The sequence below is a fragment of the Petromyzon marinus genome, unplaced genomic scaffold, assembly GCF_048934315.1.
Source record: "Petromyzon marinus isolate PM22_M1 ecotype Great Lakes invasive population unplaced genomic scaffold, UKy_Petmar_22M1.pri1.0 PM_G_Scaffold_41, whole genome shotgun sequence".
Taxonomy (NCBI): Eukaryota; Metazoa; Chordata; class Hyperoartia; order Petromyzontiformes; family Petromyzontidae; genus Petromyzon; species Petromyzon marinus.
The window spans coordinates 442119-503066 of record NW_027422993.1 but is presented as its reverse complement, the minus strand read 5'-3'; the positions used below and the strand labels follow the sequence as shown (position 1 = coordinate 503066).

Here is a 60948-nt window from a genome sequence, read left to right as displayed (position 1 = left end):
CAGTCATCTCAGTCAGTGGACCCATGGCATTTTTCCATCAATTTATTTTCAATTTATTATTTTTATTTGTTATTATTTTATTATGAAAATGTTAATTTATTATTTTTATCTTTTATTTTTCTATCTACATGACTTTACCAAAAGAACCAGGAATATGGTAGCGCATTCTCTATTTATTGCCGAGGTTGAAGGTTCAAATCCGACAGGCATATCTGGCTACCCCAGTAACATTCACCACAACATGCGCAGTCTGCTTAACAGCGGATGTCAAACAAACCACTGTGTCACTCACAACGCACATCGCATGTTGGTATCACGGTCAAAATTGTGGCAATTCCAGTAACACTATCCAGAAACTCCACAAGGGAGATGACGCGTCAATGATCGCCCCCTACCGACAGACTCATGTCCACGTGCAGGCCGGTGCAGGGCCACCTTGTGCCACACAGAGGCAGCTGCCACTAGGGGGCGCCCTTCGATGTTTGAGATGAGGTTCGATACGAAACACCGAGTTGCTGAGGCAATTAGGCAAGCGACTTATGAGTGCGAAGATTAACACGGTTGGCTAGGTATGGTGCGAAAGAAGTTATATACACACACAGAGACCCATGGATTAACACGGTTGGCTACGTACGGTGCGAAAGTTACAGATAAACAAGTTTGAGTCGTGGGCCGTGGAAGTTGACCGGGCGCGTGTTGCTACTCACAGTCGTTGAATACGGTTGGATAGACGCTGATAGAGAGACACACAGACAAGACAGGCGGACAGACACAGACAAGAGGATCACAGAGACGACAGAGAGACACAGGCAGAGAGAAACACAGAGGCAAACAGATGACACAGACGGACAGGGACAGAGAGATGTTGAATCGAACACACTGAACTCGCTCCATTGAAAGAGATTCCTCGATCTTCACAATGCCCGGAAGTCGTTCTTATTCTCATTGATTTAATTGCGTGTGGTGTGTACGTGCAAGCAATGTGGGATATCGATGTACACAGATATGAACAAGATCAGCAGACAAGACGTCTTTAATATAATCGGTCTCTCCACGAAACAAAGGAATGTTGAACACGAAATATAAATCCCACGGCCTTCGTGCGAGTCCATAATTACTGCAGCCTTGATTCAGTGCAAGCCAACTGTGGACCGGTTTTGGTGGACACTGTGTGTGTACACTATGTGTGTGTGTACACTGTGTGTGTACACTATGTGTGTGTGTACACTGTGTGTACACTGTGTGTGTGTGTACACTGTGTGTGTGTACACTGTGTGTGTGTACACTGTGTGTGCAAGCCAACTGTGGACCGGTTTTGGTGGACAATGTCTCAACAGCAGTGGGGCTTGCTTCAAGCCATGGTTTGGAACATCCAGACGTTAATCAGCAAGGAGCATTTCTAGTCCAAGTTCGACAAAATCTACGTCAACACGTAAGACAAAATTATAATTCGTGTTGCAGAGAATGTATCTCCTCCACGTGTAACTTTAAGGTGGTATGCCTTGTAACTGATGAATGATCCGAGTGTGCTTCCTATTTCAAAGACAATGAGTTGCTCCAGATGCTTCATGAAACACAAAAATACCGCTTGACCTGTATCACAAAAAACAACGGGTCTCACCTGAGTTATCTGTACAGGTTACTTCCAAAACACACACACACTTTGTCCTAACATCACATAATCAATGTTTGACCCTTATAAATGAAATGATGCATGTGCACACAAAATCAGACAAGCGTTCATTCTGAATTATTGACAGGCATTTTAACAAAATTTAATTACTGCAGTGAAATGTACTGCAACAGATAACATCTGATTAAGAAGCTATTTGAAAAAAAATACGCACGGTCTGCTTAACAGTGGATGTAAAACATACTATTGTGTCATTCAAAACGAGTAGGCCATTGCATGCTGGCGAATTCTAAACATTAGCGACAAATTACACAACTGAAATGAAACATCAATCATCGCCCCCTACTGACAGCCTCTTGTTCACATACTCTTTGGTTCTTTCAGTAAAGTCAGGTAGGTAGAAAAAATAATAGTAGATCACGAAGTTTCGATCGTAACACAAGCGGTCGTCCTCAGGCAGAAAAAAATAATAAATGCAGACCGGTGCAGGGCCACCACCCTGTGCCACACAGGGGCAGCTGCTACTTGGGGATGCTCTTCGAGTGTTTCAGACGAGATACAAAACTCCGAGTTGCTGAGGCGGTTAAGCAAGCACCAAGTAAATGCAATTATTATAACATAGTGAATGCTTGGGGGCTTATTGTCTCTCGCTCCTGGTCAGAGATCTCCCCAACCCACAGGTCCACAAAGACTGGCCGCTCGCTCTTACTTTGCAGGTTGAATCTAGGAGCTGAGTGTTCAACTTCACATTCTTGTCATTAAAGGCCTGTGACAAAGGTGCATATATTCTAGCGACATTGTCTCAAGCTTACACATTTACCGGGTCTCCAATTGACTTTGTATTGTCTAGGAGGAAGTCCACCCACACCTCCACTTCGACAAACTGCTGGGAGTTGCCTCGCTCTGCCTCAGTCAGAATTCTCCTTCTGCTTCACGATGTGAACGTCCGATTTTGGAGTTTAATCTTTATCTTCACATTTTACCTTCACCTCTTTGCTCTTCACCATCACCTCTTCACATTTCACCTTCACCTGTTCATATTTTACCTCAGTTCCTTTTCAGTGTCAAAGCTGGGATTTTCTCCGGTTCTTATTTCATGAGGGATGGGCTCATTGTGGAACTTTGACTTTCACAAGATGATTTCAGCCTCCACTCCTTGCAGATCTTCTGATGCTTCTGTGTTCTCTGGTGTACTTGAAGATTTGATGAAACTGCAAATGCCTTCCTGCACACACTGCACTTGAAGGGTTTCTCTCCCGTGTGTGTTCTCTGGTGTACTTTAAGATTTGATGACTGTGCAAACGCCATCCCGCACACACTGCACTTGAAGGGTTTCTCTCCTGTGTGTGTTCTCTGGTGTACTTTAAGATTACATGACTGTGCAAACGCCATCCTGCACAGAGTGCACTTGAAAGGTTTCTCTCCCGTGTGTGTTCTCTGGTGTGTTTTAAGAACAGATGACTGTGAAAATGCCTCCCCACACACACTGCACTTGAAGGGTTTCTCTCCCGTGTGTGTTCTCTGGTGTCTTTTAAGAGCAAATGACCATGAAAATGCCTTCCCACACACAGTGCACTTGAAGGGTTTCTCTCCTGTGTGAGTTCTCTGGTGCTGTGTCAAATTTCCAGTCCAATCCGTGCTGTATGCACGCTGGTCGCAATGTTGACTTGTCGTACCGAGCTGCTGTGCTGACTGCCTTTGCTCCATCAGACCACGTCAGCTGCAGACAGAAAAAAATAATATCCACACCATCGACACGTCAGTATCGATGCACAGAGGAATGCATATATACACAGTAACACGTGACTTACACGTCTATACTCATTCATATATTCATGATGTAGTGAAAAAGTGTCCCAAATTCATCACACGGGCTGTGATGGCACACAATGAGAGGGCAAATGGTTATAAACATGCCTGGAAGCCCTCGTATCTTCAAAATGAATGTTAACCCAAAACTCTAAGCACACAATTTCGGCTGTCTGGCTAGAAAAGGAATATTAATAAGAGCTAAATTCAGCTGACATAGCAAAGGGTGTTGAAAACAATACTATTTGTGTTATGCAGAAATGCATGAATTAATGTTCAATCGCAACTCAGATGTCCTTGAATGCTGGGATGAACAGTTCCGACTTCAGCTGCATGTGTGTGCTGTGTTAACTTCCTGTTTCCATTCTTATAAAGAGTTCCAGAGGAAAACAAAAGTAAACTATTGTTACGCTATAACCTCTGTGTTCAACAGAGTTAATAGACGTTACTGCAAACACAAACTGTACACTGTCACTGAGTAAACAGGCGGTGGCATGTTTAGAATCACGCCTGGCCACCTTCATCTGCTTGGCATGAATGCTTCCTCAATCCACCAAGTAATTAATCGAGGATCAACGAACATAGCCGAGGCTAACTGGAGTTTGCGTGTCTCTCTCCGTGGTGAGATGTTAACTACCTCACCTGGTGTACAGGAAGTCGTGGGTTCGATCCCGACCCTGACGCCTGCTGTATATTTGGAGTTTGCGCGTCTCTCCGCTGAGCGTCTTTGACCGATAGACATTGACACACGTATTCTTGTTTCTTTCAGTAAAGTTACGTACATAGAAAATAACAATAACAGATAATACAATTACATTAAATAAAGACCACTTGAGTTGCAATCAAAACGTGTTTTTTTCTTTATTTACTATTTTTTATGTTTATTATGTTATTTTATTTTCTATCTACATGACTTTACCGAAAGAACCAAGAATATTAATTCCTGCAGTCACCAAAGTTTTAAGTCAAAACATTCACACACGTTGACAAAGCCTTACCTTGTGTTGTTGTGGGCAGGTTGCTTCTGATAACAAGAGCGGTATAGCAGCTCAAGCGGGCTTGGCCTGCTAACAAAAGAACAAAAATTAAAACTGTGTGAATATTTACAATAAAACAAAGTTACAAAGTGGCGAGCCGGGTGAAGACAAATTAAACTTAAGCGAGATAATTAAAGTGAATGCAATCAGGCGAGGGCAGGAGGCAAGGCCCCGCGTGGCTAGGCCCCGCGCTGTAAAGTTCCAACCTGGACATCGATTCCCATGCTCGCTGCTACTCAACTGACATCCCTACGAGAGAGAGGCTCTACCTTGGTAAGCAACAACCACCACCACAACGATGAGAATTTCTCACCTCGGATTTCAGTGCAAGCGCGTACACGGCAGCTTCCTGTTACCTCGCGACAGCAGGAAGTAGTATGACGTCACTTCCCTCCCACGAGCGGCTCTATAACTGAATAAATTATGTTAATGTTGCCGGCCCATATGTGGAGGGATTGGGGCGTGGGCGCTGAACCCGTCGCAATAAACTCGCGACGGCTTTAACGAACACATTATGTTAATGAGCCGCCAGTCATTGGGCGTAGCTTTGCCCAAATAAGGATTGCCACTGGAACGATATAGGCAGTGATCCGAGCGGAGGTGACGTCACGCTCAAGAGCGCGGTGGACGGGGGAGGGATGAATACTTTGGTGACATGACGTCACTAACGAGGTACACCTCACCCTAGCGTTTCACGCCAATGAGGTAATGCAGAGTGGTGACATAACAGAGTTGAAGTTTAAGTTGATTTAGATTCATTTTCCATTGCTCCCTCCCTTGGGTGTGTGAGCTCAGCAACAACGTGGACATTATTGTGTATACACTGTGTGTGTGTGTACAATGTGTGTGTACAATGTGTGTGTACACTGTGTGTATACGCTGTGTGTGTGTCACTGTGTGTGTGTACACTGTGTGTGTACACTGTGTGTGTACAGTGTGTGTGTACACTGTGTGTGTGTACACTATGTGTATACACTGTGTGTCACTGTGTGTGTATGTACACTGTGTGTGTGTACACTGTGTGTGTGTACAATATGTGTATAAACTGTGTGTGTACACTGTGTGTATGTACACTATGTGTATACACTGTGTGTGTCACTGTGTGTCACTGTGTGTGTGTCACTGTGCCTGGCACAAGCTTGGTGGTGGGTGTACACCCAGGACCCCATTCCAACATAAAGTGGCCTGGTCTCAGTTATCTGATGAAAGTTGCAAGCGAGAATTTCATCATCGCTTGCGGCTGGGATTGGCATCGTCCCCGACTCCTCCTGATGTCGAGGGTAAATGGGCGAGGTTTAGGACTGTGACTCATGCAGCTGCAATGGCTGCTTTGGGTACGCGGTCCAGACCTCCCCAGAGACCCTGGCTGACAGAGGAGGTGTTCAGGATGGTTGAGAAAAAGCGACAGGCCCACTGTCATCGGCTACAGAATCCCACGTCAGAGAATGAGGAGGCTTACCGCAGCCTTCGCTCGGAGGTTCGGAGAGCCGTGAGGCGCTGCAAGGATGGGTGGTGGTCGCGGGTTGCTGAGGAGATGGAGTCTGCCTCAGTGGCCCGTGATCACAAATCTTTATTTAACTCAATCAAAAAAGTAACCTGCAGTGCCACACCTATTACCATCATTAGGGGAAAAAACGGTGATCCAATTTCCGACCCCCAGGAACAGGTTCGCATATTTGCTGAGCATTTCTGTGAGGTCCTGGGGGAGGGAAAATCCCTCAGCCAGGAAAACATCGTGGCACAAAGTGAGGATGACCCTGCTGAGGCTGCGGTGCCTCAAATATTGGAAGAAGTCACCCCCTGTGAGTGGCTGGCTGAGGTGCCATCTGCTGAGGAAGTATTGAAGGCGAGCCGGAGTCTTAGACCAGGAAAGGCAGCGGGCAGAGATGATCTCCCAAGCAAAATGCTGAGGGAGGGTGGCGTTTGTGCACAGACTGCCCTATATGACATCATAACAACAGTCTGGACCACTGGACGGGTTCCGCAGGATTGGAAGGATGCCCTGGTGGTCCCCCTTTTTAAGAAGGGGGACCGCACAGACTGTAACAACTACATGGGCATCTCACTCCTCAGTGTGCCGGGAAAGGTCCTGGCAAGGATTATTCAGCATCGCCTTGCCAGGCACGCTGAGGAGAGGCTTGCGGAGCCCCAATGCGATTTCAGGAAAGGGCGGTCCTGCACAGATGCCATATTTTCTGTCCGTCTGCTACAGCAGAGGTGTAGGGAATTCCAACAAGACCTACATCTCTGCTTTATTGACCTGGTCAAGGCCTATGATACCATCAGTAGGCCTGGCCTCTGGGTCGTTCTTCGTGCTTTTGGAGTACCTGACCCTCTGCTCACGATCATTAAGGACCTTCATGATGGTGAGCGGGCCCGGGTAAAACTACGTGGCCGGGAGTCAGAGCCATTCCCTGTACACCTTGGGGTGCGACAGGGATGTCCTCTGGCTCCCACATTATTTAACATCTATTTTGACCACGTAGTTCGTGAAGCCTTCAATAGCTGTACCGGGGGAATGTCCATATGGTACAGATATAATGGGAGGCTAATCGATGCCCGGGTGCGGTCAAGGGATGGCTACCTATTGCTCAACCACGTTATGTATGCTGATGATTTGGTAATAGCTGCTCAGTCAGAGGAGGAGTTGGAGACGCTGCTGCTGAGACTGGAGCGTGCCACTAAGAGGTGGGGCCTTACCATCAGCCCCACCAAAACTAAGCACCTGCCTGGGTATTTTGTACCATCGGACACTCCACCCCCAAAACTCACAATCGGTGGGGCAGTTGTGGAGAGAGTGGAGAGTTTCCCATACCTGGGCAGTGTGCTTATGACTGGCTCCAGTTTAACAGCAGAGGTCTCACTCCGAATCAGTCGAGCGGCAATATCTTTTCATCGGTTGCGTAACGCTGTGTGGAAGCTACCTGGTCTGTCGCTCCGCACTAAGCTTCAGGTCTTCTCGGCCACGGTCATTCCCTCCCTTCTCTACACTTGCGAAACGTGGACCCCCCTAATGGAACATCTTCGCCGGTTAGAAACATTTAGGCTGGCCTGCCTACGATCCATCCTGGGTTTAACCAGACTGGATTGTGTGAGGAGCTCATAAATCCTTGAAAGATCTGGGCAGGGTCCCATCGGTGAGCTCCTCCGGCAGGCAAGGCTGCGATGGCTGGGTCATGTAGCCCGCATGCCCAGCCACCGCATGCCGAAACAGCTTTTGTTTGGCCGGATTGAGGGGGCTAAGCGGGCGCGGCACGGGCTAGAGAAGAGATGGAGTGATGTGGTACAGGAGGACGTGGAGCTGAGTGGACTTGCCGATGACTGGTACCAGCGGTGTCAAGATCGGCCTCTGTGGAGGAGGCTCGTGAAGGATGCTACTGGGCAGTTGGAGGCAGTCGCCCTCCAACAACAACGGAGGGCGGAGGAGTGACGCTCACAACAACGAGCGGAGCGCCGGGTGGCTAAAGCACAGCAGGTTGGCACAGTAGGGGGCACAGGTGGTGCATCAGCCAGTCATCTCAGTCAGTCGACCCGTGGCACCTGGGTCTGCCCAGTGACCTCCTGCCAGCGGGCGTTCGACACTTCACGTGGCCTCACGGTGCACATAGCCTGGCACAAGCGTCGTGGTGACGTCACCGCCACTTAGTGGCGAATGGCGGTTGTTGTTGTTGGCACAAGCTTCGTGGTGACGTCACCACCACTTAGTGGCGAATGGCGATTGTTGTTGTGTCACTGTGTCACTGTGCGTGTACACTCTGTGTGTACACTGTATCACTGTGTCACTGTGTGTCACTGTGTGTGTGTACACTGTGTGTGCACTGTATGTACACTGTGTGTACACTGTGTGTGTGTACACTGTGTGTGTGTACACTGTGTGTGTACACTGTTTGTGTACACTGTGTATACACTGTGTGTGTACACTGTGTGTGTGTACACTATGTGTACACTGTGTGTACACTGTGTGTGTGTACACTGTGTGTGTACAGTGTGTGTGTACATTGTGTGTGTACACTGTGTATACACTGTGTGTACACTGTGTGTGTGTACACTGTGTGTACACTGTGTGTGTACACTATCTGTGTGTACACTGTGTGTACACTGTTTGTGTACACACAGTGTACACTGTGTGTACACTGTGTGTACACTGTATAAACTGTGTGTGTACAGTGTGTATGTGTACACTGTGTGTGTGTACACTGTGTGTATAGACTGTGTGTACACTGTGTATAGACTCTGTGTGTACACTGTGTGTGTGTACACTGTGTGTGTGTACACTGTGTGTGTACAGTGTGTGTGTGTACACTGTTTGTGTCCGCATTGAACCGAACCCCCGGCAAGGCCATCTACTTAATGACGAGAGAAAATTCACACGAAATGTCCTTTTCAATGAAGGCTTCCAGATGTAAATTGATACAAGCTTTTAATGAGGAAATAAAATCATCTAATTCAAAACACAACACAATTCCAAGATGTTTCATTTTAAAACTTCAAAACGGAGCATGGGGTACTTGCATGAATGCGTCTTTCGTGTTCAAATGTTGTGACTTTCCTGGCCTGAAGGCCGTCAATGTGTTGGACCCTTATTGGTGCACAGCGTCTCAACAACAGTAGTGGGGTTTGCTTCAACCGATGGTCACGAACATCCAGACGTGAATCAGTAAGGTGCATTTCTAGTCCCAGTTAGACAAAATCTACGTCAACACGTAAGACAAAACTACAATTCGTGTTGTAGAGAATGTACCTCCTCCTATACGTGTAATTTTTAAGTGGTATGCCTTGTAACTGATGAATGATCCGAGCGTGCTCCCTATTTCAAAGACGATGAGTTGCTCCAGAGGCAGACGCTTCGTGAAACACAAAAGTACCATTTGACCTGTATCACAAGAACAACGGGTCTCACCTGAGTTCTCTGTACAGGTTACTTCCAAACACACACACACACTTTGTCCTAACATCACTTATTCAATGTTTGACCCTCAGACAAAATATTACATGTACGCGCACAATCAGACAAGTATTAATTCTAAATTATTGACGGGCATATTAACAACATTGAATTACTGCAGCGAAATTGACTGCATCACGTTACATCGTATTAACAAGAAGTTATTTTACAAACACGCACCGTCTGCTTAACAGTGTATGTACAACGTACTATTGTTGCATCATTCAAAACGAGTAGGCCGTTGCATGCTGGCGTCTGGGTCAAAATGTAGCAAATTCTAAACATTACGCTACAAATAATAGATCACGGCACTTCGATGGCAACACAAGCAATCGTCATCAGGTGGGACAAGCACAGCAGCAATAAGAGGAAACTGCTGGAGTAGGCGCCTACTACTTCAGCAGTTTCTCTTGCTGTGGTTGTCCCACCTGATGACGATTGCTTGTGTTGTGATCTAAACGCCGTGATCTGTTATGTTTCTACCCACGTGGTGACTTTACCGAAATAACTCAACAGTGTGGATTCCTGCAGTCACGAAAGCTTCAAATCAAGATTGCCTACAAACTACACAACTGAGATGACGCATCAATCATCGCCCCCTACTGACAGGCTCTTGTCCACATGCAGGCCCGGTGCAGGGCCACCACCTTGTGCCACACAGGGGCAGCTGCTACTTGGGGATGCTCTTCGAGTGTTACAGACGAGGTACGACATAAAACTCCGAGTTGCCGAGGCGATAAGGCAAGCACCGTGTAAATGCAATTATGATAACATAGTGAATGCTTGGGGGCTTATTGTCTCTCGCTCCTGGTAAAAGATCTACCCAACCCACAGGTCTACAAAGACTGGCCGCTCTTACTCTGCAGGTTGAACCTAGCCATTGAGTGTCCAACTTCACGTTCTTGTCATTAAAGGCCTGCGACAAAGGTGCATCTATTGGAGCGACATCATCTCAAGCTTACACATCTATCGGGTCTCCACTTGACTTTGTATTGTCTCGGAAGTCCACCCACACCTCCACTTCCACAAACTGCTGGGAGTTGCCTCGCTCTGCCTCACAGTCAGAATTCTCCTCCTGCTTTACGTTGCCTCCATCGATGTGAAGGTCCCATTTTGGAGTTGAATCTTCATCTTCACATTTTACCTTCACTTCTTCCCTCTTCACCATCACTTCTTCACATTTCACCTCGATACCTTTAAAAGTGTCCAAGCTGGGATTTTTTTCCGGTTCGTGTTTCATGAGGGATGGGCTCATTGCGGCACTTTGACTTTCACAAGCTGATTTCAGACTCCACTCCTTGTGGATCTTCTGATGCTTCTGTGTACTCTGGTGTGTTTTAAGAGCAGATGACTGTGAAAATGCCTTCCCACACACACTGCACTTGAAGGGTTTCTCTCCCGTGTGTGTACTCTGGTGTGTATTAAGAGCAGATGACTGTGAAAATGTCTTCCCACACACACTGCACCTGAAGGGTTTCTCTCCCGTGTGTGTTCTCTGGTGTTTTAAGAGCAAATGACTGTACAAATGCCTTCCCACATACAGTGCACTTGAAGGGTTTCTCTCCCGTGTGTGTTCTCTGTTGTGTTTAAAGAGCAGATGAATCTGAAAATGTCTTCCCACACACAGTGCACTTGAAGGGTTTCTCTCCCGTGTGTGTTCTCTGGTGTTTTTAAAGAGCAGATGACTGTGCAAATGCCTTCCCACACACAGTGCACTTGAAGGGTTTCTCTCCCGTGTGTTCTCTGGTGTGTTTTAAGAGCAGATGAATCTGAAAATGCCTTTCCACACACACTGCACTTGAAGGGTTTCTCTCCTGTGTGTTCTCTGGTGTGTTTTAAGAGCAAATGAATCTGAAAATGTCTTCCCACACACACTGCACTTGAAGGGTTTCTCTCCCGTGCATGTTCTCTGGTGTCTTTGAAGATGAGATGAATCTGAAAATGCCTTTCCACACACACTGCACTTGAAGGGTTTCTCTCCTGTGTGTGTTCTCTGGTGTGTTTTAAGAGCAAATGAACCTGAAAATGTCTTCCGACACACACTGCACCTGAAGGGCTTCTCTCCCGTGTGTGTTCTCTGGTGCTTTTTAAGAGATGAATGTGAAAATGTCTTCCCACACACTGCACTTGAAGGGTTTCTCTCCCGTATGTGTTCTCTGGTGCTTTTTAAGAGTAGATGAATGTGAAAATGTCTTCCCACACACTGCACCTGAAGGGTTTCTCTCCCGTGTGTGTTCTCTGGTGTGTTTTAAGAGTAGATGAATCTGAAAATGTCTTCCCACACACAGTGCAATTGAAGGGTTTCTCTCCTCTGTGTGTTATCTGGTGTGTTACAAGAGTAGATGACTGTGCAAACGCCATCCCGCACATCGTGCGCCTGAAGGGTTTCTCTCCTGTGTGTGTTCTCTGGTGTGTTACAAGATCAGATGACTGTGCAAATGCCTTCACGCACACACTGCACTTGAAGGGTTTCTCTCCTGTGTGTGTTCTCTGGTGTTTTTTAAGAGTAGATAAATCTGAAAATGTCTTCCCACACATACTGCACTTGAAGGGTTTCTCTCCTGTGTGTGTTCTCTGGTGTTTTTTTAAGAGTAGATAAATGTGAAAATGCCTTCCCACACACTGCACTTGAAGGGGTTCTCTCCCGTGTGTGTTCTCTGGTGTGTTTTAAGAGCAAATGAATCTGCAAATGTCTTCCCACACACACTGCACTTGAAGGGTTTCTCTCCCATGTGTGTTCTCTGGTGTCTTTGAAGATGAGATGAATATGAAAATGTCTTCCCACACACAGTGCAATTGAAGGGTTTCTCTCCTGTGTGTGTTCTCTGGTGTGTTACAAGATTACATGACTGTGCAAACGCCATCCCGCACATCGTGCACCTGAAGGGTTTCTCTCCTGTGTGTGTTCTCTGGTGTTTTACAAGATCAGATGACTGTGCAAATGCCTTCACGCACACACTGCACTTGAAGGGTTTCTCTCCTGTGTGTGTTCTCTGGTGTTTTTTAAGAGTAGATAAATCTGAAAATGTCTTCCCACACATACTGCACTTGAAGGGTTTCTCTCCTGTGTGTGTTCTCTGGTGTTTTTTTAAGAGTAGATAAATGTGAAAATGCCTTCCCACACACTGCACTTGAAGGGGTTCTCTCCCGTGTGTGTTCTCTGGTGTGTTTTAAGAGCAAATGAATCTGCAAATGTCTTCCCACACACACTGCACTTGAAGGGTTTCTCTCCCATGTGTGTTCTCTGGTGTCTTTGAAGATGAGATGAATATGAAAATGTCTTCCCACACACAGTGCAATTGAAGGGTTTCTCTCCTGTGTGTGTTCTCTGGTGTGTTACAAGATTACATGACTGTGCAAACGCCATCCCGCACATCGTGCACCTGAAGGGTTTCTCTCCTGTGTGTGTTCTCTGGTGTTTTACAAGATCAGATGACTGTGCAAATGCCTTCACGCACACACTGCACTTGAAGGGTTTCTCTCCTGTGTGTGTTCTCTGGTGTTTTTTAAGAGTAGATAAATCTGAAAATGTCTTCCAACACACACTGCACTTGAAGGGTTTCTCTCCTGTGTGTGTTCTCTGGTGATTTTTAAGAGCAAATGAACCTGAAAATGTCTTCCGACACACACTGCACCTGAAGGGCTTCTCTCCCGTGTGTGTTCTCTGGTGCTTTTTAAGAGATGAATGTGAAAATGTCTTCCCACACACTGCACTTGAAGGGTTTCTCTCCCGTATGTGTTCTCTGGTGCTTTTTAAGAGTAGATGAATGTGAAAATGTCTTCCCACACACTGCACCTGAAGGGTTTCTCTCCCGTGTGTGTTCTCTGGTGTGTTTTAAGAGTAGATGAATCTGAAAATGTCTTCCCACACACAGTGCAATTGAAGGGTTTCTCTCCTCTGTGTGTTATCTGGTGTGTTACAAGAGTAGATGACTGTGCAAACGCCATCCCGCACATCGTGCGCCTGAAGGGTTTCTCTCCTGTGTGTGTTCTCTGGTGTGTTACAAGATCAGATGACTGTGCAAATGCCTTCACGCACACACTGCACTTGAAGGGTTTCTCTCCTGTGTGTGTTCTCTGGTGTTTTTTAAGAGTAGATAAATCTGAAAATGTCTTCCCACACATACTGCACTTGAAGGGTTTCTCTCCTGTGTGTGTTCTCTGGTGTTTTTTTAAGAGTAGATAAATGTGAAAATGCCTTCCCACACACTGCACTTGAAGGGGTTCTCTCCCGTGTGTGTTCTCTGGTGTGTTTTAAGAGCAAATGAATCTGCAAATGTCTTCCCACACACACTGCACTTGAAGGGTTTCTCTCCCATGTGTGTTCTCTGGTGTCTTTGAAGATGAGATGAATATGAAAATGTCTTCCCACACACAGTGCAATTGAAGGGTTTCTCTCCTGTGTGTGTTCTCTGGTGTGTTACAAGATTACATGACTGTGCAAACGCCATCCCGCACATCGTGCACCTGAAGGGTTTCTCTCCTGTGTGTGTTTTCTGGTGTTTTACAAGATCAGATGACTGTGCAAATGCCTTCACGCACACACTGCACTTGAAGGGTTTCTCTCCTGTGTGTGTTCTCTGGTGTTTTTTAAGAGTAGATAAATCTGAAAATGTCTTCCCACACATACTGCACTTGAAGGGTTTCTCTCCTGTGTGTGTTCTCTGGTGTTTTTTTAAGAGTAGATAAATGTGAAAATGCCTTCCCACACACTGCACTTGAAGGGGTTCTCTCCCGTGTGTGTTCTCTGGTGTGTTTTAAGAGCAAATGAATCTGCAAATGTCTTCCCACACACACTGCACTTGAAGGGTTTCTCTCCCATGTGTGTTCTCTGGTGTCTTTGAAGATGAGATGAATATGAAAATGTCTTCCCACACACAGTGCAATTGAAGGGTTTCTCTCCTGTGTGTGTTCTCTGGTGTGTTACTAGATTACATGACTGTGCAAACGCCATCCCGCACATCGTGCACCTGAAGGGTTTCTCTCCTGTGTGTGTTCTCTGGTGTTTTACAAGATCAGATGACTGTGCAAATGCCTTCACGCACACACTGCACTTGAAGGGTTTCTCTCCTGTGTGTGTTCTCTGGTGTTTTTTAAGAGTAGATAAATCTGAAAATGTCTTCCAACACACACTGCACTTGAAGGGTTTCTCTCCTGTGTGTGTTCTCTGGTGATTTTTAAGAGTAGATAAATGTGAAAATGTCTTCCCACACACAGTGCAATTGAAGGGTTTCTCTCCTGTGTGTGTTCTCTGGTGTGTTACAAGATTACATGACTGTGCAAACGCCATCCCGCACATCGTGCACCTGAAGGGTTTCTCTCCCGTGTGTGTTCTCTGGTGTTTTACAAGATCAGATGACTGTGCAAATGCCTTCACGCACACACTGCACTTGAAGGGTTTCTCTCCTGTGTGTGTTCTCTGGTGTTTTTTAAGAGTAGATAAATCTGAAAATGTCTTCCCACACACACTGCACTTGAAGGGTTTATCTCCTGTGTGTGTTCTCTGGTGTTTTTTAAGAGTAGATAAATCTGAAAATGCCTTCCCACAAACACTGCACTTGAAGGGTTTCGCTCCCGTGTGTGTTCTCTGGTGTGTTACAAGATTACATGACTGTGCAAACGCCATCCCGCACATCGTGCACCTGAAGGGTTTCTCTCCCGTGTGTGTTCTCTGGTGGTTCTGAAAAACTGATGGCCATGCAAATGCCTTGTTACACACAGTACATTTGAAGGGTTTCTCTCCCGTGTGAGTTCTCTGGTGCCGTGTCAAATTTCCAGTCCGGTCCGTGCTGTATGCACGCTGGTCGCATTGTTGACTTGTCGTACCGAGCTGCGCTGAGTGGCTTTGCTCCATCAGACCAATTCTGCAGAGGAAGCGTCAGCTGCAGACATCAAAAAAGAATATCCACACCATCTACACGTCAGGCACAGAGGAATGCACACTTGACTTACACGTCTATACTTATTAATATATTCATGATGTAGTGAAAAAGTTTCCCAAATTCATCAGATTTGATGAACGTGCAAACGCCTTCCCGCACAGAGTACACCTGAAGGGTTTCTCCCCACGGGCTGTTAGGGCACACAGTGAGAGGGAAAATGTCATTAATATGCCTGAGAGCCTTCATATCTTCAAGATGAATGTTAACCCAAAACTCTAAGCACACAATATCGGCTGTCTGACTACAAAGGAATATTTATGAGAGCTAAATTCAGCTGACATAGCAAAGGGTGTTGAAAACAATACTATTTGTGTTATGCATAAATGCATTAATAAACGTTCAATCGCAACTCAGGTGTGAATCCAGGCTCATATGGCCTTGAATGCTGGGGATGAACAGATCCGACTTCAGCTGCATGTGTGTGCTGTGTTCACCTCCTGTTTCCATTCGTATAAAGAGTTCCAGAGGAAAACAAAAATAAACTATTGTTTTGATATAACCTCCGTGTTCAACAGAGTTAATAGACTTTACTGCAAACACAAACTTGACACTGTCACACACTGCCATGAGTAAACAGGTGGTGGTGTGACCAGAACCATGCCTGGCCACCTTCATCTGCTCAGCATTAATTCTTCCTCACTCCACCAAGTAATGAATCGAGGATCAATCAACATAGCCGAGGCTATCCGTGTCTCTGTCTCTCTCTCCCCGTGGTGAAGGTGTTCCCCTCCACACATTCAGAGTCAACAGCGGCACGCGTTTAGCGTCTTTGACCGATAGCTACATTGATACACGTATTGTTGGTTCTTTCAGTAAAGTCACGTAGATAGAAAATACAAATAACAGATTAAATTCAATAAGATAAAGACCACTTGTGTTGCGATCGAAACGTCGTGGGTTTATTGCTTTATTTTTTTTCATTTAGTTTTATTATTTTATTTTCTATCTACGTGACTTTACCGAAAGAACCAAGAATATAAATTCCTGCAGTCACCAAAGTTTTAAGTCAAAACATTCACACACGTTGACAAAGCGTCACCTTTTGTTGTGGGCAGGTCGCTTCTGATAACAAGAGCGGTATAGCAGCTCAAGCGGGCTTGGCCTGCTAACAAAAGAAAATAAAAACTGCGTGAATATTTACAATAAAACAAAGTTACAAAGTGGCGAGCCGGGTGAAGACAAATTAAACTTAAGCCATATAATTAAAGTGAATGCAATCAGGCGAGGGCAGGAGGCAAGGCCCCGCGTGGCTAGGCCCCGCGTTGTAAAGTTCCAACCTGGACATCGATTCCCATGCTCGCTGCTACTCAACTGACAGCCCTACGAGAGAGAGAGGCTCTACCTTGGTAAACAACAACCACCACAACCACCACCACGAGAATTTCTCACCTCGGATTTCAGTGCAAGCGTGGAACGGCAGCCTCCTGTTACCTCGCGACGTCACGCGAGTAAGCAGGTAACATGACATCACTTCCGGAGTAAGAGACACGCCCCTCCCATAAGGAGCAGCTCTGTAACTGAATAAATTATGTTAACTGGCCATATGTCGAGGGATGGGGCGTGGCTGCTGAACCCAACGGCTTCAACGAATACATTATGTTAATGAACCTCAGTCACTGGGCGTAGCTTTGCCCAAACAAGGATTGCCACTGGATATCGGCAGTGACCCAAGCGGAGGTGACGTCATGCTCAAGAGCGCTGTGGACAGGGTTGGGGGAGTGTGAATACCTTGGTGACATGACGTCACTAGCGAGGTACACCTCCCGCTGGCACTTCATGCCGATGAGGTCATGCTGAGTGGTGACGTCACAGAGCGGGGATGGAGTTTAAGTTGATTTAGCTTCATTTTCCATTGCCCCCTCCCTTGGGTGCGTGAACTCAGCAACTGCAACGTGAACATTATTGTGTGTACGTACATACTGTGTGTGTGTATACACACTGTGTGTGTGTACGCACACACATACACTGTGTACGTACAGCCACTGTGTATGTACGTACACACTGTGTGTGTGTAGTGGGGGGCAAAGGCGGTGCATTGGCCAGTCATCTGAGTCAGTCGACCCATGGCATCTTATCATCAATTAATTTTTTTAAATGTATTATTTTTATTTGTTATTTGTATTACATTTTTTCATTTTTTAATCTTTTATTTTGTTTATTTTTTGTTTTCTATCTACGTTAATCTTTACCGAAAGAACCAGGAATATGGTAGCGTATTCTCTATTTGTTGCAGAGGTTCAAAGTTCAAATCCGACAGGCACACCTGGCTACTCCAGTAACAGTCACCACATTATGTGCTGTTCTGCTTCACGGCGGATGTCAAACAGAGTATTGTGTCACTCACAACGCACAGGTCATTGCATGTTCGTGTCACGGTCAAAATTGTGGTTAATTCCAAACATTATCCGGAAACTCCACAGGGAGATGACGCGTCAATGATCGCCCCCTACCGACAGACTCATGCCACGTGCAGGCCGGTGGAGGGCCACCTTGTGCCACACAGGGGCAGCTGCCACTAGGGGGCGCCCTTCCATTGTTTGAGATGAGATTCGATACGAAACACCGAGTTGCTGAGGCAATTAGGCAAGCGACTTATGAGTGCAAATGTTGTTTATAACGTAGTGAATGCTTGGGAGCTTAATTGTCTCTCACTCCTGCTCACAGATTTACCCAGCCCACAGATCTTACATATGAAAAGCTAATGGTCAGTGAGGTCAGCAGCACTGTAGGTTCTGGTGTCAAGTACATGGGCCTGCATTCGCTGGTCCACTCGCTATATAGTCCAGCGGATGTTCTTGCTTGGACCCGGCGTTAATCCACGATGTTGTCTGGATGCACAGATGCCAGAACAGCGTGTTGGCAATGACAAGCCCATAGGCTGCGCAGAAGTCTAACAGCCTCCTACCGTTGTTATTGAGTTGATCTGGCCCATGCCTTCCAATCGCTCCAGACCAGGTGCCAGCATCATCACCAACTCGGGCATTGAAGTCACCCAACAGGATGACTCTATCCCGAGGGGCCACTTTTAGCTAACACCTGTGACAGGTCATAGAAGGAATCTGAATCCTCGGGCTTGCCTGCATCCCTCCACTGATGTTCGTCTTCGGTGGGGGCGTAAGCAGCCACCACCACCACCATTCTCTGCCTCCTGTTGATGGGGGAGGCGAGCCCAAAGTAGCCTGGGGCTTACAGCTTCCCACACCTTGCCTCCACATTCCCACACCGCTTTCATTCTTTTTTTCAGAATATGAGCCACTCATTGTTGTTTGGCATTCTCCTGCCCCGAGTGGAGGACTCTGCACCCCTCATGATGATTGGAGTCAGAGCCGGTCCACTGGATCTCCTGAATGCCACAGAGATCCAGGCGGTACCGGTCCAGCTCTGTACAGAGTAGCAGCCTCTCCTCCATGTGGCCACTCTCAGTGGCTTTTTGCCATTTCTAGAGGAACCCCAAGGGTAAGGATTCAGGCATTGCTCCTCACAATGTTATCGTCTGGCATCACAACCACCAACAACACACCTGTATTTGAATTGCAAGTAACTTTAATGAACACAACGCAACCCAAACAACCGTTCGTTTGAAAAACATATCCTTAATATTTCCGTTCTTCTCCGTGTGAGTCCCACACACACACAACCGCTGCATTTAAATTCCAAATCATGTTCATAAACACATCGCCAGTCATTTGAAACCGAGTCGGCGCTTAGAGGAGGGTGGCCCAGGACTGGTTCAGATAATCGTCACCGTTGTTGTTGGCCAGGAGCGGGAATCGAACTGGGGTCTCTGCCGTGTTGGTAGTGCAGTGTAGCCTGAATCTCTGCGCCGCTGCTTTCTCCTCACCCCCCTCCTCGTCCCCCCTCCCTGCAAACATCATCTATCAGCGGTCATTGATGCAACGACGACAAGCCGGGCTCTTGTCGCTCTCTCTCCCTCCCTCTCTGTCCACCCACCTTCGCCCCCTGTTAACAATACCCAGCACCCTATCTACCACTCCCACCAAGCGGTTCTCTCTCGCGATATGCCGCATCATGTGCATTAACTGTCCCCTCCCTCCTCCCTCTCCCCCTTCTCTCATCCCCCCCTCCCCCCTCTCCCTTTGCCGTCTATCTCTCTCCGCGACTCCTCTGTCTCTCGCGACCACCTCCCGCCCCGCCCCCTGGTCTCGACCCCTCTCGGCCTCCACGACTCTCCACGCTCTGTCCAAGTATTGCCTAACCCTCTCGATCGACACTTCTACTTCTCTGCCACCTCTGATCCTTCCAGCCCCCTCCATGCCCCTGTGTGCCACCTCTCTCTCATTTCTTCTATCTACCTCTCTCCCTCCCCTCCTTCCAAGCCCCTCTCTCTCCCACCTTAGCATCTCTCCCGCTCTCTCTCTTATCTGCTGCTCTCTACCCTGACCACCGGCCCTTCTGACAATGTCTGCCTCCGCTCTTTCCCTCTCTGCTCCCCGATCTACCCCTCTGTTATCTCTCCTTCGTGCTCCCTCTCTCTCCCACCTTAGCATCTCTCCCGCTCTCTCTCTTATCTGCTGCTCTCCACCCGGGCCACCGGCCCCTCTGACAATGTCCACCTCCGCTCTTCCCCTGTCCATTGGCCTACGCACCTCTGCCTCTGCCCTCAATCTGGCCGCCTCTCTCTCCAATCGAGACCTGTTTACTAACATCCTCTCCACTCTATTATCTACCTCTCTAATTGCCCTCAATCTGGACCCCTCCATGTCCCACACATGCCGCTCTGCCATATGAACCACTTCTCCCACTCCCCTCTGCCTGACCGGGCCCCTCTCCCCCTGCCTCTCTCCCCCCCATCCACCCCTCTCACCCTCCCTCGCCCGCATCTCCCTCTCTTGTCCCCCCCGGTCCACGTTCTCCCTCGCTCCCAAAGCCCTGACCCCATCCTCCCGTTCCCCGCGCACGTCTCTCCCTCCCCTCCGTCGAGCAAGCTCTCTCCGAGCCCACTGCTCCTCCTCTAGCCCCATGACCCCCTCTTCCAACCGTCCACCTCCTCCTGCCCCCTCCCTCGCCTGCATCTCACGCTCTCTTCCCGCCCGCCCCCGCTCCACATTCTCCCCCACTCTCCATGGCCTCTCTCCACCCTCTCCTCCGCCCCTCTCAATTCTGGCCATCTCCCTCTGTGCCCTCTGCCTCACGAGCTCTCTCATCTCACCCCATCTATCTCCCCCTGGTCGATCCCCCCCACCCCCTGGTCCTCTCCATCCTCCCCCATCCCCGCCTCTCCCCTCTCTCTCCATCGTGGTACTCCGATTGCGCTCTTCCTCCTGGCCCCTCCCGCAGCGTCTTGCCGGGGGTAGCGATGCACCACGCGCACCTGTACCGCGACAATGGCCGCCGTCAACACTGACATCAATAACCGCCGTTCGCCAGTAAGTGGCAGTGACATCGCCGTGGCGCCCGTGCCAGGCCAGGTACACTTTGAGGCCACGTGAAGTGTCAAAGGCTCGCTGGAAGGAGGAAGTCGTTTGACAGACTCAGCAGTTGCTATGGGTTAACCGACGGATGGCTATCGATTAGAAATCACATATCCCCGCGTCTCACCTGTGAGTGGCACCGCCTCACGCTGTTGTGGATCCCCACGTGGCTCGGAGCCTCAAAAGCTCCGTGACTCCTGGGTGGTGATACAAAGACAAAGATCCCCCGTGTAGCCTTAACAGACTGTTGGGGCAAGTGCTGTTAGCAAGTAGCAGCACCACCTATGAAGGCCGGAACGGCACACGAGAGGGTGGGTGGCCAGCACCGTGCCCGACCGCCTTTGTCTCCCCAGGAATGATGTTTTTCGCACCGCACCGGGTACTCATTTGAGGCTGAGTCGACATAGGGGAGGCCCAGAACCGGTTCAAATAATCGTCACTGGTTGTTGGCTGTGAGCGAGAATCAAACTCGGGTCGTTATGTTCGTAGAGCAGCGTACTAACCGCTAGACTACCGCCACACACGTTACACACACACACGTTACACACACAGTACACACACACAGTACACACACAGTACAAACACACAGTACACACAGTACACACACACACGGTACACACACGCACAGTACACACACGCACAGTACACACACAGTACACACACACACACAGTACACACACACACGGTACACACACACACACAGTACACACACACACGCACAGTACACACACACACAGTACACACACACACACAGTACACAAACACACGGTACACACACACACACAGTACACACACACAGTACACACACACACACGCACAGTACACACACACACAGTACACACACACACACGGTACACACACACACACGGTACACACACAAACGGTACACACACACATAGTACACACACGCCCAGTACACACAGACACAGTACACACACACACAGTACACACACACACGGTACACACACACACAGTACACACATACATGGTACACACACAGTACACACACACACGGTACACACACACACAGTACACACACGCACAGTACACACACACACAGTACACACACACACGGTACACACACACACGGTATACACACACACACGCACGGTACACACACACGCACGGTACACACACACACGTTACACACACACAGTACACATACACACAGTACACACACAAACGGTGCACACACACACGCACAGTACACACACAGTACACACACACACGCACGGCACGCCCACACTCCTTCAGTCACGTGACTAAGGTTGAAGCGCCGCCCCGTCTCCCGAGGTGACCTCTTGGCTCTCTCGTCTCTCTTACTGCCACCGCCTCCAAGACATCTGACCAACGTGGAAGAGGCAGCTTGGAATCCCCTTCTAGAGGGAGGGGGTCTACAGAGCTCCACCCTCGAGTTGCGGCCCGTCTGCTCGCAGTGGCACGAGCAAGATATCGCGGGGCTGCACCCTCCACCTCGAGTGAACCCACTGACACTGCGCTAAGGCGGGTGTGCCATCAACGTCAAGTGACGAGAAAGCAGCCAGCTAGGCGTCGTCACTAAACTCTATTATACCTTATATATTTGTAGCGATGTATGACGTCACTGCCGTGTCGGGTCCAGTACCCGCGTGACGTCACTGCTGTGTTGCGTCAGTACCCGCGTGACGTCACTGCTGTGTTGGGTCAGTACACACATGACGTCACTGCTGTTGGGTCTGTTACGCGTGACGTCACTGCCTGTTCAGTGTGGAGGTTCTTGACAATTAGGGGCCGTCCGTAAATGACGTCACACACCTAGAGGGGGGGGGGTGACATTTGTGACGATGTGACAAAGGGGGGGGGGGGTGAGAAATGTGACGTCACATCAAATTGCGCAACTTTAAATAGACAACACGTTCTACTTAATTAGACTTTGTAATAAATGTTTTCTACCTACATCAGAGTGCAGCGCCACATTAACAACGCCCTACAATGACAACAATAGTTTAAAGGGATTTGAAGCATGTTTTATTTTTTTGTGGGGGGGGGAGGGGGGGCAGAGCTTTGTGACGTCATATTTGAGGGGGAGGGGTCTGACTTTGTGACGTCGTGTGACGATGGGGGGGGGGGGTCAAAAATCCTCTAAAATCACGTGACGTCATTTAAGGTCGGCCCCTTACCTGAAGCAGTCCTGAGTGTCACTTAGGTGGACTCAGCCATAATTAAGGAGGTGGTGAGGTGGGTGGGGGTGCTAACATCAGAATTTGAGAGACGAGCGGCCAGCCGTGGTTCTGTCCACACCAGCCCCTGGTGTTGTTCCATCGCGACCCTCACCGGTGCTCGCTAACAGCGCACGCCCAGAGGGAGTCGATGAGTCCGTGGGTTTCTGTGCGAGTCCGTGGGTCCACGTGTGGGTCTGTGGATGTGTCAGTCTACATTGGGGAGCCTTTGTCTTTGCAGTTTGGGGACTTGTGCAGGACTAGTGTGTAGTAGTGTATAGTGTAGTGTATAGTGTAGTAGTGTACTGTGTAGTAGTGTAGTGTAGTGTATAGTGTAGTGTATAGTGTAGTGTATAGTAGTGTATAGTGTAGTGTATAGTGTAGTGTATAGTGTAGTGTATAGTAGTGTATAGTGTAGTGTATAGTAGTGTATAGTGTAGTGTATAGTGTATAGTAGTGTATAGTGTAGTGTATAGTATAATAGTGTTTACTGTAGTGTATAGTGTAGTGTATAGTGTAGTGTATAGTAGTGTATAGTAGTGTGTAGTAGTGTATAGTGTAGTGTATAGTAGTGTATAATAGTGTATAGTGTAGTGTATAGTGTAGTGTAGTGTATAGTGTAGTGTATAGTAGTGCATATTGTAGTGTATATGGTAGTGTATAGTAGTGTATAGTAGTGTAGTATATAGTGTAGTGTATAGTAGTGTGTAGTAGTGTAGTGTATAGTAGTGTTTAGTGTAGTGTATAGTGTGTAGTGTAGTGTATAGTGTAGTGTATAGTAGTGCATATTGTAGTCTATATTGTAGTGTATATTAGTGTATAGTAGTGTAGTGTATAGTAGTGTATAGTAGACGCAGACTCCAAATATACAGCAGCAGGCATAGTCAGGGTCGGGATCGAACCCACGACTTCCTGTGTACCAAGCGAGAGAGTAAACATCTCCTAGCCACCGTGATGATGATGAGAGAGAGAGAGATGCAGACTGCAAATATACAGCAGTAAGCATCGTCAGGGTCGGGATCGAACCCACGACCTCCTGCATACCAGGCGAGGTAGTCAACATCTCATAGCCACCGTGATGATGATGATGAGAGAGAGAGACGCAGACTCCAAATATACAGCAGCAGGCATCGTCAGGGTCGGGATCGAACCCACGACCTCCTGCATACCAGGCGAGGTAGTCAACATCTCATAGCCACCGTGATGATGATGATGAGCGAGAGAGACGCAGACTCCAAATATACAGCAGCAGGCATCGTCAGGGTCGGGATCGAACCCACGACCTCCTGCATACCAGGCGAGTTAGTCAAAATCTCATAGCCACCGTGATGATGATGAGAGACGCAGACTCCAAATATACAGCAGCTGCAGGCATCGTCAGGGTCGGTATCGAACCCACGACCTCCTGTGTACCAGGCGAGAGAGTAAACATCTCCTAGTCACCGTGATGATGATGATGAGAGAGAGAGAGAGAGACGAAGACTCCAAATATACAGGAGCAGCAGGCATAGTCAGGGTCGGGATCGAACCCACGACCTCCTGCATACCAGGCGAGGTAGTCAACATCTCATAGCCACCGTGATGATGATGATGAGAGAGAGACGCAGACTCCAAATATACAGCAGCAGGCATCGTCAGGGTCGGGATCGAACCCACGACCTCCTGTGCACCAGGCGAGGTAGTCAACATCTCCTAGCCACCGTGATGATGGTGGTGGAACCCACGACCTCCTGTACACCAGGCGAGGGAGTCAACATCTCCTAGCCACCGTGATGATGATGAGAGAGAGAGATGCAGACTGCAAATATACAGCAGTAAGCATCGTCAGGGTTGGGATCTAACCCATGACCTCCTGTATGCCAGGCGAGGTAGTCAACATCTCATAGCCACCGTGATGATGATGAGAGAGAGACGCAGACTTCAAATATACAGCAGCAGTAAGCATCGTCAGGGTCGGGATCGAACCCATGACCTCCTGTATGCCAGGCGAGGTATTCAACATCTCCTAGCCACCGTGATGATGATGGTGGTGGAACCCACGACCTCCTGTGTACCTGGCGAGGTAGTCAACATCTCCTAGCCACCGTGATGATGATGAGAGAGAGACGCAGACTTCAAATATACAGCAGCAGGCATCGTCAGGGTCGGGATCGAACCCACGACCTCGTGCATACCAGGCGAGGTAGTCAACATCTCATAGCCACCGTGATGATGATGATGAGAGAGAGAGAGACGCAGACTCCAAATATACAGCAGCTGCAGGCATAGTCAGGGTCGGGATCGAACCCACGACCTCCTGTGTACCAGGCGAGAGAGTAAACATCTAGCCACCGTGATGATGATGATGAGAGAGAGAGAGACGCAGACTCCAAATATACAGGAGCAGCAGGCATAGTCAGGGTCGGGATCGAACCCACGACCTTCTGCATACCAGGCGAGGTAGTCAACATCTCATAGCCACCGTGATGATGATGATGAGAGAGAGACGCAAACTCCAAATATACAGCAGCAGGCATCGTTAGGGTCGGGATCGAACCCACGACCTCCTGTGCACCAGGCGAGGTAGTCAACATCTCATAGCCACCGTGGTGATGATGGTGGTGGAACCCACGACCTCCTGCGTACCAGGCGAGAGAGTCAACATCTCCTAGCCTCCGTGATGATGATGATGAGAGAGAGAGAGATGCAGACTGCAAATATACAGCAGTAAGCATCGTCAGGGTCGGGATCGAACCCATGACCTCCTGTATGTCAGGCGAGGTAGTCAATATCTCCTAGCCACCGTGATGATGATGGTGGTGGAACCCACGACCTCCTATGTACCAGGCGAGGTAGTCAACATCTCCTAGCCACCGTGATGATGATGATGAGAGACGCAGACTTAAAATATACAGCAGCAAGCATCGTCAGGGTCGGGATCGAACCCACGACCTCCTGCATACCAGGCGAGGTAGTCAACATCTCATAGCCACCGTGATGATGATGGTGGTGGAACCCACAACCTCCTGCGTACCAGGCGAGGTAGTCAACATCTCATAGCCACCGTGATGATGATGGTGGTGGAACCCACGTCCTCCTGCGTACCAGGCAAGGTAGTCAACATCTCATAGCCACCGTGATGATGATGGTGGTGGAACCCACGACCTCCTGCATACCAGGCGAGGTAGTCAACATCTCCTAGCCACCGTGATGATGATGGTGGTGGAACCCACGACCTCCTGCGTACCAGGCGAGGTAGTCAACATCTCCGAGCCACCATAGCGCACTCCTTGTGAAGGACCCAGCGCAGAAGATCCCTGGCTTTTGATCTCCCACGAAGGTCGTGGTCCACCCTAAACAGCATCCACTGCGCAAAACCATGGCAGATACGTATGCCTGTTGTGACCCCGTGCTCCTACCGGACATCTGTGAACCAAAAAAAAAAGAGCTTCATAGCTCATCAGATTCCTCCTGCGGTCTGAAGTAAAGACCCCGAATCTGATGTACAAATGCTTGAGACCCTGAAAACCTTTCATGGGCATGTCCACCTCAGCTGTACTTAACTCAGCTCACTTGGTTTCTCTAATCAAGGACATCTCACTGCCTCCAGATGATTTGCTTGTCAGTTTCGATGTAAGTCTCTCTGTTCACCAATGTACCGGTACCTGACACCATTGCAATCATTGAAGACTTGGTCCAACAGGGACTGAATCCAGATGCACCAACCTGGAATGGTACATTCTACAAACAAAATGAGGGTACCCCAATGGGTTCTCCCTTATCGCCAGTGGTAGTGAATGCTTTCATGGAGAAATTTGAGACAGATGCCATCCAGACATCCACCCTACGTCCTTCCCTGTGGAAGAGATACGTAGATGACACTTTCATCATCTGGCCACATGGCCTGCCATCACTGAACCAATTTCTCAACCACATCAATTCCATACAACCGTCTATCAAATTCACCATGGAAGTGGAAAAGGATGGCAAGCTACCATTCCTGGATGTTTTGATCGAGAAGAGACCTGATGGCTCGTCGGGACATTCGGTGTACAGGAAAGCCACCCACACGGATGCCTATCTAAAGCCTGACTCCCACCAACATCCAGCCCAGAAGAATTCCTTCATCAAAACACTACATTGCATCTGCGACCAGCGCCACCGAGCCAGTGAGTTGGAGCACGTGCACCAACCCCTCAGGATGAACAGATACTCGGACGGTACAATCCGCAAAGCTGTCTCCCCAGCCATGGGGAGTCAACCTTCTGAGGATCCAACCAAAACCATCACTTCGCCGTACATAGCAGGGGTTACCAAACATAGTTCTAAAATCTTAAACAAACAACAAGATCCGGGTTCGTTTCAACACAGAACAGTGACATCGGGGAAACGAAACGACATGTTTTGATTTAAAGCTTTCGTGACTGCAGTTATGCATATTATTGGTTCTTTCGGTAAAGTCACGTTGAAGGGAAACAATGATTTAAAATATTTTATTATTTTATTGTTTCCCTTCAATGTGACTTTACCGAAAGAACCAAGAATATGAAACGACACGTCTTGGACCGCGCGCGTGAACACAAGGCGGATCTGAAACACGGTAGGCCCAATACCTCTGCCGTTGCTGATCATTGTTTCAACGCTGTGGGCTCGCACGACATTGATTTTTCCAAGACGGAGGTACTCTGCAAACCTGCCGGCTACCTTCAGAGATTTGTTCATGAAGCCATCCAGATATATGAACACAGACACAACTTCAAGCGAGAAGATTCGGTACAAACTGAGCAATCATTGGAAGGACGTTATTAGCCAGGTCAAGTCATAACTGACTGTGATGTTTCCATCCTACCTGCATATGTCAGCTGTTATTTCCGACACTCTGTGAGTCTCTCTGTGCCTATCGCTTAGATATCTCATGCTCACATGTCCTTTGGATTGCACTATCATGCTCACATGTCCGATTGTGATGCTACTGGTGCTGATATTGATTGTGATGCTGCTGCCTATATTGATTGTGATGCTACTGGTGCTGATATTGTGAAGCTACTGGTGCCGATATTTATTGTGATGCTACTGGTGCTGATATTGATTGTGATGCTACTGGTGCCGATATTGATTGTGATGCTACTGGTGCCGATATTGATTGTGATGCTATTAGTGCTGATATTTATTGTGATGCTACTGGTGCTGATATTGATTGTGAAGCTACTGGTGCTGATATTAATTGTGAAGCTACTGGTGCTGATATCTATTGTGATGCTACTGGTGCTGATATTGATTGTGAAGCTACTGCTATTGTGATGCTACTGGTGCTGATATTTATTTTGAAGCTACTGGTGCTGATATTGTGATGCTACTGCTGCTGATATTGATTGTGATGCTACTGCTGCTGATATCGATTGTGATGCTACTGGTGCTGATATTGATTGCTTAAGCTACTGGTGCTGATATTGATTGTGATGCTACTGGTGCTGATATTGTGATGCTACTGGTGCTGATATTGATTATGATGCTGCTGGTGCTGATATTGATTGTGATGCTACTGCTGCTGATATTGATTGTGATGCTACTGATGCTGATATTGATTGTGATGCTACTGGTGCTGATATCGATTGTGATGCTACTGGTGCTGATATTGATTGTGATGCTACTGGTGCTGATATCGATTGTGATGCCACTGGTGCTGATATTGATTGTGATGCTACTGCTGCTGATATTGATTGTGATGCTACTGGTGCTGATATTGATTGTGATGCGACTGCTGCTGATATTGATTGTGATGCTACTGGTGCTGATATTGATTGTGATGCGACTGCTGCTGATATTGATTGTGATGCTACTGGTGCTGATATTGATTGTGATGCGACTGCTGCTGATATTGATTGTGATGCTACTGCTGCTGCTGGTGACGATGCCGCTAGTGGCTGTGAAGCAGCAGCAGCGGCAGCGGCAGCGATCATCCACCCAGAGAACCCCAACCGGACGCCACCGTTCACTCAACGCTCCTCCAAACGTTACAAAAGAAGTCGCTTTTATTGTTTTATCGCGAAGGTGCGGCTAACACCGCCGCCCCCGCCAACACGCGTGGACTCTCAACAAGCGGCGGCTGACACAACGGTGGTCAAAACGGTAACCACGCATGCGCATGCGCGCACACCAACATCCCTCGCTTAACCACTGCATATCAGAGATGTTCCCGAGCCGGCGCGGGCGTAGCGACGTCGCAGCAAAGTGAACTCCGTCCTTAGCTCCCTGCCCCCACGGCCCTGGCCCTGCTTGCCCCCCCCTCCCACGGCCCTGGCCCTGCTTGCCCCCCCCCCCGCAGCCCTGGCCCTGCTTGCCCCCCCCCCACGCCTGAGTCAAGACTCAGTCGTCGTCGTCGTCTTGCGAGAGCGGCAGTAGCAGTAGAGACTCGACCACAGTTCGGTTCAAGCTCGGCTCGGCAAACGGGAAGAAAAAAAAACATAAAACGCCCGTACTGTGCCAGTAAGTGGGCCTGGTGCGCTGCCTCCACTCAGGTGTGGCTAATGGAAAAACCACCACCCGTGCCGTGCCAGAGACCATACGAGTCGGCTCGGTTCGGGTTTGGCCAGTGGAAAAACACCACCCGTACCGTGCCAGGGGACCCCATGAGCTGGCTTGGTTCGGGTGTGGCCAGTGGAAAACCCCACCTGTACCGTGTCAGGGGACCCCACGAGCTGGCTTGGTTCGGGTGTGGCCAGTGGAAAAACACCACCCGTACCGTGCCAGGGGACCCCACGAGCTAGCTCGGTTCTGGTGTGGCCAGTGGAAAAACACCACCCGTGCCGTGCCAGGGGACCCCACGAGCTGGCTCGGTTCGGGTGTGGCCAGTGGAAAAACACCACCCGTGCCGTGTCAGGGGACCCCACGAGCTGGCTCGGTTCGGGTGTAGCCAGTGGAAAAACACCACCCGTACCGTGCCAGGGGACCCCACGAGCTGGCTCGGTTCGGGTGTGGCCAGTGGAAAAGGCGTACGTGCGCCTTAATTCGCATCACACAAGACAAAGATTCCCCGTGTAGCCTTCAACAGGCTGATGGGGCAAGTGTTGCTGAGCAGCACAGCACACGAGGGGGTGGGGGGAAGGGGTGACCAGGGCCACGGCCGGCCGCCTTTGTCTCCCCGGGTGCCGACGCTTCACAAATCGCACCAGGGTACTCGTTTGAGGCTGAGTCGACCTAGGGGAGGGTCGTATTTATCGATCGCCGACAATGTTAGCCGGGAATCGAACCCGGGTCGCCGGATTTGCCAGGTGACCAGGTGACTGGGTCACCAGGTTACCAGGTCACCAGATGAGTGGGTCACCAGGTCACCAGGTGACTGGGTCACCAGGTTACCAGGTGACTGGGTCACAAGGTCACCAAGTGACTGGGTCACCAGGTCACCAGGTGACTGGGTCACCAGGTTACCAGGTTACCAGGTCACCAGATGACTGGGTCACCAGGTTGCCAGGTGACCGGGTCACCTGGTTACCAGGTTGCCAGGTCGCGGGGTAACTGCGTCGCCAGGTCACCAGGTTGCCAGGTAACCAGGTCGTCGGGTGAACAGGTCGCCAGGGTCGCAAGGTGATCAGGTTGCCAGGTCACTGTGTCACCAGGTCACCTGGTGACAAGGTCACCAGGTGACCAGGTTATCAGGTTGCCAGGTCACCAGGTGAGCAGGTTATCAGGTCACCAGGTGAGCAGGTTATCAGGTCACCAGGCGAGCAGGTTATCAGGTCACCAGGTTATCAGGTCACCAGGTGAGCAGGTTATCAGGTCACCAGGTGAGCAGGTTATCAGGTCGCCAGGTCACCGGGTTATCAGGTCACCAGGTGACCAGGTTATCAGGTCACCAGGTTATCAGGTTACCAGGTCACCAGGTTATCAGGTCGCCAGATGACCAGGTTATCAGGTTGCCAGGTTACCAGGTGAGCAGGTTATCAGGTCACCAGGTGAGCAGGTTATTAGGTCACCAGGTTATCAGGTCACCAGGTTATCAGGTTACCAGGTCACCAGGTTATCTGGTCACCAGGTGACCAGGTTATCAGGTCACCAGGTGAGCAGGTTATCAGGTCGCCAGGTGACCAGGTTATCAGGTCACCAGGTTATCACGTCACCAGGTTATCAGGTTACCAGGTCACCAGGTTATCAGGTCGCCAGGTGACCAGGTTATCAGGTCACCAGGTAACCAGGTTATCAGGTTACCAGGTGACCAGGTTATCAGGTCACCAGGTGACCAGGTTATCAGGTCACCAGGTTATCAGGTGACCAGGTTATCAGGTTACCAGGTCACCAGGTCACCAAGTTATCAGGTTGCCAGGTCACCAGGTGACCAGGTTGCTTGGTCACCAGGTCACCAGGTTATCAGGTCACCAGGTTATCAGGTCACCAGGTTATCAGGTCATCAGGTTATCAGGTCACCAGGTGACCAGGTTATCAGGTCACCAGGTTATCAGGTCACCAGGTTATCAGGTGACCAGGTTATCAGGTCACCAGGTTATCAGGCCACCAGGTGACCAGGTTATCAGGTCACCAGGTGACCAGGTTATCAGGTCACCAGGTGACCAGGTTTTCAGGTCACCAGGTTATCAGGTTGCCAGGTCACCAGGTCATCAGGTCGCCAGGTCGCCAGGTGACCAGGTGACCAAGTGACCAGGTGACCAGGTCGCCAACTTGGCATCGCAGCGCACTAACCGCTGCACTGACGCTCCACCCCCCGCCACCACCACCACCACCACCACCACGCGCACACGACAACGCACGGACACACGGTGCGTACACACGGTGCGTACACACGGCAGGCACACACGGCAGGTACACACGGCAGGTACACACGGCACGTACACACGGCACGTACACATGGCACGTACACACGTCAGGTATCTGGTTCTACAGTTGATGATACAGCTGGTTCTACTGTTGTTGACACAGCTGGTTCTGCTGTTGATGATACAGCAGGTTCTACTAAGTTGATGATACAGCTGGTTCTGCTGTTGTTGATACAGCTGGTTCTGCTAAGTTGATGATACAGCTGGTGCTGCTAAGTTGTTGATACAGCTGGTTCTGCTGTTGTTGATACAGCTGGTTCTGCTAAGTTGATGATACAGCTGGTTCTGCTAAGTTGATGATACAGCTGGTTCTGCTGTTGATGATACAGCTGGTTCTGCTAAGTTGATGATACAGCTGGTTCTGCTAAGTTGATGATACAGCTGGTTCTGCTACAGTTGTTGACACAGCTGGTTCTGCTAAGTTGATGATACAGTTGGTTCTGCTATAGTTGCTGATACAGCTGGTTCTGCTGTTGCTGATACAGCTGGTTCTGCTAAGTTGCTGATACAGCTGGTTCTACTACAGTTGATGATACAGCTGGTTCTGCTAAGTTCTTGATACAGCTGGTTCTGATTTAAAGCTTTCGTGACTGCAGTAATTCATATTCTTAGTTTTTTCGGTAAAGTCACGTTGAAGAGAAACAACAAAATAACAAAATATATATAAAACAATATTTTGTTATTTTGTTGTTTCTCTTCAACGTGACTTTACCGAAAAAACTAAGAATATGAATTACTGCAGTCACGAAAGCTTTAAATCAAAATTTAATCGCCTCTACGGGGAGGGTTTTCACATAACTTTAAGATCCTTCAACAAACTCCGGGATAAGAAAGCTCAGCTGATCGAGTCTCTCACCTTCCTGAAGAGATGCCGCGACTCTGGGGTAATACCAATCGCATTTACACTAACCTCTGCTGCTGTAACTTCTTCTAATGCGAAACGAATTCTTTTCAAAACTAGCTTAGCTCTTATCTCAGAAAAAATCAGACTTATACGCACAGAACTAGATCAGTTAGACAAGACACTCTACAAATCACACTTATCATTGACGGCAATAATGTCCACATCGGATTGGGAACATGTAGACAATATGACTGCCTCTTCAGCTGCTACTATGTCGACCAAATGTAAGGAAAACCTGATTTCCAAATTTAACCTCCTCTTCAGCAAAAGACCGGACCCACACACCAAAAAGTTAGACGTTAATAAAGTCGTAATTAATCGCAGTAACAGTTCTATTTCCGATGGTCTGAAATCCGTTTTAGCTAAAGGTCTAAACTTTGCAGTCACACCTAAACACATACCAGTTAATGATATAATTGCCCAAGTAGACGTTGCTCTCAGGGGCCTGGGTCACATCGCTGCAGACGTAGCAAGATCTGAAATCGCTGCAACCCTCAAAAACGCTAAGATGCCAGCTAGCAACCTCAGCAAAGATGAGCGTTTTGAATTATATAAATTAAAAAAGAGGAATGATATTGTAGTTCTCTCAGCTGACAAAGGCAATGCTACTGTCATCATGGATAAAATAGAATACAACAACAAAATTAAAGAATTACTCGACGATGGTAGTTATACAAAAATAAAAAGAGATCCCACCAACAGCCTCGTCACACAAACCAACAAAATAATTTCTGATTCAACCGCATTAATTGATCAATCTAAACAGTTTTCGTTGAAACCTTCTGCTGCCAGGCCACCAAGATTATACGGCTTACCAAAAATACATAAAGTTGATACACCTCTTCGTCCCATAGTCTCTACTATCAGCTCCCCCACCTACAAACTAGCTCGTTTTTTGTCTGAAATCCTGCGTCCTTTCACTGGAAAGACCACCTCTGCGGTACAAAATTCTACTCACCTGGTATCAACAATCAAGGGTATTTCCCTGTCCCCAGACGACCTGCTTGTCAGTTTTGATGTAGTTTCCTTATTCACCAAGGTTCCTGTACCTGACACCATTGCAATCATTGAAGACTTGGTTCATCAAGGACTAAACACTGAGGTACCCCCACTGGTGAGACACTGTTTAACCAATACATACTTCACTTGGAATGGAACTTTCTACAAACAAACTGAGGGCACCCCAATGGGCTCCCCCCTTTCTCCAGTTATAGCTAACATTTTCATGGAGAAATTTGAGACTGACGCCATCCAGACTGCCACTCTGCGCCCAACCTTATGGAAGAGGTACGTGGATGACACTTTTGTCATCTGGCCACATGGCCGGCCTGCTCTAGACCAATTCTTCGACCACATCAATTCCATACACCCAGCCATCAGATTTACCATGGAAGTCGAAATAGATGGCAAGATACCTTTTTTGGATGTCTTAATTAAAAAGAGACCTGATGGTTCAATGAGCCACTCTGTCTACAGGAAAGCTACCCATACGGATGCTTATCTGAAACCGGATTCCCACCACCATCCATCACAGAAGAATTCTCTCATCAAGACTCTGTATCATAGAGCCCAATGCATATCCGACCAGGAACACATAAGCAGTGAACTCAAGCACGTACACCAAGCTCTTAGGGCTAATGGTTACTCCGACTATACAATCCGCAAAGCTATCACTCAAACCATGAAGAAGAACCCTCTTGAGGAGCCTTTCAAAACCATCACTTTACCCTACATTGCTGGGATCACAAAAAAGATCTCCAAAATCTTGAATAAACACAAGATCCAGGTCCGTTTCAACACATTACATAAAATCCGTGATCTGGTTCCGTCTGTAAAAGATGTGATTCCGGACATACAATACCCTGGTGTCTACAAACTAAGTTGCCTCTGTGGTAGTAGTTACATTGGAGAAACCAAACGCCATGTCTCGGACCGCATTCGTGAACATAAAGCAGACCTTAAACATGGTAGGACCAACACCTCGGCCGTAGCAGATCATTGTTCTAATTCAGTAGGCTCACATGCCATTGACTTTTCCAAGACGGAGGTTCTTTGTAAGCCATCTGGCTTCCATGAGAGATTCGTTCATGAGGCTATCCACATATACAAGCACAGAGACAATTTCAACCGAGAAGATGGATTCTATCTTAGCAATCATTGGAAAGATTTGATAAATCATTTCAGTTCTTGATTGATTGTTCACGCTTACAGTGGCTTTCAGACAGCATACATTATAAAAAATTTCGTCTCCCCCCTCCTCTTTTAAAATAAAATAAAATAGATGGACTAGTCCTGGGCAAACTGCCAATCGCTGCGCGTGACGCCAACGTTTTTTTTTATAAATAAATAAATGTGCCGTTTTAAAAATAAATTTATGCAAACCGACACACCTGATGATGACCGTTTGAGTTATGGTCGAAACGTCGTGAATTTTTTTTTATTGTTTTATATATATTTTGTTATTTTGTTGTTTCTCTTCAACGTGACTTTACCGAAAAAACTAAGAATATGAATATATAATACAGCTGGTTCTGCTAAGTTGTTGATACAGCTGGTTCTGCTGTTGTTGATACAGCTGGTTCTACTAAGTTAATGATACAGCTGGTTCTGCTAAGTTGCTGATACAGCTGGTTCTGCTAAGTTGTTGATACAGCTGGTTCTGCTGTTGTTGATACAGCTGGTTCTACTAAGTCAATGATACAGCTGGTTCTGCTAAGTTGCTGATACAGCTGGTTCTGCTAAGTTGTTGATACAGCTGGTTCTGCTGTTGTTGATACAGCTGGTTCTACTAAGTTAATGATACAGCTGGTTCTGCTAAGTTGCTGATACAGCTGGTTCTGCTAAGTTGTTGATACAGCTGGTTCTGCTGTTGTTGATACAGCTGGTTCTACTAAGTTAATGATACAGCTGGTTCTGCTAAGTTGCTGATACAGCTGGTTCTGCTAAGTTGTTGATACAGCTGGTTCTGCTAAGTTGTTGATACAGCTGGTTCTGCTGTTGTTGATACAGCTGGTTCTGCTAAGTTGTTGATACAGCTGGTTCTGCTAAGTTGTTGATACAGCTGGTTCTGCTAAGTTGTTGATACAGCTGGTTCTACTACAGATGATGATACAGCTGGTTCTGCTAAGTTGATGATACAGCTGGTTCTGCTAAGTTGATGATACAGCTGGTTCTACTACAGTTGATGATACAGCTGGTTCTGCTAAGTTGTTGATACAGCTGGTTCTGCTGTTGCTGATACAGCTGGTTCTGCTAAGTTGTTGATACAGCTGGTTCTGCTAAGTTGTTGATACAGCTGGTTCTGCTGTTGTTGATACAGCTGGTTCTACTAAGTTGATGATACAGCTGGTTCTGCTACAGTTGTCGATACAGCTGGTTCTGCTAAGTTGTTGACACAGCTGATTCTACTAAGTTGCTGATACAGCTGGCTCTGCTAAGTTGTTGATACAGCTGGTTCTGCTGTTGTTGATACAGCTGGTTCTACTAAGTTAATGATACAGCTGGTTCTGCTAAGTTGCTGATACAGCTGGTTCTGCTAAGTTGTTGATACAGCTGGTTCTGCTGTTGTTGATACAGCTGGTTCTACTAAGTTAATGATACAGCTGGCTCTGCTAAGTTGCTGATACAGCTGGTTCTGCTAAGTTGTTGATACAGCTGGTTCTGCTGTTGTTGATACAGCTGGTTCTACTAAGTTAATGATACAGCTGGTTCTGCTAAGTTGATGATACAGCTGGTTCTGCTAAGTTGATGATACAGCTGGTTCTGCTAAGTTGTTGATACAGCTGGTTCTGCTAAGTTGATGACACAGCTGGTTCTACTACAGTTGATGATACAGCTGGTTCTGCTAAGTTGTTGATACAGCTGGTTCTGCTGTTGCTGATACAGCTGGTTCTGCTAAGTTGTTGATACAGCTGGTTCTGCTAAGTTGATGATACAGCTGGTTCTGCTGTTGTTGATACAGCTGGTTCTGCTAAGTTGTTGATACAGCTGGTTCTACTACAGATGATGATACAGCTGGTTCTGCTAAGTTGATGATACAGCTGGTTCTGCTAAGTTGATGATACAGCTGGTTCTGCTACAGTTGATGATACAGCTGGTTCTGCTGTTGTTGATACAGCTGGTTCTGCTGTTGCTGATACAGCTGGTTCTGCTAAGTTGTTGATACAGCTGGTTCTGCTGTTGTTGATACAGCTGGTTCTACTAAGTTGATGATACAGCTGGTTCTGCTACAGTTGTCGATACAGCTGGTTCTGCTAAGTTGTTGACACAGCTGATTCTACTAAGTTGCTGATACAGCTGGCTCTGCTAAGTTGTTGATACAGCTGGTTCTGCTGTTGTTGATACAGCTGGTTCTACTAAGTTAATGATACAGCTGGTTCTGCTAAGTTGCTGATACAGCTGGTTCTGCTAAGTTGTTGATACAGCTGGTTCTGCTGTTGTTGATACAGCTGGTTCTACTAAGTTAATGATACAGCTGGCTCTGCTAAGTTGCTGATACAGCTGGTTCTGCTAAGTTGTTGATACAGCTGGTTCTGCTGTTGTTGATACAGCTGGTTCTACTAAGTTAATGATACAGCTGGTTCTGCTAAGTTGATGATACAGCTGGTTCTGCTAAGTTGATGATACAGCTGGTTCTGCTAAGTTGTTGATACAGCTGGTTCTGCTAAGTTGATGACACAGCTGGTTCTACTACAGTTGATGATACAGCTGGTTCTGCTAAGTTGTTGATACAGCTGGTTCTGCTGTTGCTGATACAGCTGGTTCTGCTAAGTTGTTGATACAGCTGGTTCTGCTAAGTTGATGATACAGCTGGTTCTGCTGTTGTTGATACAGCTGGTTCTGCTAAGTTGATGATACAGCTGGTTCTGCTACAGTTGTTGATACAGCTGGTTCTGCTAAGTTGTTGACACAGCTGATTCTGCTAAGTTGTTGATACAGGTGGTTCTGCTACAGTTGATGATACAGCTGGTTCTGCTGTTGTTGATACAGCTGGTTCTGCTAAGTTGATGATACAGCTGGTTCTGCTAAGTTGATGATACAGCTGGTTCTGCTGTTGATGATACAGCTGGTTCTGCTATGTTGTTGACACAGCTGGTTCTGCTGTTGATGATACAGCTGGTTCTACTACAGTTGATGATACAGCTGGTTCTACTAAGTTAATGATACAGCTGGTTCTACTACAGTTGATGATACTGCTGGTTCTGCTACAGTTGTTGACACAGCTGGTTCTGCTAAGTTGATGATACAGTTGGTTCTGCTATAGTTGCTGATACAGCTGGTTCTGCTGTTGCTGATACAGCTGGTTCTGCTAAGTTGCTGATACAGCTGGTTCTACTACAGTTGATGATACAGCTGGTTCTGCTAAGTTCTTGATACAGCTGGTTCTGCTAAGTTGTTGATACAGCTGGTTCTGCTGTTGTTGATACAGGTAGTTCTACTACAATTGTTGATACAGCTGGTTCTGCTGTTGTTGATACAGCTGATTCTGCTGTTGTTGATACAGCTGGTTCTGCTACAGTTGATGATACAGCTGGTTCTGCTAAGTTGTTCATACAGCTGGTTCTGCTACAGTTGCTGATACAGCTGGTTCTGCTAAGTTGATGATACAGCTGGTTCGGCTGTTGTTGATACAGTTTCAACTAAAGCTATTTGCCGCAGCTGCTCCTACAGCTTGTGCTAAAGCTGCTGCTACTGCTGTTCCTACATGAGCTGTTTCCATTGCTGCTGCTGCTGCTACTGCTGCTCCTACATGAGCTGTTTCCATTGCTGCTGCTGCTACTGCTACTCCTACATGAGCTGTTTCCATTGCTGCTGCTGCTGCTACTACTGTTCCTACACGAGCTGTTTCCATTGCTGCTGCTGCTACTCCTACACGAGCTGTTCCATTGCTGCTGCTGCTACTGCTGCGTCTCCAACAGCTGCCGCGCACACACTGTGACACGTGGGCATGTCTCTCCTATGGCTACTGATAGTGTTGGCATTGGTGACTGAGTGAGAGCTCGCAGCTGGTGAGAGAGTGAGTGAGCAGATGGTGAGCGAGCGAGTTCACAGCTAGGTGAATGCGCTCACAGTCGAGGATTGGTTGTGTGATTGAGCTAACAGCCGGTGAGTTAGCGAGTGAGTGAGTGAGCGAGTGAGAGAGTGTGTGAGTGAGTGTGTGAGTGAGTGAGTCAGTGGGTGAGTGAGTGGGTGTGTGAGTGAGTGAGGGAGTGTGTGAGTGAGTGTGTGAGTAAGTGAGTCAGTGGGTGAGTGAGTGGGTGTGTGAGTGAGTGAGTGGGTGAGTGAGCGAGCGAGTGAGTGGGTGGGTGAGTGAGTGAGTGTGTGAGTGAGTGAGTATGTGAGTGAGTGAGTGAGCGAGTGATTGAGCTCACAGCTGCTGAGTGAGTGAGCGAGTAGGTGAATGAGCGAGTGGGTGAATGAGTGAGTGGGTAAGTGAGTGGGTGAGTGTGTGAGTGAGTGAGTGGGTGAGTGAGCGGGTGAGTGAGTGAGTGTGTGAGTGGGTGAGTGAGTGAGCGGGTGAGTGAGTGTGTGAGTGAGTGAGTGGGTGAGTGAGCGGGTGAGTGAGTGTGTGAGTGGGTGAGTGAGTGAGTGGGTGAGTGAGCGGGAGAGTGAGTGAGTGAGCGAGCGAGTGAGTGAGTGAGTGGGTGAGTGTGTGAGTGAGTGAGTGGGTGAGTGAGCGGGTGAGTGAGTGTGTGAGTGGGTGAGTGAGTGAGCGGGTGAGTGAGTGTGTGAGTGAGTGAGTGGGTGAGTGAGCGGGTGAGTGAGTGAGTGAGCGAGTGAGTGAGTGAGCGGGCGAGCGGGCGCCTCTATCGCAAGGCCTGCCAACTTGCGGACAGAGAGGTGACCACGAGGCCAGACCCCAGGTCAAACCCACGCCCCTCCTTCTCCTGCGCACACACAGAGTGGTGGTGGTGGTGACGGTGGTGGTGGTGACGGTGGTGGTGACGGTGGTGGTGGTGACGGGTGATGGTGATAGTGGTGGAGGCAGAAAGGAGGAGTATTCAGGCGTTGTATACAAGGACACAAACAGAGGGTAGGAAGCAGTCTGTGTGAGTCTATGGGTCTCTGCGTGAGTCTATGGGTCTCTGCGTGAGTCTATGGGTCTATGCTGTGTGAGTCTATGGGTCTCTGTGCGAGTCTGTGGGTCTCTGTGCGAGTCTGTGGGTCTCTGTGTGAGTCTATGGGTCTCTGCGTGAGTCTATGGGTCTCTGCTGTGTGAGTCTATGGGTCTCTGTACGAGTCTGTGGTCTCTGTGTGAGTCTGTGGGTCTCTGTCTGAGTCTATGGGTCTCTGATTGAGTCTATGGGTCTCTATGCGAGTCTGCGGGTCTCTGTGTGAGTCTATGGGTCTCTGTGTGAGTCTATGGGTCTCTGTGTGAGTCTATGGGTCTCTGTGTGAGTCTATGGGTCTTTGTGTGAGTCTATGGGTCTCTGTGTGAGTCTATGGGTCTCTGTGTGAGTCTATGGGTCTCTGTGTGAGTCTATGGGTCTCTGTGTAAGTCTGTGGGTCACTGTGTGAGTCTGTGTCTCTGTGTGAGTCTATGGGTCTCTGTGTTAGTCTATGGTTCTCTGTGTGAGTCTATGGGTCTCTGTATGAGTCTATGGGTCTCTGTGTGAGTCTATGGGTCTCTGTGTGAGTCTGTGGATCTCTGTGCGAGTCTGTGGGTCTCTGTGCGAGTCTGTGGGTCTCTGTGTGAGTCTATGGGCCACTGTGTGAGTCTGTGGGTCTCTGTGTGAGTCTATGGGTCTCTGTGTGAGTCTATGGGTCTCTGTGTGGGTCTATGTGTCTCTGTGTGAGTCTATGGGTCTCTGTGTGAGTCTATGTGTCTCTGCGTGAGTGTATGGGTCTGTGTGTGAGTCAATGGGTCTCTGTGTGAGTCTATGGGTCTCTGTGTGAGTCTATGGGTCTCTGTGTGAGTCTGTGGGTCTCTGTGTGAGTCTGTGGGTCTCTGTGTGAGTCTATGTGTGTCTGTGTGAGTCTATGGGTCTCTGTGTGAGTCTATGGGTCTCTGTGTGAGTCTATGGGTCTCTGTGTGAGTCTATGTGTCTCTGTGTGAGTCTGTGGGACTCTGCTGTGAGTCTATGGGTCTCTGCTGTGTGAGTCTATGGGTCTCTGTGCGAGTCTGTGGGTCTCTGTGCGAGTCTGTGGGTCTCTGTGTGAGTCTATGGGTCTCTGCGTGAGTCTATGGGTCTCTGCTGTGTGAGTCTATGGGTCTCTGTGCGAGTCTGTGGGTCTCTGTGCGAGCCGATGTGTCTCTGTGTGAGTCTATGGGTCTCTGTGTGAGTCTATGGGTCTCTGTGTGAGTCTATGTGTCTCTGTGTGAATCTGTGGGTCTCTGCGTGAGTCTATGGGTCTCTGCTGTGAGTCTATGGGTCTCTGCTGTGTGCGTCTATGGGTCTCTGTGCGAGTCTGTGGGTCTCTGTGCGAGTCTGTAGGTCTCTGTGTGAGTCTATGGGTCTCTGCGTGAGTCTATGGGTCTCTGCTGTGTGAGTCTATGGGTCTCTGTGCGAGTCTGTGGGTCTATGTGCGAGTCTGTGGGTCTCTGTGTGAGTCTATGGGTCTCTATGTGAGTCTATGGGTCTCTGTGTGAGTCAAGGGGGTCTCTGTGTGAGTCTGTGGGTCTCTGTGTGAGTCTGTGGGTCTCTGTCTGAGTCTATGGGTCTCTGATTGAGTCTATGGGTCTCTATACGAGTCTGCGGGTCTCTGTGTGAGTCTATGGGTCTCTGTGTGAGTCTATGGGTCTCTGTGTGAGTCTATGGGTCTCTGTGTGAGTCTATGGGTCGTTGTGTGAGTCTATGGGGCTCTGTGTGAGTCTATGGGTCTCTGTGTGAGTCTATGGGTCTCTGTGTGAGTCTGTGGATCTCTGTGCGAGTCTGTGGGTCTCTGTGTGAGTCTGTGGGTCTCTGTGTGAGTCTGTGGGTCTCTGTCTGAGTCTATGGGTCTCTGATTGAGTCTATGGGTCTCTATGCGAGTCTGCGGGTCTCTGTGTGAGTCTATGGGTCTCTGTGTGAGTCTATGGGTCTCTGTGTGAGTCTATGGGTCTCTGTGTGAGTCTATGGGTCGTTGTGTGAGTCTATGGGTCTCTGTGTGAGTCTATGGGTCTCTGTGTGAGTCTATGGGTCTCTGTGTGAGTCTGTGGATCTCTGTGCGAGTCTGTGGGTCTCTGTGTGAGTCTGTGGGGCTCTGTGTGAGTCTGTGGGTCTCTGTGTGAGTCTATGGGTCTCTGTGTGAGTCTATGTGTCTCTGTGTGAGTCTATGGGTCTCTGTGTGAGTCTATGTGTCTCTGTGTGAGTCTATGGGTCTCTGTGTGAGTCTATGTGTCTCTGTGTGAGTCTATGGGTCTCTGTGTGAGTCTATGTGTCTCTGTCTGAGTCTATGGGTCTCTGTGTGAGTCTATGGGTCGTTGTGTGAGTCTATGGGACTCTGTGTGAGTCTATGGGTCTCTGTGTGAGTCTATGGGTCTCTGTGTGAGTCTGTGGATCTCTGTGCGAGTCTGTGGGTCTCTGTGTGAGTCTGTGGGGCTCTGTGTGAGTCTGTGGGTCTCTGTGTGAGTCTATGGTCTCTGTGTGAGTCTGTGGGTCTCTGTGTAAGTCTATGGGTCTCTGTGTGAGTCTATTGGTCTCTGTGTGAGTTTATGGGTCTCTGTGTGAGTCTATGGGTCTATGTGTGAGTCTGTGGATCTCTGTGCTAGTCTGTGGGTGTCTGTGTGAGTCTGTGGGTCTCTGTGTGAGTCTATGGGTCTCTGTGTGAGTCTGTGGGTCTCTGTGTGAGTCTATGGGTCTCTGTGTGAGTCTATGTGTCTCTGTGTGAGTCTATGGGTCTCTGTGTGAGTCTATGTGTCTCTGTGTGAGTCTATGGGTCTCTGTGTGAGTCTATGTGTCTCTGTGTGAGTCTATGGGTCTCTGTGTGAGTCTATGTGTCTCTGTCTGAGTCTATGGGTCTCTGTGTGAGTCTATGTGCCCTGTGTGAGTCTATGGGTCTCTGTGTGAGTCTATGTGTCTCTGTGTGAGTCTGTGGGTCTCTGTGCGAGTCTGTGGGTCTCTGTGTGAGTCTATGGGCCACTGTGTGAGTCTGTGGGTCTCTGTGTGAGTCTAAGGGTCTCTGTGTGAGTCTATGGGTCTCTGTGTGGGTCTATGTGTCTCTGTGTGAGTCTATGGGTCTCTGTGTGAGTCTATGTGTCTCTGTGTGAGTGTATGGGTCTCTGTGTGAGTCAATGGGACTCTGTGTGAGTCTATGGGTCTCTGTGTGAGTCTATGGGTCTCTGTGTGAGTCTGTGGGTCTCTGTGTGAGTCTGTGGGTCTGTGTGTGAGTCTATGTGTGTCTGTGTGAGTCTATGGGTCTCTGTGTGAGTCTATGGGTCTCTGTGTGAGTCTATGGGTCTCTGTGTGAGTCTATGTGTCTCTGTGTGAGTCTGTGCGACTCTGCTGTGAGTCTATGGGTCTCTGCTGTGTGAGTCTATGGGTCTCTGTGCGAGTCTGTGGGTCTCTGTGCGAGTCTGTGGGTCTCTGTGTGAGTCTATGGGTCTCTGCGTGAGTCTATGGGTCTCTGCTGTGTGAGTCTATGGGTCTCTGTGCGAGTCTGTGGGTCTCTGTGCGAGTCGATGTGTCTCTGTGTGAGTCTATGGGTCTCTTTGTGAGTCTATGGGTCTCTGTGTGAGTCTATGTGTCTCTGTGTGAATCTGTGGGTCTCTGCGTGAGTCTATGGGTCTCTGCTGTGAGTCTATGGGTCTCTCCTGTGTGAGTCTATGGGTCTCTGTGCGAGTCTGTGGGTCTCTGTGCGAGTCTGTAGGTCTCTGTGTGAGTCTATGGGTCTCTGCGTGAGTCTATGGGTCTCTGCTGTGTGAGTCTATGGGTCTCTGTGCGAGTCTGTGGGTCTCTGTGCGAGTCTGTGGGTCTCTGTGTGAGTCTATGGGTCTCTATGTGAGTCTATGGGTCTCTGTGTGAGTCAAGGGGGTCTCTGTGTGAGTCTGTGGGTCTCTGTGTGAGTCTGTGGGTCTCTGTCTGAGTCTATGGGTCTCTGATTGAGTCTATGGGTCTCTATGCGAGTCTGCGGGTCTCTGTGTGAGTCTATGGGTCTCTGTGTGAGTCTATGGGTCTCTGTGTGAGTCTATGGGTCTCTGTGTGAGTCTATGGGTCGTTGTGTGAGTCTATGGGGCTCTGTGTGAGTCTATGGGTCTCTGTGTGAGTCTATGGGTCTCTGTGTGAGTCTGTGGATCTCTGTGCGAGTCTGTGGGTCTCTGTGTGAGTCTGTGGGTCTCTGTGTGAGTCTGTGGGTCTCTATCTGAGTCTATGGGTCTCTGATTGAGTCTATGGGTCTCTATGCGAGTCTGCGGGTCTCTGTGTTAGTCTATGGGTCTCTGTGTGAGTCTATGGGTCTCTGTGTGAGTCTATGGGTCTCTGTGTGAGTCTATGGGTCGTTGTGTGAGTCTATGGGTCTCTGTGTGAGTCTATGGGTCTCTGTGTGAGTCTGTGGATCTCTGTGCGAGTCTGTGGGTCTCTGTGTGAGTCTGTGGGTCTCTGTGTGAGTCTGTGGGTCTCTGTGTGAGTCTATGGGTCTCTGTGTGAGTCTGTGGGTCTCTGTGTAAGTCTATGGGTCTCTGTTTGAGTCTATGGGTCTCTGTGTGAGTTTATGGGTCTCTATCTGAGTCTATGGGTCTCTGATTGAGTCTATGGGTCTCTATGCGAGTCTGCGGGTCTCTGTGTGAGTCTATGGGTCGTTGTGTGAGTCTATGGGTCTCTGTGTGAGTCTATGGGTCTCTGTGTGAGTCTATGGGTCTCTGTGTGAGTCTGTGGATCTCTGTGCGAGTCTGTGGGTCTCTGTGTGAGTCTGTGGGTCTCTGTGTGAGTCTGTGGGTCTCTGTGTGAGTCTATGGGTCTCTGTGTGAGTCTGTGGGTCTCTGTGTAAGTCTATGGGTCTCTGTGTGAGTCTATGGGTCTCTGTGTGAGTTTATGGGTCTCTGTGTGAGTCTATGGGTCTATGTGTGAGTCTGTGGATCTCTGTGCTAGTCTGTGGGTGTCTGTGTGAGTCTGTGGGTCTCTGTGTGAGTCTATGGGTCTCTGTGTGAGTCTGTGGGTATCTGTGTGAGTCTATGGGTCTCTGTGTGAGTCTATGTGTCTCTGTGTGAGTCTATGGGTCTCTGTGTGAGACTATGTGTCTCTGTGTGAGTCTATGGGTCTCTGTGTGAGTCTATGTGTCTCTGTGTGAGTCTATGGGTCTCTGTGTGAGTCTATGTGTCTCTGTGTGAGTCTATGGGTCTCTGTGTGAGTCTATGGGTCTCTGTGTGAATCTATGGGTCTCTGTGTGAGTCTATGGGTCTCTGTGTGAGTTTATGGGTCTCTGTGTGAGTCTATGGGTCTATGTGTGAGTCTGTGGATCTCTGTGCTAGTCTGTGGGTGTCTGTGTGAGTCTGTGGGTCTCTGTGTGAGTCTATGGGTCTATGTGTGAGTCTGTGGATCTCTGTGCTAGTCTGTGGGTGTCTGTGTGAGTCTGTGGGTCTCTGTGTGAGTCTATGGGTCTCTGTGTGAGTCTGTGGGTCTCTGTGTGAGTCTATGGGTCTCTGTGTGAGTCTATGTGTCTCTGTGTGAGTCTATGGGTCTCTGTGTGAGTCTATGTGTCTCTGTGTGAGTCTATGGGTCTCTGTGTGAGTCTATGTGTCTCTGTGTGAGTCTATGGGTCTCTGTGTGAGTCTATGTGTCTCTGTGTGAGTCTATGGGTCTCTGTGTGAGTCTATGTGTCTCTGTGTGAGTCTATGGGTCTCTGTGTGAGTCTATGTGTCTCTGTGTGAGTCTGTGGGTCTCTGTGCGAGTCTGTGGGTCTCTGTGTGAGTCTATGGGCCACTGTGTGAGTCTGTAGGTCTCTGTGTGAGTCTAAGGGTCTCTGTGTGAGTCTATGGGTCTCTGTGTGGGTCTATGTGTCTCTGTGTGAGTCTATGGGTCTCTGTGTGAGTCTATGTGTCTCTGTGTGATTGTATGGGTCTCTGTGTGAGTCAATGGGACTCTGTGTGAGTCTATGGGTCTCTGTGTGAGTCTATGGGTCTCTGTGTGAGTCTGTGGGTCTCTGTGTGAGTCTGTGGGTCTCTGTGTGAGTCTATGTGTGTCTGTGTGAGTCTATGGGTCTCTGTGTGAGTCTATGGGTCTCTGTGTGAGTCTATGGGTCTCTGTGTGAGTCTATGTGTCTCTGTGTGAGTCTGTGGGACTCTGCTGTGAGTCTATGGGTCTCTGCTGTGTGAGTCTATGGGTCTCTGTGCGAGTCTGTGGGTCTCTGTGCGAGTCTGTGGGTCTCTGTGTGAGTCTATGGGTCTCTGCGTGAGTCTATGGGTCTCTGCTGTGTGAGTCTATGGGTCTCTGTGCGAGTCTGTGGGTCTCTGTGCGAGTCGATGTGTCTCTGTGTGAGTCTATGGGTCTCTGTGTGAGTCTATGGGTCTCTGTGTGAGTCTATGTGTCTCTGTGTGAATCTGTGGGTCTCTGCGTGAGTCTATGGGTCTCTGCTGTGAGTCTATGGGTCTCTCCTGTGTGAGTCTATGGGTCTCTGTGCGAGTCTGTGGGTCTCTGTGCGAGTCTGTAGGTCTCTGTGTGAGTCTATGGGTCTCTGCGTGAGTCTATGGGTCTCTGCTGTGTGAGTCTATGGGTCTCTGTACGAGTCTGTGGGTCTCTGTGCGAGTCTGTGGGTCTCTGTGTGAGTCTATGGGTCTCTATGTGAGTCTATGGGTCTCTGTGTGAGTCAAGGGGGTCTCTGTGTGAGTCTGTGGGTCTCTGTGTGAGTCTGTGGGTCTCTGTCTGAGTCTATGGGTCTCTGATTGAGTCTATGGGTCTCTATGCGAGTCTGCGGGTCTCTGTGTGAGTCTATGGGTCTCTGTGTGAGTCTATGGGTCTCTGTGTGAGTCTATGGGTCTCTGTGTGAGTCTATGGGTCTCTGTGTGAGTCTGTGGATCTCTGTGCGAGTCTGTGGGTCTCTGTGTGAGTCTGTGGGTCTCTGTGTGAGTCTGTGGGTCTCTATCTGAGTCTATGGGTCTCTGATTGAGTCTATGGGTCTCTATGCGAGTCTGCGGGTCTCTGTGTGAGTCTATGGGTCTCTGTGTGAGTCTATGGGTCTCTGTGTGAGTCTATGGGTCTCTGTGTGAGTCTATGGGTCGTTGTGTGAGTCTATGGGTCTCTGTGTGAGTCTATGGGTCTCTGTGTGAGTCTGTGGATCTCTGTGCGAGTCTGTGGGTCTCTGTGTGAGTCTGTGGGTCTCTGTGTGAGTCTGTGGGTCTCTGTGTGAGTCTATGGATCTCTGTGCGAGTCTGTGGGTCTCTGTGCGAGTCTGTGGGTCTCTGTGTGAGTCTATGGGTCTCTGCGTGAGTCTATGGGTCTCTGCTGTGTGAGTCTATGGGTCTCTGTGCGAGTCTGTGGGTCTCTGTGCGAGTCGATGTGTCTCTGTGTGAGTCTATGGGTCTCTGTGTGAGTCTATGGGTCTCTGTGTGAGTCTATGTGTCTCTGTGTGAATCTGTGGGTCTCTGCGTGAGTCTATGGGTCTCTGCTGTGAGTCTATGGGTCTCTCCTGTGTGAGTCTATGGGTCTCTGTGCGAGTCTGTGGGTCTCTGTGCGAGTCTGTAGGTCTCTGTGTGAGTCTATGGGTCTCTGCGTGAGTCTATGGGTCTCTGCTGTGTGAGTCTATGGGTCTCTGTGCGAGTCTGTGGGTCTCTGTGCGAGTCTGTGGGTCTCTGTGTGAGTCTATGGGTCTCTATGTGAGTCTATGGGTCTCTGTGTGAGTCAAGGGGGTCTCTGTGTGAGTCTGTGGGTCTCTGTGTGAGTCTGTGGGTCTCTGTCTGAGTCTATGGGTCTCTGATTGAGTCTATGGGTCTGTATGCGAGTCTGCGGGTCTCTGTGTGAGTCTATGGGTCTCTGTGTGAGTCTATGGGTCTCTGTGTGAGTCTATGGGTCTCTGTGTGAGTCTATGGGTCGTTGTGTGAGTCTATGGGGCTCTGTGTGAGTCTATGGGTCTCTGTGTGAGTGTATGGGTCTCTGTGTGAGTCTGTGGATCTCTGTGCGAGTCTGTGGGTCTCTGTGCGAGTCTGTAGGTCTCTGTGTGAGTCTATGGGTCTCTGCGTGAGTCTATGGGTCTCTGCTGTGTGAGTCTATGGGTCTCTGTGCGAGTCTGTGGGTCTCTGTGTGAGTCTGTGGGTCTCTGTGTGAGTCTGTGGGTCTCTATGTGAGTCTATGTGTGTCTGTGTGAGTCAATGGGACTCTGTGTGAGTCTATGGGTCTCTGTGTGAGTCTATGGGTCTCTGTGTGAGTCTGTGGGTCTCTGTGTGAGTCTGTGGGTCTCTGTGTGAGTCTATGTGTGTCTGTGTGAGTCTATGGGTCTCTGTGTGAGTCTATGGGTCTCTGTGTGAGTCTATGGGTCTCTGTGTGAGTCTATGTGTCTCTGTGTGAGTCTGTGGGACTCTGCTGTGAGTCTATGGGTCTCTGCTGTGTGAGTCTATGGGTCTCTGTGCGAGTCTGTGGGTCTCTGTGCGAGTCTGTGGGTCTCTGTGTGAGTCTATGGGTCTCTGCGTGAGTCTATGGGTCTCTGCTGTGTGAGTCTATGGGTCTCTGTGCGAGTCTGTGGGTCTCTGTGCGAGTCGATGTGTCTCTGTGTGAGTCTATGGGTCTATGTGTGAGTCTATGGGTCTCTGTGTGAGTCTATGTGTCTCTGTGTGAATCTGTGGGTCTCTGCGTGAGTCTATGGGTCTCTGCTGTGAGTCTATGGGTCTCTCCTGTGTGAGTCTATGGGTCTCTGTGCGAGTCTGTGGGTCTCTGTGCGAGTCTGTAGGTCTCTGTGTGAGTCTATGGGTCTCTGCGTGAGTCTATGGGTCTCTGCTGTGTGAGTATATGGGTCTCTGTACGAGTCTGTGGGTCTCTGTGCGAGTCTGTGGGTCTCTGTGTGAGTCTATGGGTCTCTATGTGAGTCTATGGGTCTCTGTGTGAGTCAAGGGGGTCTCTGTGTGAGTCTGTGGGTCTCTGTGTGAGTCTGTGGGTCTCTGTCTGAGTCTATGGGTCTCTGATTGAGTCTATGGGTCTCTATGCGAGTCTGCGGGTCTCTGTGTGAGTCTATGGGTCTCTGTGTGAGTCTATGGGTCTCTGTGTGAGTCTATGGGTCTCTGTGTGAGTCTATGGGTCTCTGTGCGAGTCTGTAGGTCTCTGTGTGAGTCTATGGGTCTCTGCGTGAGTCTATGGGTCTCTGCTGTGTGAGTCTATGGGTCTCTGTGCGAGTCTGTGGGTCTATGTGCGAGTCTGTGGGTCTCTGTGTGAGTCTATGGGTCTCTATGTGAGTCTATGGGTCTCTGTGTGAGTCAAGGGGGTCTCTGTGTGAGTCTGTGGGTCTCTGTGTGAGTCTGTGGGTCTCTGTCTGAGTCTATGGGTCTCTGATTGAGTCTATGGGTCTCTATACGAGTCTGCGGGTCTCTGTGTGAGTCTATGGGTCTCTGTGTGAGTCTATGGGTCTCTGTGTGAGTCTATGGGTCTCTGTGTGAGTCTATGGGTCGTTGTGTGAGTCTATGGGGCTCTGTGTGAGTCTATGGGTCTCTGTGTGAGTCTATGGGTCTCTGTGTGAGTCTGTGGATCTCTGTGCGAGTCTGTGGGTCTCTGTGTGAGTCTGTGGGTCTCTGTGTGAGTCTGTGGGTCTCTGTCTGAGTCTATGGGTCTCTGATTGAGTCTATGGGTCTCTATGCGAGTCTGCGGGTCTCTGTGTGAGTCTATGGGTCTCTGTGTGAGTCTATGGGTCTCTGTGTGAGTCTATGGGTCTCTGTGTGAGTCTATGGGTCGTTGTGTGAGTCTATGGGTCTCTGTGTGAGTCTATGGGTCTCTGTGTGAGTCTATGGGTCTCTGTGTGAGTCTGTGGATCTCTGTGCGAGTCTGTGGGTCTCTGTGTGAGTCTGTGGGGCTCTGTGTGAGTCTGTGGGTCTCTGTGTGAGTCTATGGGTCTCTGTGTGAGTCTATGTGTCTCTGTGTGAGTCTATGGGTCTCTGTGTGAGTCTATGTGTCTCTGTGTGAGTCTATGGGTCTCTGTGTGAGTCTATGTGTCTCTGTGTGAGTCTATGGGTCTCTGTGTGAGTCTATGTGTCTCTGTCTGAGTCTATGGGTCTCTGTGTGAGTCTATGGGTCGTTGTGTGAGTCTATGGGACTCTGTGTGAGTCTATGGGTCTCTGTGTGAGTCTATGGGTCTCTGTGTGAGTCTGTGGATCTCTGTGCGAGTCTGTGGGTCTCTGTGTGAGTCTGTGGGGCTCTGTGTGAGTCTGTGGGTCTCTGTGTGAGTCTATGGTCTCTGTGTGAGTCTGTGGGTCTCTGTGTAAGTCTATGGGTCTCTGTGTGAGTCTATTGGTCTCTGTGTGAGTTTATGGGTCTCTGTGTGAGTCTATGGGTCTATGTGTGAGTCTGTGGATCTCTGTGCTAGTCTGTGGGTGTCTGTGTGAGTCTGTGGGTCTCTGTGTGAGTCTATGGGTCTCTGTGTGAGTCTGTGGGTCTCTGTGTGAGTCTATGGGTCTCTGTGTGAGTCTATGTGTCTCTGTGTGAGTCTATGGGTCTCTGTGTGAGTCTATGTGTCTCTGTGTGAGTCTATGGGTCTCTGTGTGAGTCTATGTGTCTCTGTGTGAGTCTATGGGTCTCTGTGTGAGTCTATGTGTCTCTGTCTGAGTCTATGGGTCTCTGTGTGAGTCTATGTGCCCTGTGTGAGTCTATGGGTCTCTGTGTGAGTCTATGTGTCTCTGTGTGAGTCTGTGGGTCTCTGTGCGAGTCTGTGGGTCTCTGTGTGAGTCTATGGGCCACTGTGTGAGTCTGTGGGTCTCTGTGTGAGTCTAAGGGTCTCTGTGTGAGTCTATGGGTCTCTGTGTGGGTCTATGTGTCTCTGTGTGAGTCTATGGGTCTCTGTGTGAGTCTATGTGTCTCTGTGTGAGTGTATGGGTCTCTGTGTGAGTCAATGGGACTCTGTGTGAGTCTATGGGTCTCTGTGTGAGTCTATGGGTCTCTGTGTGAGTCTGTGGGTCTCTGTGTGAGTCTGTGGGTCTGTGTGTGAGTCTATGTGTGTCTGTGTGAGTCTATGGGTCTCTGTGTGAGTCTATGGGTCTCTGTGTGAGTCTATGGGTCTCTGTGTGAGTCTATGTGTCTCTGTGTGAGTCTGTGCGACTCTGCTGTGAGTCTATGGGTCTCTGCTGTGTGAGTCTATGGGTCTCTGTGCGAGTCTGTGGGTCTCTGTGCGAGTCTGTGGGTCTCTGTGTGAGTCTATGGGTCTCTGCGTGAGTCTATGGGTCTCTGCTGTGTGAGTCTATGGGTCTCTGTGCGAGTCTGTGGGTCTCTGTGCGAGTCGATGTGTCTCTGTGTGAGTCTATGGGTCTCTTTGTGAGTCTATGGGTCTCTGTGTGAGTCTATGTGTCTCTGTGTGAATCTGTGGGTCTCTGCGTGAGTCTATGGGTCTCTGCTGTGAGTCTATGGGTCTCTCCTGTGTGAGTCTATGGGTCTCTGTGCGAGTCTGTGGGTCTCTGTGCGAGTCTGTAGGTCTCTGTGTGAGTCTATGGGTCTCTGCGTGAGTCTATGGGTCTCTGCTGTGTGAGTCTATGGGTCTCTGTGCGAGTCTGTGGGTCTCTGTGCGAGTCTGTGGGTCTCTGTGTGAGTCTATGGGTCTCTATGTGAGTCTATGGGTCTCTGTGTGAGTCAAGGGGGTCTCTGTGTGAGTCTGTGGGTCTCTGTGTGAGTCTGTGGGTCTCTGTCTGAGTCTATGGGTCTCTGATTGAGTCTATGGGTCTCTATGCGAGTCTGCGGGTCTCTGTGTGAGTCTATGGGTCTCTGTGTGAGTCTATGGGTCTCTGTGTGAGTCTATGGGTCTCTGTGTGAGTCTATGGGTCGTTGTGTGAGTCTATGGGGCTCTGTGTGAGTCTATGGGTCTCTGTGTGAGTCTATGGGTCTCTGTGTGAGTCTGTGGATCTCTGTGCGAGTCTGTGGGTCTCTGTGTGAGTCTGTGGGTCTCTGTGTGAGTCTGTGGGTCTCTATCTGAGTCTATGGGTCTCTGATTGAGTCTATGGGTCTCTATGCGAGTCTGCGGGTCTCTGTGTTAGTCTATGGGTCTCTGTGTGAGTCTATGGGTCTCTGTGTGAGTCTATGGGTCTCTGTGTGAGTCTATGGGTCGTTGTGTGAGTCTATGGGTCTCTGTGTGAGTCTATGGGTCTCTGTGTGAGTCTGTGGATCTCTGTGCGAGTCTGTGGGTCTCTGTGTGAGTCTGTGGGTCTCTGTGTGAGTCTGTGGGTCTCTGTGTGAGTCTATGGGTCTCTGTGTGAGTCTGTGGGTCTCTGTGTAAGTCTATGGGTCTCTGTTTGAGTCTATGGGTCTCTGTGTGAGTTTATGGGTCTCTATCTGAGTCTATGGGTCTCTGATTGAGTCTATGGGTCTCTATGCGAGTCTGCGGGTCTCTGTGTGAGTCTATGGGTCGTTGTGTGAGTCTATGGGTCTCTGTGTGAGTCTATGGGTCTCTGTGTGAGTCTATGGGTCTCTGTGTGAGTCTGTGGATCTCTGTGCGAGTCTGTGGGTCTCTGTGTGAGTCTGTGGGTCTCTGTGTGAGTCTGTGGGTCTCTGTGTGAGTCTATGGGTCTCTGTGTGAGTCTGTGGGTCTCTGTGTAAGTCTATGGGTCTCTGTGTGAGTCTATGGGTCTCTGTGTGAGTTTATGGGTCTCTGTGTGAGTCTATGGGTCTATGTGTGAGTCTGTGGATCTCTGTGCTAGTCTGTGGGTGTCTGTGTGAGTCTGTGGGTCTCTGTGTGAGTCTATGGGTCTCTGTGTGAGTCTGTGGGTATCTGTGTGAGTCTATGGGTCTCTGTGTGAGTCTATGTGTCTCTGTGTGAGTCTATGGGTCTCTGTGTGAGACTATGTGTCTCTGTGTGAGTCTATGGGTCTCTGTGTGAGTCTATGTGTCTCTGTGTGAGTCTATGGGTCTCTGTGTGAGTCTATGTGTCTCTGTGTGAGTCTATGGGTCTCTGTGTGAGTCTATGGGTCTCTGTGTGAATCTATGGGTCTCTGTGTGAGTCTATGGGTCTCTGTGTGAGTTTATGGGTCTCTGTGTGAGTCTATGGGTCTATGTGTGAGTCTGTGGATCTCTGTGCTAGTCTGTGGGTGTCTGTGTGAGTCTGTGGGTCTCTGTGTGAGTCTATGGGTCTATGTGTGAGTCTGTGGATCTCTGTGCTAGTCTGTGGGTGTCTGTGTGAGTCTGTGGGTCTCTGTGTGAGTCTATGGGTCTCTGTGTGAGTCTGTGGGTCTCTGTGTGAGTCTATGGGTCTCTGTGTGAGTCTATGTGTCTCTGTGTGAGTCTATGGGTCTCTGTGTGAGTCTATGTGTCTCTGTGTGAGTCTATGGGTCTCTGTGTGAGTCTATGTGTCTCTGTGTGAGTCTATGGGTCTCTGTGTGAGTCTATGTGTCTCTGTGTGAGTCTATGGGTCTCTGTGTGAGTCTATGTGTCTCTGTGTGAGTCTATGGGTCTCTGTGTGAGTCTATGTGTCTCTGTGTGAGTCTGTGGGTCTCTGTGCGAGTCTGTGGGTCTCTGTGTGAGTCTATGGGCCACTGTGTGAGTCTGTAGGTCTCTGTGTGAGTCTAAGGGTCTCTGTGTGAGTCTATGGGTCTCTGTGTGGGTCTATGTGTCTCTGTGTGAGTCTATGGGTCTCTGTGTGAGTCTATGTGTCTCTGTGTGATTGTATGGGTCTCTGTGTGAGTCAATGGGACTCTGTGTGAGTCTATGGGTCTCTGTGTGAGTCTATGGGTCTCTGTGTGAGTCTGTGGGTCTCTGTGTGAGTCTGTGGGTCTCTGTGTGAGTCTATGTGTGTCTGTGTGAGTCTATGGGTCTCTGTGTGAGTCTATGGGTCTCTGTGTGAGTCTATGGGTCTCTGTGTGAGTCTATGTGTCTCTGTGTGAGTCTGTGGGACTCTGCTGTGAGTCTATGGGTCTCTGCTGTGTGAGTCTATGGGTCTCTGTGCGAGTCTGTGGGTCTCTGTGCGAGTCTGTGGGTCTCTGTGTGAGTCTATGGGTCTCTGCGTGAGTCTATGGGTCTCTGCTGTGTGAGTCTATGGGTCTCTGTGCGAGTCTGTGGGTCTCTGTGCGAGTCGATGTGTCTCTGTGTGAGTCTATGGGTCTCTGTGTGAGTCTATGGGTCTCTGTGTGAGTCTATGTGTCTCTGTGTGAATCTGTGGGTCTCTGCGTGAGTCTATGGGTCTCTGCTGTGAGTCTATGGGTCTCTCCTGTGTGAGTCTATGGGTCTCTGTGCGAGTCTGTGGGTCTCTGTGCGAGTCTGTAGGTCTCTGTGTGAGTCTATGGGTCTCTGCGTGAGTCTATGGGTCTCTGCTGTGTGAGTCTATGGGTCTCTGTACGAGTCTGTGGGTCTCTGTGCGAGTCTGTGGGTCTCTGTGTGAGTCTATGGGTCTCTATGTGAGTCTATGGGTCTCTGTGTGAGTCAAGGGGGTCTCTGTGTGAGTCTGTGGGTCTCTGTGTGAGTCTGTGGGTCTCTGTCTGAGTCTATGGGTCTCTGATTGAGTCTATGGGTCTCTATGCGAGTCTGCGGGTCTCTGTGTGAGTCTATGGGTCTCTGTGTGAGTCTATGGGTCTCTGTGTGAGTCTATGGGTCTCTGTGTGAGTCTATGGGTCTCTGTGTGAGTCTGTGGATCTCTGTGCGAGTCTGTGGGTCTCTGTGTGAGTCTGTGGGTCTCTGTGTGAGTCTGTGGGTCTCTATCTGAGTCTATGGGTCTCTGATTGAGTCTATGGGTCTCTATGCGAGTCTGCGGGTCTCTGTGTGAGTCTATGGGTCTCTGTGTGAGTCTATGGGTCTCTGTGTGAGTCTATGGGTCTCTGTGTGAGTCTATGGGTCGTTGTGTGAGTCTATGGGTCTCTGTGTGAGTCTATGGGTCTCTGTGTGAGTCTGTGGATCTCTGTGCGAGTCTGTGGGTCTCTGTGTGAGTCTGTGGGTCTCTGTGTGAGTCTGTGGGTCTCTGTGTGAGTCTATGGATCTCTGTGCGAGTCTGTGGGTCTCTGTGCGAGTCTGTGGGTCTCTGTGTGAGTCTATGGGTCTCTGCGTGAGTCTATGGGTCTCTGCTGTGTGAGTCTATGGGTCTCTGTGCGAGTCTGTGGGTCTCTGTGCGAGTCGATGTGTCTCTGTGTGAGTCTATGGGTCTCTGTGTGAGTCTATGGGTCTCTGTGTGAGTCTATGTGTCTCTGTGTGAATCTGTGGGTCTCTGCGTGAGTCTATGGGTCTCTGCTGTGAGTCTATGGGTCTCTCCTGTGTGAGTCTATGGGTCTCTGTGCGAGTCTGTGGGTCTCTGTGCGAGTCTGTAGGTCTCTGTGTGAGTCTATGGGTCTCTGCGTGAGTCTATGGGTCTCTGCTGTGTGAGTCTATGGGTCTCTGTGCGAGTCTGTGGGTCTCTGTGCGAGTCTGTGGGTCTCTGTGTGAGTCTATGGGTCTCTATGTGAGTCTATGGGTCTCTGTGTGAGTCAAGGGGGTCTCTGTGTGAGTCTGTGGGTCTCTGTGTGAGTCTGTGGGTCTCTGTCTGAGTCTATGGGTCTCTGATTGAGTCTATGGGTCTGTATGCGAGTCTGCGGGTCTCTGTGTGAGTCTATGGGTCTCTGTGTGAGTCTATGGGTCTCTGTGTGAGTCTATGGGTCTCTGTGTGAGTCTATGGGTCGTTGTGTGAGTCTATGGGGCTCTGTGTGAGTCTATGGGTCTCTGTGTGAGTGTATGGGTCTCTGTGTGAGTCTGTGGATCTCTGTGCGAGTCTGTGGGTCTCTGTGCGAGTCTGTAGGTCTCTGTGTGAGTCTATGGGTCTCTGCGTGAGTCTATGGGTCTCTGCTGTGTGAGTCTATGGGTCTCTGTGCGAGTCTGTGGGTCTCTGTGTGAGTCTGTGGGTCTCTGTGTGAGTCTGTGGGTCTCTATGTGAGTCTATGTGTGTCTGTGTGAGTCAATGGGACTCTGTGTGAGTCTATGGGTCTCTGTGTGAGTCTATGGGTCTCTGTGTGAGTCTGTGGGTCTCTGTGTGAGTCTGTGGGTCTCTGTGTGAGTCTATGTGTGTCTGTGTGAGTCTATGGGTCTCTGTGTGAGTCTATGGGTCTCTGTGTGAGTCTATGGGTCTCTGTGTGAGTCTATGTGTCTCTGTGTGAGTCTGTGGGACTCTGCTGTGAGTCTATGGGTCTCTGCTGTGTGAGTCTATGGGTCTCTGTGCGAGTCTGTGGGTCTCTGTGCGAGTCTGTGGGTCTCTGTGTGAGTCTATGGGTCTCTGCGTGAGTCTATGGGTCTCTGCTGTGTGAGTCTATGGGTCTCTGTGCGAGTCTGTGGGTCTCTGTGCGAGTCGATGTGTCTCTGTGTGAGTCTATGGGTCTATGTGTGAGTCTATGGGTCTCTGTGTGAGTCTATGTGTCTCTGTGTGAATCTGTGGGTCTCTGCGTGAGTCTATGGGTCTCTGCTGTGAGTCTATGGGTCTCTCCTGTGTGAGTCTATGGGTCTCTGTGCGAGTCTGTGGGTCTCTGTGCGAGTCTGTAGGTCTCTGTGTGAGTCTATGGGTCTCTGCGTGAGTCTATGGGTCTCTGCTGTGTGAGTATATGGGTCTCTGTACGAGTCTGTGGGTCTCTGTGCGAGTCTGTGGGTCTCTGTGTGAGTCTATGGGTCTCTATGTGAGTCTATGGGTCTCTGTGTGAGTCAAGGGGGTCTCTGTGTGAGTCTGTGGGTCTCTGTGTGAGTCTGTGGGTCTCTGTCTGAGTCTATGGGTCTCTGATTGAGTCTATGGGTCTCTATGCGAGTCTGCGGGTCTCTGTGTGAGTCTATGGGTCTCTGTGTGAGTCTATGGGTCTCTGTGTGAGTCTATGGGTCTCTGTGTGAGTCTATGGGTCTCTGTGTGAGTCTGTGGATCTCTGTGCGAGTCTGTGGGTCTCTGTGTGAGTCTGTGGGTCTCTGTGTGAGTCTGTGGGTCTCTATCTGAGTCTATGGGTCTCTGATTGAGTCTATGGGTCTCTATGCGAGTCTGCGGGTCTCTGTGTGAGTCTATGGGTCTCTGTGTGAGTCTATGGGTCTCTGTGTGAGTCTATGGGTCTCTGTGTGAGTCTATGGGTCGTTGTGTGAGTCTATGGGTCTCTGTGTGAGTCTATGGGTCTCTGTGTGAGTCTGTGGATCTCTGTGCGAGTCTGTGGGTCTCTGTGTGAGTCTGTGGGTCTCTGTGTGAGTCTGTGGGTCTCTGTGTGAGTCTATGGGTCTCTGTGCGAGTCTGTGGGTCTCTGTGCGAGTCTGTGGGTCTCTGTGTGAGTCTATGGGTCTCTGCGTGAGTCTATGGGTCTCTGCTGTGTGAGTCTATGGGTCTCTGTGCGAGTCTGTGGGTCTCTGTGCGAGTCGATGTGTCTCTGTGTGAGTCTATGGGTCTCTGTGTGAGTCTATGGGTCTCTGTGTGAGTCTATGTGTCTCTGTGTGAATCTGTGGGTCTCTGCGTGAGTCTATGGGTCTCTGCTGTGAGTCTATGGGTCTCTCCTGTGTGAGTCTATGGGTCTCTGTGCGAGTCTGTGGGTCTCTGTGCGAGTCTGTAGGTCTCTGTGTGAGTCTATGGGTCTCTGCGTGAGTCTATGGGTCTCTGCTGTGTGAGTCTATGGGTCTCTGTGCGAGTCTGTGGGTCTCTGTGCGAGTCTGTGGGTCTCTGTGTGAGTCTATGGGTCTCTATGTGAGTCTATGGGTCTCTGTGTGAGTCAAGGGGGTCTCTGTGTGAGTCTGTGGGTCTCTGTGTGAGTCTGTGGGTCTCTGTCTGAGTCTATGGGTCTCTGATTGAGTCTATGGGTCTCTATGCGAGTCTGCGGGTCTCTGTGTGAGTCTATGGGTCTCTGTGTGAGTCTATGGGTCTCTGTGTGAGTCTATGGGTCTCTGTGTGAGTCTATGGGTCGTTGTGTGAGTCTATGGGGCTCTGTGTGAGTCTATGGGTCTCTGTGTGAGTCTATGGGTCTCTGTGTGAGTCTGTGGATCTCTGTGCGAGTCTGTGGGTCTCTGTGCGAGTCTGTAGGTCTCTGTGTGAGTCTATGGGTCTCTGCGTGAGTCTATGGGTCTCTGCTGTGTGAGTCTATGGGTCTCTGTGCGAGTCTGTGGGTCTCTGTGCGAGTCTGTGGGTCTCTGTGTGAGTCTATGGGTCTCTATGTGAGTCTATGGGTCTCTGTGTGAGTCAAGGGGGTCTCTGTGTGAGTCTGTGGGTCTCTGTGTGAGTCTGTGGGTCTCTGTCTGAGTCTATGGGTCTCTGATTGAGTCTATGGGTCTCTATGCGAGTCTGCGGGTCTCTGTGTGAGTCTATGGGTCTCTGTGTGAGTCTATGGGTCTCTGTGCGAGTCTGTGGGTCTCTGTGCGAGTCTGTGGGTCTCTGTGTGAGTCTATGGGTCTCTGCGTGAGTCTATGGGTCTCTGCTGTGTGAGTCTATGGGTCTCTGTGCGAGTCTGTGGGGCTCTGTGCGAGTCGATGTGTCTCTGTGTGAGTCTATGGGTCTCTGTGTGAGTCTATGGGTCTCTGTGTGAGTCTATGTGTCTCTGTGTGAATCTGTGGGTCTCTGCGTGAGTCTATGGGTCTCTGCTGTGAGTCTATGGGTCTCTCCTGTGTGAGTCTATGGGTCTCTGTGCGAGTCTGTGGGTCTCTGTGCGAGTCTGTAGGTCTCTGTGTGAGTCTATGGGTCTCTGCGTGAGTCTATGGGTCTCTGCTGTGTGAGTCTATGGGTCTCTGTGCGAGTCTGTGGGTCTCTGTGCGAGTCTGTGGGTCTCTGTGTGAGTCTATGGGTCTCTATGTGAGTCTATGGGTCTCTGTGTGAGTCAAGGGGGTCTCTGTGTGAGTCTGTGGGTCTCTGTGTGAGTCTGTGGGTCTCTGTCTGAGTCTATGGGTCTCTGATTGAGTCTATGGGTCTGTATGCGAGTCTGCGGGTCTCTGTGTGAGTCTATGGGTCTCTGTGTGAGTCTATGGGTCTCTGTGTGAGTCTATGGGTCTCTGTGTGAGTCTATGGGTCGTTGTGTGAGTCTATGGGGCTCTGTGTGAGTCTATGGGTCTCTGTGTGAGTGTATGGGTCTCTGTGTGAGTCTGTGGATCTCTGTGCGAGTCTGTGGGTCTCTGTGCGAGTCTGTAGGTCTCTGTGTGAGTCTATGGGTCTCTGCGTGAGTCTATGGGTCTCTGCTGTGTGAGTCTATGGGTCTCTGTGCGAGTCTGTGGGTCTCTGTGTGAGTCTGTGGGTCTCTGTGTGAGTCTGTGGGTCTCTATGTGAGTCTATGTGTGTCTGTGTGAGTCAATGGGACTCTGTGTGAGTCTATGGGTCTCTGTGTGAGTCTATGGGTCTCTGTGTGAGTCTGTGGGTCTCTGTGTGAGTCTGTGGGTCTCTGTGTGAGTCTATGTGTGTCTGTGTGAGTCTATGGGTCTCTGTGTGAGTCTATGGGTCTCTGTGTGAGTCTATGGGTCTCTGTGTGAGTCTATGTGTCTCTGTGTGAGTCTGTGGGACTCTGCTGTGAGTCTATGGGTCTCTGCTGTGTGAGTCTATGGGTCTCTGTGCGAGTCTGTGGGTCTCTGTGCGAGTCTGTGGGTCTCTGTGTGAGTCTATGGGTCTCTGCGTGAGTCTATGGGTCTCTGCTGTGTGAGTCTATGGGTCTCTGTGCGAGTCTGTGGGTCTCTGTGCGAGTCGATGTGTCTCTGTGTGAGTCTATGGGTCTCTGTGTGAGTCTATGGGTCTCTGTGTGAGTCTATGTGTCTCTGTGTGAATCTGTGGGTCTCTGCGTGAGTCTATGGGTCTCTGCTGTGAGTCTATGGGTCTCTCCTGTGTGAGTCTATGGGTCTCTGTGCGAGTCTGTGGGTCTCTGTGCGAGTCTGTAGGTCTCTGTGTGAGTCTATGGGTCTCTGCGTGAGTCTATGGGTCTCTGCTGTGTGAGTATATGGGTCTCTGTACGAGTCTGTGGGTCTCTGTGCGAGTCTGTGGGTCTCTGTGTGAGTCTATGGGTCTCTATGTGAGTCTATGGGTCTCTGTGTGAGTCAAGGGGGTCTCTGTGTGAGTCTGTGGGTCTCTGTGTGAGTCTGTGGGTCTCTGTCTGAGTCTATGGGTCTCTGATTGAGTCTATGGGTCTCTATGCGAGTCTGCGGGTCTCTGTGTGAGTCTATGGGTCTCTGTGTGAGTCTATGGGTCTCTGTGTGAGTCTATGGGTCTCTGTGTGAGTCTATGGGTCTCTGTGTGAGTCTGTGGATCTCTGTGCGAGTCTGTGGGTCTCTGTGTGAGTCTGTGGGTCTCTGTGTGAGTCTGTGGGTCTCTATCTGAGTCTATGGGTCTCTGATTGAGTCTATGGGTCTCTATGCGAGTCTGCGGGTCTCTGTGTGAGTCTATGGGTCTCTGTGTGAGTCTATGGGTCTCTGTGTGAGTCTATGGGTCTCTGTGTGAGTCTATGGGTCGTTGTGTGAGTCTATGGGTCTCTGTGTGAGTCTATGGGTCTCTGTGTGAGTCTGTGGATCTCTGTGCGAGTCTGTGGGTCTCTGTGTGAGTCTGTGGGTCTCTGTGTGAGTCTGTGGGTCTCTGTGTGAGTCTATGGGTCTCTGTGCGAGTCTGTGGGTCTCTGTGCGAGTCTGTGGGTCTCTGTGTGAGTCTATGGGTCTCTGCGTGAGTCTATGGGTCTCTGCTGTGTGAGTCTATGGGTCTCTGTGCGAGTCTGTGGGTCTCTGTGCGAGTCGATGTGTCTCTGTGTGAGTCTATGGGTCTCTGTGTGAGTCTATGGGTCTCTGTGTGAGTCTATGTGTCTCTGTGTGAATCTGTGGGTCTCTGCGTGAGTCTATGGGTCTCTGCTGTGAGTCTATGGGTCTCTCCTGTGTGAGTCTATGGGTCTCTGTGCGAGTCTGTGGGTCTCTGTGCGAGTCTGTAGGTCTCTGTGTGAGTCTATGGGTCTCTGCGTGAGTCTATGGGTCTCTGCTGTGTGAGTCTATGGGTCTCTGTGCGAGTCTGTGGGTCTCTGTGCGAGTCTGTGGGTCTCTGTGTGAGTCTATGGGTCTCTATGTGAGTCTATGGGTCTCTGTGTGAGTCAAGGGGGTCTCTGTGTGAGTCTGTGGGTCTCTGTGTGAGTCTGTGGGTCTCTGTCTGAGTCTATGGGTCTCTGATTGAGTCTATGGGTCTCTATGCGAGTCTGCGGGTCTCTGTGTGAGTCTATGGGTCTCTGTGTGAGTCTATGGGTCTCTGTGTGAGTCTATGGGTCTCTGTGTGAGTCTATGGGTCGTTGTGTGAGTCTATGGGGCTCTGTG

General features: G+C 49.4%; 1 protein-coding gene across 1 annotated transcript; it reads right to left on the bottom strand.

The window, feature by feature from the left end:
• Positions 1-1015: 1015 nt before the first annotated feature.
• Positions 1016-4172, bottom strand: LOC142917092 (uncharacterized). Its single transcript, XM_076061789.1, has 2 exons — positions 4085-4172; positions 1016-3353 (listed from the first exon to the last, which is right to left on the bottom strand). The coding sequence occupies exon 2, from the start codon at positions 3338-3340 to the stop codon at positions 2723-2725; it is 618 nt and encodes a 205-aa protein (XP_075917904.1). The 5' UTR covers positions 3341-3353; positions 4085-4172; the 3' UTR covers positions 1016-2722.
• Positions 4173-60948: the final 56776 nt, after the last annotated feature.

Bases quoted from the DNA above. Each gene is read 5' to 3' on its own strand.
- LOC142917092 (XM_076061789.1), bottom strand. From the start codon at position 3,340: ATGGAGCAAAGGCAGTCAGCACAGCAGCTCGGTACGACAAGTCAACAT.